Below are 72,089 nucleotides of genomic sequence, written 5' to 3' on the forward strand. Positions count from 1 at the left end.
GAGAAATGCATCAAAATTACAATGAGATGCCATCTCACACCAGTCAGAATGGCTATTAGTAAAATATCAGAAAATAATAGATGCTCGTGAGGTTGCAGAGAAGAAGGAATGCTTATACACTGCTAGTGGGAATGTAAATTTGTTCAGCCATTGTGGAACGCAGTCTGCAGATTTCTCAAAGAACATAATAGGGAGCTGCCTTTTGACTGAGCAATCCTATTACTGGGCATATATCCAAAATGCAATAGATCATTATACCAAAAAGACACACGCACTCATATGTTCATCAGCATGCTACTCACAATAGCAAAGACATGGAATCAACCCAGGTGATTATAAATGGTGAATTCCGTAAAGAAAATGTGATACATATGCACTGTGTAATACTACACAGCAGTAAATGTAAAATCTTGTTCTTTGTGGCAACATGGTTGGAGCTGGAGGCCATAATTCTAAGGGTATCAATCCAGGAACTGAAAACCTAATACCACATGTACTCACTTATAAGAGGGAGGTAAAAATTGAGCACACATGGATAACCTTGGGAATAATAAACACTGCGGACTCTTAGAGTAGGGAGGAAAGTAGGGAGCCATGGGTTGAAAAACTACCTATTGTGTACTATACCCACTACCTGGGTACAATATATCCGTGTAATAAGCCTACACATGTATACATAATATCTAAAAGAAAGGTTGACATTTAAAAAAATCAAACCAGTGGGACTTTATTAAACTGAGTAGATTTTGCACAGCAAAGAAAACAATCAACAGACTGAAGTGACAATCTATAGAATGGGAGAAACTATTTGAAAACTATTTATCTGTCAAGAGAACAATATCCAGAACATACAAGAAACTCAAAAATCTCAATGGAAAAAAATGAACAAGCAAATAACCTCATCAACATGTGTTACATTCTCTAAATAGACACATCTTAAAAGAAGATGGCTATCATACTAATAGACAATGGATGTAAGAAAAAATTGTCAACATCATTATTTATCAGGAAAATGGAAATCAAAATCACAATGAGATATTATTATCCCAGTTAGTGTCCATGTTTAAAAAGAGAAAAATAACAGGTGTTGGCAATTTGCATAGAAAAGGAAACTTTAATAAAAAGTTTTCAATTTTTTAATTTTTGTGAGTACATAGTAGGCATATACATTTGTGAGGGACATAAGATGTTTTGATACAGGCATTCAAAGTATAATAAGCACATTATGGAGAAAGGTATTCATTTCCTCAAGCATTTATCCCTTGTGTTACAAACAATTCAATTATACCTTTTTAGTTATTTTAAGATGCGCTATTAAGCTATTATTGACTATAGTCACCTTGCTGTGCTATCAAATAGTAGGTCTTATTTATTCTTTCTGTTTTTGTGTACATCCAAACCATCTCTACCTCCCCACCACACCTCCCCCATCCCACCCCTACTACCCTTCTCAGCCTCTGGTGACCATCATTCTACTCTCTGTGTTCATGACTTTAACTGTTTTGATTTTTAGATCCCACAAATAAGTGAGAAGATGCAATGTTTGTCTTTCTGTGCCTGACTTATTTGACTTAGCATAATGATCTCCAGTTCCATCCATGTTATTGCAAATGACAGGATCTCATTTTTTTTTATGGCTGAATAGTACTCCCTTGTGTTGCATACACTTTCTTTTTCCATGTGTCTGTTGATGGACGCTTAGGTTGCTTCCAAACCTTGGCTATTGTGGACAGCACTTCAACGAACATGGGACTGCAGATATCTTTTCAATACCCTGATCTCCTTTCTTTTGGATATATGCCCAGCAGTGGGATTGCTTGTCCATATGGTAGTCTATTCTCAGTTTTTTGAGGAACCTCTAATATGTTCGCCATAGTGGTTGAAGTAATTTGCATTCCCACCAACACTGTATAACGGTTCCCTTTTCTCCACATTCTTGCCAGTGTTTTTTATTGCCTATGTTTTGGATATATACCATCTTCACTGGGGTGAGATAATCTCATTTTAGTTTTGATTTGCATTTCTCTGATGATCAATGATGTTGAGTACCTTTTCATATACCTGTTTGCCTTTTGTGTGTCTTTTTTTAAGAAAATTTTCCTCATTTTTTATTTGATTATAAAATTTTCTTTCTATAGAGGGGCTTGAGCTCCTTATATAGTCTGGTTATTAATCTCTTGTCAGGGGGGTAGTTTGCAAATATTTTCTCCCCTGCTATGGGTTGTCTCATCACTGTGTTGTTTCCTTTGCTTTGCAGAAGATTTTCAACCTAATATGATCCCATTTGTCCATGTTTGCTTTGGTTGCCTGTGCTTGTGGGGTATTTCTCAATAAATTTTTGCTCAGACCAATGTTTTGGAGATATTTCCCAGTGCTTTTTTTGTAGAAGTAGCATAGCCTTTTCAATAAATATTATTGGCAAGATAGGACATTCACTTGCAAAAATAAAATGGATTTTTATGTTACACCATACACAACAAGTGACTCATCATGAATTAAAATTTTAAATATGGAACCGGAAACCATAAAACTCCTGAAATAAAACATAGAGAAAAATTTCCATTTCATTGTTTTTGGCAATGACTTTTGGATATTACACTAAAGGTGCAGGTAGCAAAAGCAAAAACTGGCGGGACTGCATCAAACTAAAAAGTTTCTGCATGGCAAAACAGTCAACAAAATAAAAAGTCAGCCCATGGAATGGAAGAAAATATTTTCAAAGCATATGATTGATAAATGGTTAATATTCAAAATATGTAAGAAACACTTATAACTAAATAGCCAAAAAACAAATAAACAAATTTAAAAATGGGCAAAGAACCTGAACAGAATTTTTTTTATGGAGAAGACATAAATGACATGCATGCATATGAAAATGCACTCAACATCATTAATCATCAAGGAGATGAAAATCAAAACCAAAATGAGCTATCACCTCATACCTATTAGGATGGCTCATATCAAAAAAGTCAAAATTTAACAATTGTTGATAAAGATATAAAGAAAAGAGAACTTTTATATATTTTAATTGGTAAAAGCATTATGGAGAACAGTATTAAGGTGTCTCAGAAAAATAAAAATAGAGGTACCATATGATACAGCACATCCACTTCTGCATGTATATCCAAAGGAAATAAAATAACTATCTTCAACAGGTATGTATCTGCACTCTCACTGAATTGCAGCATTATTCAGAATAGTGAAGATATAGAAACAACCTAAGTGGCCACTGATGGATGAACAGATATAGAAAATATGAGATATATGCATACACACACCTACAGACAAGGGAATATTATTCATTCTTAAAAGGAATTAAATCCAGCTGGGTGCAGTGGCTGATGCCTGTAATCCCAGCACTTTGGGAGGCCAAGCCGGGCAGATCATGAGGTCAGGAGTTCGAGAACAGCGTGGCCAACATAGTGAAACCCCATCTCTACTAAAAATACAAAAATTAGCCAGGCATGGTGGCGTGTGCCTGTAGTCCCAGCTACTCAGGAGGCTGAGGCAGGAGAATCCCTTGAACCCGGGAGGCAGAGGTTGCAGTGAGCCGAGATTGTGCCACTGCACTCCAGCTTGAGCAACAGAGTGAGACTCCATCTCAAAAAATATCCTGCTGTTTGTAACAACATGGATGAATCTCATGGATATTATGTGTAGTGAAATAAGCCATATGCATTAAAAAAAGAAAAAGAAAAAAACTAACAACACTACACTGCATTAACTCACTTACACATAGAATCCAAAAAGTCAAAATTATAGAACCAAAGAGTATAATGTTTGTTAGTAGGAGGCAGGCATGGGGGATGCTATGGTTTGAATGTATTCCCCAAAACTCATGTGTTGAGTTATTATAATGGTCAATGTAGTAATAACAAAGGTGACCTTTAGAAGGTAATTAAGTCATGACAGCAGAGTTGTCATGGGTGAGATTAGTCCTCATATAAAGGGGCTTGAGGGAGTTGGTTTATCCTCTTCTGGTTTTCTGCCATTTGAGGACACAGCATTTGTTCCCTTTTTACCCTTCGATATTCTGCCATATGAGAGCACATCATTCTTCCCATCTAGAGAATGTAGCAATAAGATACCATTTCTGAAGGGGAAGCCAGGGCCCTAATCAGACTCTGAATCTGCTGGCACCTAGATCTTGGATTTCCAAGTGTCTAGAACTGTGAAAAAAAAAAATGCTGTTTATATATTACCCTGTCTCAGGTATTTTGTTATAGCAGCACAAATAAACTAAAATGAGGGAATGGGGTGATGTTAGTTACAGGGCACAAACTTGAAGTTATAAGATAAAAAAGTCCTGGAGACCTAATGCATGGCCAAGTGACAATGATAGTTAATAATGTATTGTGTACCTGAAAGTTGACAAAAGAGAAGATATTATGTGTTCTCATCACTAAAAGACTATATGAAATGATAGATATAAATATTAGCTTTAGTGTGGTAATCATTCCACAGTGTATTGTATATCAAAATAGCACTTATATGCCTTAAATATATACAAATTTTGTCAATTTTACCACAGTAAGGCTGAAAAGAGACTGTTGTAAATCTTCTATGTGCATTACTTGCTGTACATATGCTTAACAATTTTACCATTAGTAATTTCTGAATAAAAGTTTACAGACAGAAGTGAAACACTCCTGTACTTGAAGGTCATCTTAAAGTTTTAAAGGCATTTGTAAGTTAATAGAGGCAAGCCCATCAGAAGTATTATTTTATACAGATTTATAAATCCACATAAAGAGGAAATACTATCCTCTACCACAGTGTTAATTTATTTTTTGATAATTCAGTATTGTTATTATGTTATTTAGAAGGGTTTTTGTATACAGAAAAAATGCAAAAGCAGTTTTGAGTTGGCTCTCTTCATTGCTCATTTTGAATAAACCCAAATACAGCCAACTGATCTTTGATGAAGCAAATAAAAATATAAAGTGGGGAAAGGACACTCTTTTTAAGAAATGGTGCTGAGATAATTGGCTAGTCACATGTAGGAGAATGAAACTGGATTCTCATCTCTCATCTTTTACAAATATCAACTCAAGACAGATTAAAGACTTAAATCTAAGACCTGAAACTATAAAAATTCTATAAGATAACATTGGAAAAGACTTTCTAGACATTGGCTCAGGCAAAGATTTCATGACCAAGAGCCCAAAGGCAAATGCAATACAAACAAAGATAAATTGCGGGAACTTAATTAAACTAAAGAGCTTTTGCACAGTGAAAGGAACAGTCAGAAGAGTAAACCCACAACCCACAGAGTGGGAAAAAATCTTCACAATCTATACTTTTAACAAAAGACTAATATCCTGAATCTACAAAGGAACTAAAAGAAATCAACAAGAGAAAAAACAATCTCATCAAAAAGTGGCTAAGGACATGAATAGACAATTCTCAAAAGAAGATATGAAAATCATCAATAAGTATACAAAAATGCTCAATATCACTAATGATCAGGGAAATGCAAATTAAAATCACAATGCAATACCACCTTACTCCTGCTAGAATGGCCATGATAAAAAATAGTAGATGTTGGCATGGATGAGGTAAACAGGGAACACTTCTATACTGCTGGTGGGAATGTAAACTAGTACAGCCACTATGGAAAACAATGTGGAAAATCCTTAAAGAACTAAAAGTAAAACAACCATTTGATCCAGCAATTCCACTACTGGATATCTACCCAGAGGAAAAGAAGTCACTACATGAAAAATATACACATGCATGTTTATAGCAGCACCACTCCCAATTGCAAAATCATGAAACCATTTGGGAGGCCGAGGTGGGTGGATCACAAGGTCAGGAGATCAAGACCATCCTGGCTAACATGGTGAAACCACGTCTCTACTAAAAGTACAAAAATGTTAGCCAGGCGTGGTGGCGGGCGCCTGTAGGCCCAGTTACTCGGGAGGCTGAGGTAGGATAATGGCGTGAACCTGGGAGGTGGAGCTTGCAGTGAGCCAAGATCGCATCACTGCACTCCAGGCTGGGCGACAGAGCGAGACTGTCTCAAAAAAAAAAAAAAAAAAAAAAAAACATGAAACCAACCGAAATGTCCATCAATCAATGAGTGGATAAAGAAACTGAGATACACACACACACACACACACACACACATATATATTCCATTATGTGTATATGTATATATATACACACACAATGGAATACTACTCAGCCATAAAAAGGAATAAATTAATGACATTCACAGCAACCTCGATGAGATTGGAGACTATTATTCTAAGTGAAGCAATGGAAAACCAAGGAATGGAAAACCAAGCATCATATGTTCTCATTCATAAGTGGGAACTAAGCTATGAGGACACAAAGGCATAAGAATGGTACAATGAACTTTAGGGACTCAGGGGGAAAGGGTGGGAAGGGAGTGAGGAATAAAAGACTACAAATATGGTGCAGTGTATATTGCTTGGGTAATGGGTGCACCAAAATCTCACAAATCACCACTAAAGAACTTACTCATGCAACCAAACACTACCTGCTCCCCAATAACCTATGGAAATAAAAAAAGAAATCAAGTTAATATCTTTAAAGCTAGACCTGTTGGCAGTGTGTTGCCAGCCAATAACTTTAGGTTTTAGTCATTGCTCTGTCACTAGCTAGCTGTATAATTTTATTTCATTTTTTTCTGGGCCTCAGTTTTCTCTGTGGTGAAATGGAAATGTCAGCCAGATGAATGTTAGTTTTCTTCAGCTTAAATATTCATGACTGTCAAAGTAAATCATTAATTTATTCTGACATTTGGAACTCCATTTGACTAAAATTTAGTGTTATTTTGCTTATCCTTTTATCTGGAATTTTCTTTCCTCTTACGTTCTATAACCCAAGTAAACTGAGAATCCATATCCATTTCTTTCTCACACTTTTCATATCAAATTAATCACTTTGTACTGTCTATTCTACAGTCTTAAAATCCTTTAAATCTATCCTGAAAATAACGCTTTATTTCAAACTCCTTTTATCATTTTCCTGGAATATTACATCAGTTTTTAATTGTTTCTTTTATATATGCATTTTACTGCTTGCAATCTGCTCACACTGCCACCAGGAGGAACAGTCTAAAACACAAATCTTTGTTTATTTTCAAAAAGGGAAGATTAGACCCTTTTGCATGCCTCAGCCACCTGGAAATGGCAAAATAGTGCATAACATCAACTCTGTGTGCTTTAATTCAAGAAGGAAAATGGGAATCCACTGGAATAGAGAAAGACAACTGAGATCTCAGAGAGGAGATCTTGGGCAAAGAGCCCCAATGATGGCATCTGGCTGACAAAAGTAAGTGAAACCCCAGAATATGATAGAAGCAGAGAGCTTCTGGTATAATTTGCATGTATGTCCCCATTTAAATCTCATGTTGAAGCATAGTAACATAATAGCTAATGTTGGAGGTGAGGCCTGGTAGAAGCTGATGGAATCCTGGAGCAGATTTCTCATGAATGATTTAATACTGTCCCCTTGGTACTGTCCTCATGACATTTGGTGAGTTCTCATGATATCTGGTCATTTAAAAGGGAATAGAATCTTTTCCTTTTCTCTTTTGCTTCTGCTCTAGATATGTGTCATCTCTGCTTCCCCTTCACTTTTTATCAGAATTGTAAGTTTCCTCAGGCCTCCCAAGAAGCTGAGCAGATGCTAGCATCATGTTTCCTGTACAGCCATCAGGACTATGAACCATTTAAACCTGTTTATTTATAAATTACCCAGTTTCCTGCATTTCTTAGTAGCATTGTGAGAATACACTAATATAGCCTCCCTCTGTTATTCACCTTTACACTAGGGGTCTTAGCAAAAGAGGCCAAAATCAAGAACCTTGCTTCTCCCAATCCCTGGAGTAAATCTGAGGAAAGCCTTGGAGACACTGAAAGTGAAAAACACTAGGAAAAGCTGCAGGATTTTTCCAGACCTGAGACTGACAACAGAATGCTGTTTTTAATCCAGGTGAATACAATGTAAGTCATTTTTTGGCAACCCTGCAGTATGGATGTGCAAGCATTTTAGATTTGGGCCAAATATTGAAGTACTTGCTCTGGAGTGGGGCAGGAGCCTCCATAGCCAGAATTGTGGAAAGCTTCACAGCTGTATGCACTGAAATTGTGCTCTTCCTTTTTTCATGCCTGTGGCAGGAGTGGAGCTGCTGGAGCTGTGGTTTCTCCAGGGTGATGAGTGTTGCAGTGAAGGCCAGATTGCTGACCAGGAATTGGCCACATGTGTCATTGCTGGGTGCCCAAGACTGCTTCCCTGAGATTGTGCACAGCAGGACCTTCTCTGCTCCAACAACAGGCAGAACTCTAGGGATGCGGAGCACCCACTTTCCTGGACAAACAGCCTGAGCCACCCCATCCTTCCTTTGCATAAATTATGCTGCAGCATGGAACTCTCTGCTCCATACACCAGCAGATCTCCAGGCATTTGGACAGAGACCATGGTGACATGTGTTCCACTCTGCTTCATGCCCAGGCAGATCTTCAGGCATTTGAAGTAACTTCTCACCCAGATCAGCAGCCTGATCAGCTCAAATCTTTCTGTGCAGAGAGTCTGGTGCGGGGAGACCCTCTCTGCTACATGCCCAGACATATCCTCAGTCATTTGGAGTGACTGCTCACCAAGATTGACAGTCCGAGCCACCCAACCAATCCTCAGCAGATTGTGGGGCAGTGAGGCCCCCTCCACTTGACCCCCAAGCGTATCTACAATCATTCAGAACATTCACTTGCCTGGAGCAGCAGCCTGAGCCAAACCACCATCCTTGTGCAGAGAATGCAGTGCAGTGTGACCCTCTGCTTTCCATGTCCAGGCAGAGAACCTGTCTCTGAGCTCTGAGATTCTTTGCTCAGCTTGTTCTATTCTGCTGTTAATACTTGCAGTTGCATTATAAAAATTTTGTAGTGTGTTTTTCAGCCCTATCTTATCAATTTTATTCTTTCTTCCAGTCATTATTTCATATATCAGCTACCATATCATTTTACTGTAAAACTTAAATTCCTTGGATTGGGTTTCAGCTTTCTCCTGGATGTCTACTATCTTTATTTCTATTTATATTCTGAATTACATGTCTATCATTTCAGCCATTTTAGCCCAGTTAATAACCCTTTCTGGGGAAATACTGTGGTTGTTTGGTGGAAAGAAGACATTCTGGGTTTTTGAGTTTACAGAGTTCTTGCACTGGTTCCTTCTCACCGGTGTGGGCTGATGTTGTTTCTACTGTGGTATAATTTTAGTACAGTCACTTGAGTTCTTATCTGGATATTTTTAGAGGGCCATGGCTTTGTGCAGGATCTTTATTTAGGAAAAAATGAGTTAGTAATACTTACTGATCTTTATTGCTTTTAGTGTAAAAAATGTTTGGGCTCACACAAAACACATAACCCTAACAAATTTATTTCTGAAGATGTATTTATTTTTCATATTGTTTCTCTGTGATTTGAATGGAGAATGTTGTGAGAGAAGATGCTAAAGGTAAAGCAAGGGTGTTATTTGAAAAAGGAGTGAAGAAAGTAATACTTTTATGTTCATCCTCCTGAGTTCAAACACTTTGTTTATAAGTATTTAAATTCAGTCATATTTTATTCAACTGCTGAGTGTTAGAAAATGAGCTAATCCACGGTATCTGGAACTGGATAGACTTATTTAATTCAGCAAATATTTAATTTGTAACATGCTGCATTTTTCTGGATATAAAAGTGGATGAGGTTAAATTCTTTGTCATCTAGCAGCTTCCATTTTGGTTTATGGAGACTGAATTATACCATCCTACTATCCACTTCCCTCTAATACATTTTCTACTTAATTCACAACAAGTGAACCACTGTGGTTCCTGGGAGAATAAATAGTCTAGAGTATGCTTTGGCAGGTATACATATACTTCTCTAGGTACACAGCAGAAAAAAAGTAAAACAGGTACTATCAGATTTTATGTCATTCTGATGCGTCCGTACTTATTTAAAGGAAAATGTTCAAATATAACATGTCATTCTGAGAAAAACCATTGCCATATAATTTAAAGAAAGCATTTTAGTAAGTAATATTCTTTTATAAGAGAAGCAACACATCTGGTATAGAATTGTGTGGACAACCTACAGAATAAAAGAAAATATTTGCAAACCATATGCCTGATAAGGACATTGTATTTATAATGTATAACAAACTCTAACAACTCAACTATACAAAAACAGATAATCCAATTAAAAAGTGGAGAGGTAAACTGAAGAGATACTTCTCCAAGAAGATAAGGAAATGACAAAATTCACATGGAAAGGTGCTCAACATCATTAGTCATCAAGGATGTTGGTGAGGGTCTGGAGGAATTAGAACTTTTGTGCATTGCTGGTGGGGATGTAAAATTGTGGAGCCAAGATGAAAAACTTGAAGTTTCTCAAATGGTAAAACATGGAGTCAGAGAATGACCCAGCAATCCCACTCTCAAAAATATATCCAATAGGACTGAAAACATCACTCAACACCAAAATTTGTACAATAATGTTCAAAGCTTGTTTGGCTTATTCATAATAGCCAAACAGTGGACACACTCCGAAAGCTCATTTACTGGAGAGACATGAGCAAGATGCCACAATAGGAGTTTACTGGTTCCAGTCCCACTCACAGAAATCCAACCAGCAAGTATCTGCATACAAAAATATAATAATACCTTCATAAATAGCCCAGTACTCAGGAATGAGGTTACCACACCATCTTGGTTTGCAGGGTTTTTACCCCATTTTTCCCCTCTTAACACATTGAATATATTATCCCAATTTATCTTGGCCTGAAAAGACATCTGCCAAGGAATCTACTGATAGTGTTATAAAGGTTCCGTTGTATGTGATGAGGAACTTTTCACTTGCCACTTTCAAAATTTTCTTTATTTTTTGTCTTTGATATTTGGTACTTTTACTGTAACTCGTCTCAGTGAGAACATCTTTATGTTCAACGTATTTGGAATTCTTGGGCTTTCATAGTTTTGGTCTCACAGGGTCTCATCCAGGTTTTGGAAAATATTTAAAAATCATTATTTTAAAAAAACATGCTTTGTAGCTCTTTCTCTTTCTCTGCTGTTTGGGGAGTGGCTTATAATATGAAAGTTTGTTTTCTTGATGTTGTTTCTTAAGTCCTATAGGTCCCCATTCTGATTTTCTTTCTTTTTGTTGCTGTTCCTTTCACGATAGTTTCAAATGATCTTTCTTTGAGTTCACTGATTTTTTCTTCTGTTTCATTGAGTCTACTGTATAAGCTTCATATTGAAATTTTAAGTTCAGACATTTTACTCTTCATCTCCAGAATTTAGTAATCTCTGTTTCTTTGTTCAACATATTGTTTTGCTCATGTACTGTTTTTCTGCTTTATTTAGTTATCTATTGGTGGTTTTTATCACTCACTTTACTTCAAGATAATTATTTTAATAATATTTAAGGTAATTTATAGATCTCCATTTCGTTAGAGCCAGCCCTTGTGGCTTTATTTTGTTCCTTTAATGCTGTCATGTTTTCTTCATGCTTTGTGGTCCTTGAAGCCTTGCATTTCTGTTTTCTTTTTTTCATTTATAGATGTATTCACCTTTGGAAGTCTTTACTGACTGGATTTGGGAGAGAAAGACCTTCACCAGTCAGCATTGCTAGACATTCTGAGGCATCTCTCAGAATTTTTTTTTTTTTTTTTTTTTGCATGTGACAACTCAACTCATCTTGTTTAATTTTAGAAAAATAATTCATAGTATTGTGCGCTTTATATTGACCCCACAAAATCAGGCCAGATGCTTCCAGCCTCCTATTTATTTTCCTTAGGAAATTGTCCTCAAATGTTCAACAGTGTACCCCTTCACCCAATCCAGCAGAATAGAGCAAGATAATGGTATGTACACCTGCTTTTGAGATCTGTGTGCTATCGGAGAAGTCTTGTACATGCTCTCTGTAGAAATAACATGAGGCACTGTGCACCAGGGCATGTGGGGTGCTGGTCATGGTGGCATAGAGAATGATGGTGGCATATGTAAACTGACTGTGGGATTCTGCAGGTGTGTTATTTCTTAGGGTTTATGGAAAAGCTTCTTAGTGGAGTTTACAGGTCAGTTGACAAGATCCATAGTTAGCTGTTGTGATTCACACATAGGTTGCTATTAGCTTCAGGCCTTTCATCTTGCTCCTAACTTCCCCCAGAGAATTCAGAGGTACCAATCCCCTCAGTGCTCTGGGTGGGATAAGACATAATCAGGCCTCCTGATAAACATCCTGCAAATCTGAGGACACCAGGTGTTCACTTCACTTTCACTTTCTCCTGTGGGAGAAATTATAGATTGAGGGGGCCTCTCTCAGTACCAAGCTATGTTGCCTTGGTTGAGAGCTGTCGTGGGTAAAATGAAACTGTTCTTCTTATCATCTTCAATTTGAAGGGGCTTCTCTTGAGACTGATCTCTAATGCCTCAGGGGAAGAGTGTTTTAGGTAAAATGAAACTACTTTTTTTTTTTACCCTCTTCAACACATCCAGTCTCAGATTATTTTGCTCACCAGGGTGCTGTAACCTCTCACCTGAACTCTGGGGCTTCCACAAGGTTATTCTCATCTGTGAGTGGTTGGAAAATTGGCATTTCTGTAGAATAGAAATGAGAACTGAGACCTGCTATTCCACCATACTGCTAACATAACTGGAGTAACATGTTGGAACTTGGGTACTCTCAACACATAATTGTACGTCCAGTGAAAATAACCTTAGAAATAAAGATGAAAAAAGATATTCTCACATGAAAGGAGTCTAAGAAAATTTTTTTTTAACAGCAGTTCTTCTCTAAAAGAGAGATGCTAAAGAAAGTTCTTCATATGAGAGGGCAATGATATCAGGGGGACATTTGGCACATCAAAAATAAAGATTAACAGGAACAGTAAGTATCTGAGTAAATGTATTAGTCTAATCCCCTCTTAAGTTCTAAGAAATAGGTATGACAGGTTAAAGAAAAGTATGTACAGTAATCCTCCCTTATTACCAAGGGATATGTTCTAAGACCTGCAGTAGATGCATAAAACCACAGATAATACTGAACTCTCTATATATGCTGTGTATTTTCAACCTGATAATCAACACAGCTATCGAGTGACTAATGAACAGGTAGCATATACATCATAGATATGTTATAAAAAGGGACAATTTATATCCTTGGTGAAATAGAGCAGGATGACACAAGATTTCATCACACTACTCAGAATGACACACAATTTAAAACTTGTGTACTATTTCCTTCTGGAATTTTCCACTTAATATTTTCAGACCATATTTGACCACAGGTTATTGAAACTGTAAAAAGCAAAACTGCATATAAAAGGAGACTACTGTTACGTTGATGAATTTTCAGTGTACATACAGGTAATACATATGACAAATACAACAGAAAGTGATAATTGTAAAGGGACTTATTTTATGATAAACTGTCTACATTCCACTTGAAGTGGTAAAATATTTATTAAGTTGACTCTACAAAGTCTTTATATTTTAAACCCCAGAGCAACCATTAATACAATCATAGACATAGTAAAAAACTTAATAGATAAAATATTAAAAATATTCAAATAATCTTCCCCAAAAAACAGGAAAGGCAAAAAGAAAGAATAAAAATTATGGGAGCAATCAGAAAATGCATGCTGTAGGAATGAACTTCAGTTCTATTTTAAAGACTTTAGTATTCCAAAGGAGTTTAGCATCATTGAAAATCTAAAGGATAAGACTGAGTACATTGGGACCACTGCTTCTTAGTTTCCTTTTAGTTAATGTAATGCATTTCACAGCTTTTTAAAACTGCTACTTTAGACGTCAAAAATTGGGTCAGAATTCTTACTGCATCAATTTTATCACAAGATTTAAATTGGCTTCATGCAAATTTCTGCCATTACATTGCAATAATAAGAGCAAGTTTTTAGTTTTTCACTTTTACTGTTTAACATTTATTTACAGCCTTGGGTTTGTGTAGACTTGCTAGAGGCTTACTGAGAAATAAATGCCATTACATATAACTAAAATGGGCTGTTTTCCAGGTAAACCTAGAATGGAATAACTGAGAGAAGAAATTTTAAAAATGATCTCATTTTTCCCAATCCCTCTGCAGAACCTTCAAAACAAACACTCACAACTTATTTTGTAGTGAGAAGAAAATGGAAGCTAAGATAAAGGAGGTATTAACCAAATATTCAGGCTAGGAAGTGACAGGGCCCAAAATAGATGAAGATTGCCACCACTAGCAAAAGTGCACACACAGGTGCCTCTACCCCATTCTCACTGGCACATGCATGCCTCATCATACTTCTGACACACATGCACACACAAACAATGCTGCCACACCACCAGTGGCATACACAGCATGCTAGCTGAAACCCTGTTGCCACTGTCTTGATGAAGCACTTTTGCGGACACCCCCATTGGAGTGTCATTGCAAGCAAATCAGGAAAATATTTGACCCTCTGACACAGCTGGTGCTTAACTTCAGGAAACCAGAGAAAAAAGCCATGGGCCTGGTCGCAGCCCCTCAGAGGTACAGCACGCAGATGAGCAATACTGAGCTGAGCCATGGTGTCCTGCAATCATCCAGAAATGAAGCCAGTTGTATGTACCCAACTTACACCACAGTCAAACCCTCAAGGGCATCAAATGTTATAAAAGGAAAAAAATAACTATTCAAAGAACAGCAACTTCAAAGATTAAAGGAACATCAACCCCAAATAGAAAGAACAAGCACAAAAACTCTGGCAACTCAAAAAGTCAGAGTGTCTTCTTACCTACAAATGACTGCACCAACTCCAAACAATAGTTCTTAACAAGGCTGAAATGACTGAAATGAAAGACAGAACTCAGAATATGGAAAACAACAAAGACCACAGAGTTTCACAAAACAAGTTGAAACCCAATCTAAGGAATATATATATATGTATTTTATATATATATATTATTTATATATATTATTTATATATATATTATTTATATATTATTTATATATAATAAAACACAACAAGAGATAAAAAATATCCATTTTTAGAAAGAATCAAACATCACACAGAACTGGAAAATCATTACAAGAATTTTATAGTACAGTAAGAAATATTCACAGCAGAACAGGCAACTTGAAAGAATCTCAGAGTTAAAAAACAATTATTTGGATCAACTCAGTTAAACAAAAATAAAGAAAAAAAATTTAAAAAATGAGCAAAGCTTTCAAAAATGTAGAATTATTTAAAGAGACCAAACTTATGACACACTGGCATCCCTGAAAGGGAGGGAGAAAAAACATGCAACTTGGAAAATATATGTGAGTATATTATCTGTTAAAATGTTCCAAAACTTGCTAGAGAGGCCAACATTCAAATTCAAGAAAGTCAGAGAGCCTTGTGAGATACCATACAGAGAACCATCCCCAAGACACATAGTCATCAGATTCTCCAAGATCAATGTGAAAGAAAAAATACTAGGGACAACTACAGAGAAAAGGTAGGTCAACTACAAAGGGAACCCTGTCAGGTTAAGAGTGCATCTCTCAACAGAAAGACTTTAAGCCAGAAGAAATTGGGAGAAGACTATTTTCAGTATTCTTAAAGCAAAGAAATACCAAACAAGAATTTTATATCCATCCAAACTAAGCTTCATCAGCAAAGAAGAAATAAAATCCTTTTTAGACAAGCAAATGCTAAGGGAATTCATTACCACCAGACATGCCTCACAAGAGGTCCTTAAGGGAATGCTAAACATAACCACACAATAATAGTAGATGACATCAAAATCCCAATGACAATATTAGGCACATAATTGAAGCAGAAAACCATTCAGGATCTGAACTCAAAATTCCACTAAATGGAACAAATAGACACCTACAGAACAAGCCACTCAACAACAACATAATGTACATTCCCATCTGCAGAGGCTCCATATTCTAAAATTGATCAAATCCTTGGCCAGAAGAAAATCTCAACAAATTTACACAGCCAAAATTATACCAACCACACTCTCAGACAACAGTGCAATAAAAATAAAAATTAATACTACGAACACTGCTAAAAACCAGATAGCTACATGGAATTCAAACAATCTGCTCTAGAGTGTCTTTTAGGTAACAATGAAATTAAGGCAGAAATCAAGAAATTCTTTGAAGGTAATAAAAACAAAAATAAAGCATACCAGAATCTCTGGGACACACTTAAAATAGTGTAAAGAGGAAAGTTTATGGCACTAAATGCAAACATCAAAAATTTAGAAAGGTCTCAAACTAACAACTTATCATCACTCCTAGGGAAACTAGAAAAAGAACAGTAAAAGTACACCAAAACTAGTATTAAAAAAATAATAAAAATGAGAGCTAAACTAAAGAAAACTGAAACACGAAAAACCATACAAAAGATCAACAAAGCCAAAAAGTGATTGTTCGAAAGAATAAATATAATTGATAGATTGCTAGCAAGAGTAATAAAATACAGAGATGATTCAAATAATTACAATTATAAATGGGTTCAGTAGTCTAGACGTGACTACTGAACCCAAAGAAATACAAAAAATCTTCTCAGACACTATTACAAGTACCTCTATGCACACAAACTAGAAAAGCGACCAGAAATGGATAAACTGGAAACATGCAACCTTCTATGATTGAGTCAAAACAAATTGAAAGCCTGAACAGACCAATAAATTCTGAAACTAAATCAGTAATAAAAAAATGACCAACCAGAAAAGGCTCTAGACCAGAAAGATTCACAACCAAATTTTACCAGGCATTTAAAGAAGAGTTGGTGCAAATCCTACTAAAATTGTTCAAAAAAATTGAGAAGGGACCACTACCTAACTAATTCTATGAGGCCAGCATCATTCTAATACCAAAACTTGGCAGAATCACAACAACAAGAGAAAACTTCAAATCAGTATTTCTGATGAACATAGATGTGAAAATCCTCAGCAAAATACTAGCAAACTGAATCCAGAAACACAACAAAAAGGTAATCCACCATGGGCAAGTTGGCTTCACTCCTGGGACTCAAGTTTGGGTTAATGTACAAAAATAAATGTGACTCATCACATAAAGGGAACTGAAAGCAAAAAGCCCCATGATGACCCCAACTGATGCAGAAAAGGCTTTCATAAAATTTAACCTTCTTTCATGTTAAAAATCCTCTTTAAACTATACATTAAAGGAACATATGTCAAAATAAGAACCTTCTCTAACAAACGCATAGCCAACAATACGCTGAACAGGTAACAGCTGGAAGCATTTCCCTTGAGAACCAGAATAAGACAAGGATGCCATTTCTCACCACTCCAATTCAACGTAATACTGGAAGTCCTAGCCAGAAAAATCAGGAAAGGGAAAAAAATAAAAGGCATATGAACAGAAAGAGAGAAAGTCAAACTATTTCTGTTTGTAGATGATATTATTTTATACCTTGAAAACCCCATAGTCTCAGCTCAAAACTTCCTAGACCTGACAAACTTCTTTGGCAGAGTTTCAGGATACAAAATCAATGTACAAAAATCTGTAGTATTTCTGTACACCACAATGTACAAACCAATAGTCAAATCAAAACACAGTCCCATTCACAATAGCCACACACACACACACAAAAAAACGCAGGAGTACAGCTAATCAGGGAGGTGAAAAATCTCTACAATAAGAATTATAGAACACTGCTGAAATAAAAATAAGATCACACAAAAACTCCATGCTAACTGACAGGAAAAATCTATATTGTTAAAATGGCCATTCTGTCAAACACAATTGACAGTTTCAGTGCTATTCCTATCAAACTACCAAAGATATTTTTCAAAGAATTAGAAAAAACTATTCCAAAATTCATGTTGAACCAAAAAAAAAAAGTGCCCAAATAGTCAAATCAATCCTATTCAAAATGATCTTCCTACCTGAATTCAAACTATACTACAAGGCTACAGTAAACAAAATAGCACGGTACTGGTAGAAAAACACACATAAACCAATGAAACAGAATAGAGAACCCAGAAAGAAGCCACCTGTCTACAATCATCCATCTTTGACAAAGTTGGCAAAATCAAGCAATGGGGAAAGCATTCAAAATTCGGTAAATGGTGCTGGCATAACTGACTAGCCATATGCAAAAGATTAAAACTGGACCTCTTCCTTTCCCCATCTAAAAAAATCAACAGAAGATAGAGTAGAAACTTTAAAATGTAAAACCTAAAACTATAAAATCCCTTGAAGATAACCTAGGAAATAGCATTCTGCACATAGGACCTATCAAACATGTCATGACTAAGGCTCTGAAAGCAATTATGACAAAACCAAAAATTAACAAGTGAGACCTAATTAAATGAAAGAGATTCTGAACAGCAAAAGAAACTATCAACAGTGTAAATGGAAAGCCTATAGAATGAAAGAAAATATTTGCACACTATGCAACCCACAAAGGTCTAATATTCAGAATCTGTAAGAAACTTAAACAAATTAACAAGCAAAAATAAACAACTACATTAAAAAATGGGCAAATGTCATAAATAGACACTTCTCAAGAGAAGACATAAACATGGCCAAAAAGCATATGAGAAAATGATCATCATTAATGATTAAAGAAATGCAAATCAAAACCACAGTGAAATACCATCTCACACCAATCAGAATGACTATGACTAAAAAGTAAAACAACAATAACAAACAAAACAATAACCAGATTCTGGCAAAGTTGTATAGAAAAGGGAATGCTTATGCACTGCTGGTGGCAATGCTAATTATTTCAGCCACTGTTGAGAGCAGTTTGGAGATTTCTCAAAGAAGTTATAACAAAACCACCATTCACTACACCAATCACATTACTGGGTATATTATGCCTAAGAATATAAATCATTCTCTCAGTGATATGGTTCATTCTCTGTCCCTACCCAAATGTCTTGTTAAATTGTAATTCCCAATGTTGAAGGTGGGGCCTGGTGGGAGGTGATTGGATCATGGAGGTGGTGATCATGGGGGCTTAGCACCAACCCACTAGTGCTGTCTCCTGATAGAGTTCTTACAAGATCTGGTTGTTTGAAGATGTGTAGCACCTCCCCTTTGACTTTCTGTCTCTCTCCTGCCTGCCATGTGAAGACATGCTTGCTTCCCCTTCACCTTCTGCCATGATTGTAAGTTTTCTGAGGCCTCCCCATCCATGCCTCCTATATAGACTGAGGAACTCTCAGTCAATTAAGCCTCTTTTCTTCAAAAATTACCCAGTTTCAGGTAGTTTTTTATAGCAGTGTGAGAACAGACTAATACAACCAGAAAGACACATGCACATATATGTTTATTACAGCACTATACACAATAGCAAAGACATGAAACCCACTTAAATGCCCATTAATGTGGACAAAGTAAAAAAAATATGGTACATATACACCATGGAAAACCATGAAAACTGAAAACAAAAAGAAAGCATGTCCTTTGCAGCAACATGAATGGAGATGGAGATCATTATTTTCAGGGAACACAGGAAGAGAAAGCCAAATACTGAATTTTCTCACTTACAAGAAGGAGGTAAATATTGAGTATACATAGATACAAAAAGGGGAGTAATAGAAAATGGGGCCTATTTCCTATTTTTGAAATATGCCAGAGTATTCTTTCCTTCTTAAGAAGGCCTGCACTCGGGAGAAACTGTTTTACCTGAACTTAAGCTGCTTCTGTTTCATCAGAGTCTAACCTAACTGAGAGGAAAGCCTTTAAATGTCTCATTACTAGACTAGACCCAGCTGAGGAAACAATCTTTGAGCTTAATTATATAGCAAAAGAGACTTCCTAAACTTAAAAGAAAAGAAAGAGAGAAAATCAGAACAGAACATCCACAAATGCTGGGGCAACTGCAAAATGTGTAACATTGGTTGTGCAATATAAAGGCCAGAAGCAGAAGACAGAAAAAACAGAACAAATATTGGAAAAAATAATGACTGATAACTTCTCCAAATTAATGTAATACATCAAACCATAGATCCATGAAGCTAAGAAAAAATCAAACAGAATAGGTTGAAAACAACAACAGCAAACTATGCACCTAAACATATCATATTCAAACTGCATAAAATAAAATAAATAATAAAGGAAAAAATCCTTAAAGAAGCCAGAGGAAAAAAATTATCTTACCTATAGAGGAGTAAGGATAAGTAAGAAATCTGACTTCTCAGAAACCATGCAAGCAAAAAGAGAAGATGGAGTGCTGTATTTAAAGTAATGAAATAAAATATATATTTTTTATTATATATATAAATATATATTTTATTATATATAATAAATATGTTTTTATTATATATATCATTATTTAATATATGTATTTATATAATAAAATATATTTGTTATATAATGTATATTTTATTATACATATTCATACATATTTATATATAAATATGCATATTTATATAATACATTATATATTTTATTATATTATTATATTAATATATATTAAATAATATATAATTTATTTATAAGTTTATTTATATATATTTATAAAATAATATTTATTTTATTATATGTAGGATATATAGTAAAATATATAGAATAAAAATAATTTTATATTTTGCTTTAACTTATTCATTCTCTGATGATCTTTTTTTTATGTAGACTTAACTTTCTGACCTGTATAATTATCCTGCTCCCTAAACAACTTATTTAACAGTTTTTGCGAGGCATGTCTACTGGCAGGAAGTTTCTATTTGTGTTTGTGTGATAAAGTCTTATTTCTCTTCATTTTTGAAAGATATCACCAGGTACAGAATTCTAGATAAGTGTATATATATACACACACATATATATAATTATATATAATATACAATATAAAGATATATCTTTATTATATATAATAAAATATATAAATACACTTATCTAGAATAATATATATTAAAATATATATTCTATATTGTATATGATATAGAATATATACTAAAATATATATTATATAATATAGAATATTATATAATAAAATATACATTCTATATAATATATATTATATGTAATAAAACATATAGATAAAAGCTACCTGACTTCAAACTATCTTGCCCATTTTTTAATTGTTTTTTTTGTATTGTAGAGTTGTAAGCATTTTTTTGTACATTTTGGTAACAGTGCTTTATCTAATATGTCTCTTTCAACAAATATTTTCTCCGCATTCTGTAGATTATCTTCTCACCCCCTTTATAGTGTCTTTTGCAAAGCAGAAATTTATAATTTTTAATGAAGTCTGGCTTATACATTTTTTTCCTTCATGGATTGTGAGTTTGGTTTTGTATCTAGAAACTTATTATTATACCTCTGTTCATCTAGATTTTCTGCTATGTTACCCTTTAGGAGTTATATAGTTTGCATTATGTATTTAGGTCTGTGATGCATTTTAAGTTAATTTTTGTAAAAAGTATAAGGTCTGTGTCTAGATTATTATTTTTTGTTTGCATGTAGATATCCAGATGTTCCAGCACTATTTGTTAAAAAGATTATATTTGCTCTATTATACTGCTTTTTCATTTGTGTTGGAGATCAACTGACTATATTCATGTATGTCCATTTCTAGGCTCTCTGTTATGTTCCAATGGTCTGTCTAGTCAAATGTGAATATCACTGTCTTGTGTTTTATAACTTTAAAGGAAGTTTTGAAGTTAGGTAGTGTCAGTAGTCATATTTGTTCTTTTTTTAATATCAAGTTGGGTATTCCAGGTCTTTTGCCTTTCCATATAAACCTTAGAGTCAGTTTTTTCATAACCAAAAAATAATTTGCCAGGATTTTGATATGGAGTCTCCTTATGTCACCCAGTCTAGTTCTGAACTCCTTCCAACTTGGCCTACTGAGTAGCTGCAATTATAGGTGCATGCCATTAGGCCTTGCCATTGTTGAAATTTTGAATGGGAAGGCATTGAATCTAGACATAAATTTAGGAATAATGGACATCTTTAAGATATTGAGTCTTTCTATTTATGAACATGTACTATCTCATTCATTTAGCTTTTCCTTTATATCTATGAGATATAAGGATAATGTAACATGTAAAGATCCTACCATTGACTTTCTTCACAGGATTAGAAAAAACTACTTTAAATTTCATATGGAACCAAAAAAGAGTCTGTATAGCCAAGACAACCCTAAGCAAAAAGAACACAGCTGGAGGCATCATGCTACCTGACTTCAAACTATATTACAAGGCTACAGTAACAAAAACAGCATGGTACTGGTACCAAAACAGATATATAGACCAATGGAACAGAACAGAGGCCTCAGAACTAACACCACACATTTACAACCATCTGATCTTTGACAAACCTAACAAAAAGAAGCAATGGGGAAAAGACTCCCTATTTAATAAATGGTGTTGGGAAAACTAGCTAGCCATATGCAGAAAATTGAAACTGGACCCCTTCATTACACCTTATACAAAAATCAACTCAAGGTGGATCAAAGACTTAAACATAAGACCTAGGACCATAAAAATCCTAGTAGAAAACCTGGGCAATACCATTCAGGATGTAGTTATGGGCAAATACTTCATGTCTAAAACACCAAAAGCAATGGTAACAAAAGCCAAAATTGACAAGTTGGATTTAATTAAACTAAAGAACTTCTGCACAGCAAAAGAAACTATCATCAGAGTGAATAGGGAACCTACAGAATGGGAGAAAATTTTTGCAATCTATCCATCTGACAAAGGGCTAATATCCAGAATCTACAAAGAACTTACACAAATTTACAAGAAAAAAACAAACAACTCCATCAAAAAATGGGCAAAGGATAAACAGACACTTCTCAAAAGAAGACATTTATGCAGCCAACAGACATATAAAAAAATGTTCATCATTGCTGGTCATTAGAGAAATGCAAATCAAAACCACAATGAGATACCATCTCATGCTGGCTAGATGGTATTACTGGGTCAAATGGTATTCTAGTTCTAGATCCTTGAGGAATCACCACATTGTCTTCCACAATGGTTGAACTAATTTACACTTCCACCAACAGTGTAAAAACATTCCTATTTCTCCACATCCTCATCAGCATCTGCTGTTTCCTGACTTTTTAATGATTGCCATTCTAACTGGCGTGAGATGGTAAGACCTGTAAATTAGGCAAAAGTGTAAAGATAGTAAAATGATCAGTGTTTGTAAGAGGTTGGAGGAAGGATGAGATTAATTGGCATATCACATTAAGAATTCCAAGGAAGTGCCACATTTTCTTAATCCAGTCTATCATTGTTGGACATTTGGGTTGGTTCCAAGTCTTTGCTATTGTGAATAGTGCCGCAATAAACATACCTGTGCATGTGTCTTTGTAGCAGCATGATTTGAAAATGTGGCACATATACACCATGGAATACTATGAAGCCATAAAAAATGATGAGTTCATGTCCTTTGTAGGGACATGGATGAAACTGGAAACCATCACTCTCAGCAAACTATTGCAAGGACAAAAAACCAAACACTGCATGTTCTCACTCATAGGTGGGAATTGAACAATAAGAACACACGGACACAGGAAGGGGAACATCACGCTCCGGGGACTGTTGTGGGGTGGGGGGAGGGGGGACAGATAGCATTAGGAGATATACCTAATGCTCAATGGCGAGTTAATGGGTGCAGCACACCAGCATGGCACATGTATACATATGTAACTAACCTGCACATTGTGCACATGTACCCTAAAACTTGAAGTATAATAATAAAAAATAAAAAAATAAAAAAAAGAATTCCAAGGAAGTAAAACTATACTGTATAATTCTACAATATCAAATACAATTGAAATTCATATATTTGATATGCATACATTTGGCAAAACCAACAGAATGGACAACACTATTATGGACTGAATTGTATTAGCTGCAAAGTTCAATTTTTGAAGCCCTAGTCTCTATTATACTGTATTTAGATATAGTTTATTTAATAAGGTAATTAAAGTTAAATGAGGTCTTAAGAGTGAGGCTTAAATATGATAGGATTGATGTCTTTATAATAAGAGAAGGAGACACCATATTTATATCTTTGTTTCTCTCTCTCTTTCTCCATGCAGTCACAGAGAAAAAGCCATGTGAGGACACAGTGAGAAGGTGCTACCTGCAAGCTGAGAAGAGAAACATCACTAGAAACCATCCCTGCTGGCACTTGATCTTGACTTTCAGCTTTCAGAACTTTGAGAAAATAAATGTATGTCGCTTAAGCCAGTTCATCTCTAGTTATTTTGTTATGTCAGCCTGAGCAGAATTAGACAAATACTAATAGTAAACTATAAGGTAAACTGTAGGCTTTGGGTAATGATATGTCAATAGATTTATCAATTGTAACAAATGTATCACTGTGATGTGGGACATTGATAGAGCAGGAGGTTGTGCATGTCTGGGCTGTGTGGGAGCAAATCATATATGGGAATTCTCTTTACATTCTATTGAATTTTTCTAAGAACTTAAAACTGATCTAAAAATAAAGTCTGTTTTTTTAAAAAATAATTGATTTTCGATCATATTAACAGAATAAAGAAAAAAATCAGATAGCCATGTCAATTTAAGCAGAAAAATCATTTGACAAAATTCAACTTTTATTTATAATAAAACTTCTTAACACCCTACAAATAGAAAAAAACTTCCTTTATCTTAAAAAGAACCTATACAAAACAGTGGACAAGCAAGCAAACATGAAGCTAGAATTACAGAAGGCACAGAAATCCAGTCTCACCTCTTCTATCCAACACAGTACTGGAAATTCTTGCCTTGCCAGGCAAACTTAAAAAAAAGATAATTAACACAGAATGGAAGATAATAAACTATCTCTATTCAGAGACAACATGATTATCTACATATAAATACCAAAGAATGCACTCTAGAGCTCATAGGACTATTAAAACAACTTTAGCAAGTTTGGCAGATCCAAAGTCAACCACATAAAATCAATCATATTTCCATATAGAGTAATGAAAATTAGAAAGTGCATTAAAAATTATGTAATCCCATTTATAATAGCACCCCACAAATAAAATATTTAGGTAGAAATCTAACAAAATATTTGCATAACCTGTATGTTGAAGATTGAAAAATGCTGATAAAATATATTTTAAAAATTCTGAAGAGACATATCAGGTTCATTAAATAATAAAATAAATCAATATACTTAAGGTTTTATTTCTTTCCAAATTGAGGTATAGACTAAACACAATTTCACTGAAAATTCTAGCATACATTTTATAGGTTAGAAAAAATCTTTTTAAAATTTATATAGAAAGGCAAGGGATTAAAAAAGCATAATAATAATTAAAAAACAAATTTAGATGACTCATACTACCCAATTTTAATGCTTATGATAAAGCTACAATAATACAGTGCAGCATTAGTGAAATAATAAACTCATTGATAAATAGAACCAACTGGAGTTCAGAAATGGACATAAACAAATATGACCAATTAATTGCTGACAACGGCACAAAAGCAATTCAGTAAGTTGAGGATCTTCTTTTTCAATAGATGATATTGGAAGAATTAATTATGTGCAATAAAATACCTCAACTGAAATTTTACTCTTGAGTTTCATAGAAGAGTTCTCAGATATAACAACTAATGCAAAATACATTAAAAAAATAAATTTACGGGGGAGGAGCCAAGATGGCCGAATAGGAACAGCTACGGTCTACAGCTCCCAGTGCGAGCCATGCAGAAGACGGGTGATTTCTGCATTTCCATCTGAGGTACCGGGTTCATCTCACTAGGGAGTGCCAGACAGTGGGCGCAGGTCAGTGGGTGAGCGCACCATGCGCCAGCTGAAGCAGGGGCGAGGCATTGCCTCACTCGGGAAGTGCAAGGGGTCAGGGAGTTCCCCTTCCAGGTGTGACAGACGGCACCTGGAAAATCGGGCCACTCCCACCCAAATACTGTGCTTTTCCGATGGGCTTAGGAAACGGTGCCCCAGGAGAGTATAGCCAGCACCTGGCTCAGAGGGTCCTACGCCCACGGAGTCTTGCTGATTGCTAGCACAGCAGTCTGAGATCAAACAGCAAGTCCGCAGCGAGGCTGGGGGAGGGGTGCCCGCCATTGCCCAGGCTCGCTTAGGTAAACAAAGCAGCCTGGAAGCTTGAACTGGGTGGAGCCCACCACAGCTCAAGGAAGCCTGCCTGCCTCTGTAGGCTCCACCTCTGGGGGCAGGACACAGACAAACAAAAAGACAGCAGTAAACTCTGCAGACTTAAATGTCCCTGTCTGACAGCTGTGAGGAGAGCAGTGGTTCTCCCAGCACGCAGCTGGAGATCTGAGAATGGGCTGATTGCCTCCTCAAGTGGGTCCCTGACCCCTGACCCCCGAGCAGCCTAACTGGAAGGCACCCCCCAGCAGGGGCAGACTGACACCTCACATGGCCGGCCAGGTACTCCAACAGACCTGCAGCTGAGGGTTCTGTCTGTTAGAAGGAAAACTAACAGAAAGGACATCCACACCAAAAACCCATTTGTACATCACCATCATCAAAGACCAAAAGTAGATAAAACCACAAAGATGGGGAAAAACAGAGCAGAAAAACTGGAAACTCTAAAAACCAGAGTACCTCTCCTCCTCCAAAGGAACGCAGTTCCTCACCAGCAATGGAACAAAGCTGGACGGAGAATGACTTTGACGAGCTGAGAGAAGAAGGCTTCAGATGATCAAATTACTCTGAGCTACGGGAGGATATTCAAACCAAAGGCAAAGAAGTTGAAAACCTTGAAAAAAATTTAGAAGAATGTATAACTAGAATAACCAATACAGAGAAGTGCTTAAAGGAGCTGATGGAGCTGAAAACCAAGGCTCGAGAACTACGTGAAGAATGCAGAAGCCTCAGGAGCCAATACAATCAAATGGAAGAAAGGGTATCAGCCCTGGAAGATGAAATGAATGAAATGAAGTGAGAAGGGAAGTTTAGAGAAAAAAGAATAAAAAGAAATGAGCAAAGCCTCCAAGAAATGTGGGACTATGTGAAAAGACCAAATCTACGTCTGATTGGTGTACCTGAAAGTGACGGGGAGAATGGAAACAAGTTGGAAAACACTGCAGGATATTATCCAGGAGAACTTCCCCAATCTAGCAAGGCAGGCCAACATTCAGATTCAGGAAATACAGAGAATGCCACAAAGATACTCCTCGAGAAGAGCAACTCCAAGACACATAATTGTCAGATTCACCAAAGTTGAAATGAAGGAAAAAATGTTAAGGGCAGCCAGAGAGAAAGGTCGGGTTACCATCAAAGGGAAGCCCATCAGACTAACAGCGGATCTCTCGGCAGAAACCCTACAAGCCAGAAGAGAGTGGGGGCCAATATTCAACATTCTTAAAGAAAAGAATTTTCAACCCAGAATTTCATATCCTGCCAAACTAAGCTTCATAAGTGAAGGAGAAATAAAATACTTTACAGACAAGCAAATGCTGAGAGATTTTGTCACCACCAGGCCTGCCCTAAAAGAGCTCCTGAAGGAAGCGCTAAACATGGAAAGGCACAACCGGTACCAGCCACTGCAAAATCATACCGAAATGTAAAGACCATTGAGACTAGGAAGAGACTGCATCAACTAACGAGAAAAATATCCAGCTAACATCATAATGACAGGATCAAATTCACACGTAACAATATTAACTTTAAATATAAATGGACTAAATGCTCCAATTAAAAGACACAGACTGGCAAATTGGATAAAGACTCAAGACCCATCAGTGTGCTGTATTCAGGAAACCCATCTCACGTGCAGAGACACACATAGGCTCAAAATAAAAGGATGGAGGAAGATCTACCAAGCAAATGGAAAACAAAAAAAGGCAGGGGTTGCAATCCTAGTCTCTGATAAAACAGACTTTAAACCAACAAAGATCAAAAGAGACAAAGAAGGCCATTACATAATGGCAAAGGGATTAATTCAACAAGAAGAGCTAACAATCATAATATATATGCACCCAATACAGGAGCACCCAGATTCATAAAGCAAGTCCTGAGTGACCTACAAAGAGACTTAGACTCCCACACATTAACAATGGGAGACTTTAACACCCCACTGTCAACATTAGACAGATCAATGAGACAGAAAGCCAACAAGGATACCCAGGAATTGAACTCAGTTCTGCACCAAGCAGACCTAATAGACATCTACAGAACTCTCCACCCCAAATCAACAGAATATACATTTTTTTCAGCACCACACCACACCTTTTCCAAAATTGACCATATACTTGGAAGTAAAGCTCTCCTCAATAAATGTAAAAGAACAGAAATTGTAACAAACTGTCTCTCAGATCACAGTGCAATCAAGCTAGAACTCAGGATTAAGAATCTCACTCAAAACCGCTCAATTACGTGGAAACTGAACAACCTGCTCCTGAATGACTACTGGGTACATAACGAAATGAAGGCAGAAATAAAGATGTTCTTTGAAACCAACGAGAACCAAGACACAACATACCAGAATCTCTGGGATGCATTCAAAGCAGTGTGTAGAGGGAAATTTATAGCACTAAATGCCCACAAGAGAAAGCAGGAAAGATCCAAAATTGACACCCTAACATCACAATTAAAAGAACTAGAAAAGCAAGAGCAAACACATTCAAAAGTAAGCAGAAGGCAAGAAATAACTAAAATCAGAGCAGAACTAAAGGAAATAGAGACACAAAAAAACCTTCAAAAAATAAATGAATCCAGGAGCTGGTTTTTTGAAAGGATCAACAAAATTGATAGACCGCTAGCAAGATTAATAAAGAAAAAAAGAGAGAAGAATCAAATAGATGCAATACAAAATGATAAAGGGGATATCACCACCGATCCCACAGAAATACAAACTACCATCAGAGAATATTACAAACACCTCTATGCAAATAAACTAGAAAATCTAGAAGAAATGGATAAATTCCTCAACACATACACCCTCCCAAGACTAAACCAGGAAGAAGTTGAATCTCTGAATAGACCAATAACAGGAGCTGAAATTGTGGCAATAATCAATAGCTTACCAACCAAAAAAAGTCCAGGACCAGATGGGTTCACAGCCGAATTCTACCAGAGGTACAAGGAGGAGCTGGTACCTTTCCTTCTGAAACTATTCCAATCAATAGAAAAAGAGGGAATCCTCCCTAACTCATTTTATGAGGCCAGCATCATCCTGATACCAAAGCCTGGCAGAGACACAACAAAAAAAGAGAATTTTAGACCAATATCCTTGATGAACATTGATGCAAAAATCCTCAATAAAATACTGGCAAACAGAATCCAGCAGCACATCAATAAGCTTATCCACCATGATCAAGTGGGCTTCATCCCTGGGATGCAAGGCTGGTTCAATATACGCAAATCAATAAATGTAATCCAGCATATAAACAGAACCAAAGACAAAAACCACATGATTATCTCAATAGATGCAGAAAAGGCCTTTGACAAAATTCAACAACTCTTCATGCTAAAAACTCTCAATAAATTAGGAATTGATGGGACATATCTCAAAATAATAAGAGCTATTTATGACAAACCCACAGCCAATATCATACTGAATGGGCAAAAACTGGAAGCATTCCCTTTGAAAACTGGCACAAGACAGGGATGCCCTCTCTCGCCACTTCTATTCAACATAGTGTTGGAAGTTCTGGCCAGGGCAATTAAGCAGGAGAAGGAAATCAAGGGTATTCAATTAGGAAAAGAGGAAGTCAAATTGTCCCTGTTTGCAGATGACATGATAGTATATCTAGAAAACCCCATTGTCTCAGCCCAAAATCTCCTTAAGCTGATAAGCAACTTCAGCAAAGTCTCAGGATACAAAATCAATGTGCAAAAATCACAAGCATTCTTATACATCAATAACAGACAAACAGAGAGCCAAATCATGAGTGAACTCCCATTCACAATTGCTTCAAAGAGAATAAAATACCTAGGAATCCAACTTACAAGGGATGTGAAAGACCTCATCAAGGAGAACTGCAAACTACTGCTCAAGGAAATAAAAGAGGATACAAACAAATGGAAGAATATTCCATGCTCATGGGTAGGAAGAATCAATATCATGAAAATGGCCATCCTTCCCAACGTAATTTACAGAGTCAATGCCATCCCCATCAAGCTACCAATGACTTTCTTCACAGAATTGGAAAAAACTACTTTAAAGTTCATATGGAACCAAAAAAGAGCCCGCATTGCCAAGTCAATCCTAAGCCAAAAGAACAAAGCTGGAGGCATCACACTACCTGACTTCAAACTATACTACAAGGCTACAGTAACCAAAACAGCATGGTACTGGTACCAAAACAGAGATATAGATCAATGGAACAGAGCAGAGCCATCAGAAATAATGCCACATATCTACAAGTATCTGATCTTTGACAAACCTGACAAAAACAAGCAATGGGGAAAGGATTCCCTATTTAATAAATGGTGCTGGGAAAACTGGCTAGCCATATGTAGAAAGCTGAAACTGGATCCCTTCCTTACACCTTATACAAAAATCAATTCAAGATGGATTAAAGACTTAAATGTTAGACCTAAAACCATAAAAACCCTAGAAGAAAACCTAGGCATTACCATTCAGGACATAGGCATGGGCAAGGACTTCATGTCTAAAACACCAAAAGCAATGGCAACAAAAGCCAAAATTGACAAATGGGATCTAATTAAACTCAAGAGCTTCTGCACAGCAAAGGAAACTACCATCAGAGTGACTGGGCAACCTACAAAATGGGAGAAAATTTTAGCAACCTACTCATCTGACAAAGGGCTAATATCCAGAATCTACAATGAACTCCAAAAAATTTACAAAAAAAAACAAACAACCCCATCAAAAATTGGGCGAAGGACATGAACAGACACTTCTCAAAAGAAGACATTTATGCAGCCAAAAAACACATGAAAAAATGCTCACCATCACTGGCCATCAGAGAAATGCAAATCAAAACCACAATGAGATACCATCTCACACCAGTTAGAATGGCAATCATTAAAAAGTCAGGAAACAACAGGTGCTGGAGAGGATGTGGAGAAATAGGAACACTTTTACACTGTTGGTGGGACTGTAAACTAGTTCAACCCTTGTGGAAGTCCGTGTGGTAATTCCTCAGGGATCTAGAACTAGAAATACCATTTGACCCAGCCATCCCATTACTGGGCATATACCCAAAGGACTATAAATCATGCTGCTATAAAGACACATGCACACCTATGCTTATTGCGGCACTATTCACAATAGCAAAGACTTGGAACCAACCCAAATGTCCAACAATGAGAGACTGGATTAAGAAAATGTGGCACATCTACACCATGGAATACTATGCAGCCATAAAAAATGATGAGTTCATGTCCTTTGTAGGGACATGGATGAAATTGGAAATCATCATTCTCAGTAAACTATCGCAAGAACAAAAAACCAAACATCGCATATTCTCACTCATAGGTGGGAACTGAATAATGAGAACACATGGACACAGGAAGGGGAACATCACACTTCGGGGACTGTTGTGGGGTGGGGGGAGGGGGGAGGGATAGCATTGGGAGATATACCTAATGCTAGATGACGAGTTGGTGGGTGCAGCGCACCAGCATGGCACATGTATACATATGTAGCTTACCTGCACATTGCGCACATGTACCATAAAACCTAAAGTATAATAATAATAATAATAATAATAATAATAAAAGAAAAAAAATAAAAATAAATAAATAAATAAATTTATATTCATTGACAATAATAATGTTCCCTCTCAGGAAAACATAATTTTAAAAATGAGAAGACAAGCCTCAGACTGGAAAAAAAATTGCTAAGCATATATCTAGTAAAGCAATTGTATCAAGGTTATATTGATAATGTGATAATAAGAAAATAATCCAGTTTTTAAATAAGGAATGGATTTTAAAAGATATTTCATCAAAGAAGATACACAGATGGCATAAAAGCACATAAAAATGATTAATATTGCTAATCATTAGAACATGCAAAGTAACCATTTTAAGTGATCCCTATGCACATTAAAATGTTTAAAATTTAAACATAAAACTAACAATACTAAGTGTTGGTAAGGTTTAGGAGCAATTGAAACTTTTGTATATTTCTGATTGAAATGCAAAAGAACACAACCACTTTGCAAATGTAATTTAGATATTTCTTATAAATAAAGTTAAACATGTATTTACTTTGTGACACAGCAATTCCATATGCAGGTATTAGCCTAGAAAAATAAAAACTTATTTGTACACAAACCTACATATGAATATTTATAACAGCTTGGCTACAATTTCCAAAAACTAGAAACTACTGTCTTTCAAAGGGTGAATAAATAAAAAACAGGTATATTTATATAGAGGAATATTACTCAGCAGTAAAGAGAGATGGATTATTGATAGATGCAATAGCATAAATGGATCTCAGAAGAATTACGCTGAGTAAAAGAAGCCAATCTCAAAATGATATTTATTAATCACTTTCATTTATATGACTTCAGGGAAAACACAAAACTAAAGTGACAGAAAACAAACTGATCGGTGGTAGCCTGGAAATAAATATAGAGGACGGGTTTTAATACAAAGGAGTAGCATAAAGACAATTTTTGAGATAATGAAACTGTTTTCTCTCTTGATTGTGGTGAGGGTTGCATGAATCTATAAATGTGATAAAAATGTATAGGACTCAGCACACAAAAACATCATTTTCATTCTGTGCAAAAGTTGTAAATAATAATAATAAATATTACTGGACTGGGGACAAGATTTAGAGACTTGTTCAAGTCTGCACTCTTCTAAATGGAATGGAATGTTTTTCAGCCTAAATCTAGAAGATTCCAATGTATACTACATCCTTCTCTGGCACAGAGAAACTCTATGGTTTGGCCAAGATAAAGATAACTTAATGAAATTTAATGCTAGAATTTATGGCTTCTTAGTTCTAGAATTTATGGATCCTTATTTATAGCACGAAGAATCTTCAATATGTTATACTGCCTGTTATAACATTGTAGAGGAATGATTTCATTATAATCAGGCCAATCCTTGATCAATACTCAGAATTTCCTGAAAAACAATTGCATAGACATCAAACACTCAGATAACTCAAAGCTTAAGTGCAGTGACATTTCAAAGTCTTTTCCTGGATTAGGTGACATCAGCAGGGTGGCCGACCAAGAGGTTACCAGCCTTCTTTCCTCAAAAGACACACAAAGAACACAGATCAGAATACCTCTCTAAAAAATCTAATGACAATTTGGGAAGCTACAGCGATCAAGCCACTTCAAAATCAAGAAGAGATTCCTATGAAAGAAATGGGAAAATGAAAGGCATTTGAAGTGCAAGGCCATATGTCTCCTGACACAGCACAGTGTGAAACAATGAGAAGGTAATGCCCTACATGAGTACCCTTCCTTCAGTATAGAAATGTATCCGATGTTAAGGATTAACTGGTGGCTTATCCAAGGGAATAATTTCTGCTTTTCCTCACTCAAAGCACTGGAAGGACTAGTGTCAGAGTTTGAAGCTACTGAAAGCAGAGGTGAGTATGCAGTACATTTTGAGCTTCAGTTATACAGATGACAACAGGTGGAATAAGATATGGGAATGGTTTGGAAATCCTAGAACTTCAGCTGCACTGATTGGTGAGGGGCTTCTCTAAATAAAGACAGTACACAGAAACTATGAGAGGTGGTTGCTTTCCAACTGCCAAAATAATCATTAAAGGTTACAAAGCATACAAGGAAACAAGAAAATATGGCTTAATCTAAAGGGAAAAATAAAATTCCAGAAGCTGACCTTAAATAAATGCAGATCTATGAGATACCTGAGAAATAATTTCAAATGTGTCAAATATGTTAAATGAGCTAAAAACAAAGACAGATAACTAAATGAAATCAGTAGAGCTATGCATAAAAATAAAAATATCAACAAGGATAAAACACAAAAATCATCAAAGTTTCTGGGGCTGAAAAATATAAAAATTTAAATATAAAAAATTACTGAAAGAGTTCAATACAGAATTGGCAAGACAAAAAAAAAGAATAGTGAACTTGAAGACAGGTCATTTGCAATCATTGAGTCAAACGAGCAAAAATTAAAAAAAAAAAAAAGAAAAGAGGAAAGCAAAGAGCCTAGGGGAATTATGGGAAACTATCAAGCACACCAATATACACAATATGGATTCCAAAAGGAGAAACAGATAAATAGAAGGACAACATATTTGAATAAATTACAGCTGAAAACTTCCCAATCTGCAGAATTAAATAGACATGCAAATTCAAAACTCACAAAAAACTTAAACTGGAAAAAATCCAAAGAGAACTACAAGACAAATTATAATCAAGCTATAAAGTCAAAGACAAAGAGAGAATCTTCAAAGAAGCAAGGAAAAAGTTATTTGTCATGTACAGCAGAGCTTCCCTTTCATGATAAAGCACCTTTTATAGTAGAAACACTCAACAAAGTAGGAATGGAAGAAAACCATCTTAACATAATAAAGGCCATTGATAAAAAGCCCACAGCTAACGTCACACTTCATAGTGAAAGACTAAAAGTTTTTGCTTTAAGAGCAGGAATAAAACAAGGTTGCTAACTGCTGCTTCTTCTATACAACATAATACAGGAGACCCTAGACAAAACAAATATGAAAAAAAATGGGGGAAAAAGCATCCAAATAGAAAAGAAGAGGTAATTTTTTTTTCTATTTGTAGATGACTTGATAGTATATGTAGAAAAGTCTAAAGATTCAACACCACCACCAACGTAAAAATTGTTAGAACTAATAAATGCATTCAACAAAATTGCAGGATACAAAATGAACACTCAAAAATCAGTTATGTTTCTATACATTAACAATGAACAATCTGAAAAGAAAGCAAAAGCAATTTATTTATAATAGCATCAAAAAGAATAAAATTATTAAAAATAAACAACTGAAGAAGTGAATGGTTTGTACTATGAAAATAAGGAGCATTTCTGAAACAAATTTTAAAAGATGAAAACAAATGAAAAAAAATCTCATCTTCATAGATTGGCAGTCTTAATATTAACATTTAACATTACCCAAAGTGATCTACAGATTCAGCACAATCCCTATCAAAATTCCAAAAGGATTTCTTGCAGAAATAGAAAAATTCATTCTCAATTCTGTGTGGAATATCAATGAATCCCAAATAGCTGAAGCATTTTTTAAAGAACAAAGTTTCAAACACTCACACTTTCTGATTCTTATAATTTATACAAAGATGCAATAATGAAAAAAAGTGAGGTGCTGTCACAAAAACAAACAAATTGACAAATGGGGTGCAATAGAGAGCACAGAAACAAACCCTTGTATATATGGTCAAATGATCTTTGACAAGGATGCCAAGATAACTTACAGGAGAGAGAACACTTGAACGCTGTCTTCAACAAATATTGTTAAAACAGTATATTGTTATGCGAAAATTAGTTAAGGCTTTATTATACACCTTAAACATAGACTAACTAAACTAAAACAAAAGTTTTAAAGACCTAAGTAAAAGATTTAAAGCTATAAAATTTTTAGAAGAAAACATAGGGGAGAAGATTCATGACATTGAATTTGACAATTATTTATTGCATAACAACACCTACAGGCCAATAGGACAGGCAACAAAATCAAAAGGAGTCAAGTTAGGACTACATCAAACTAAACTTTGTTCATCAAATTATACAATAAATAGTGAAAAGGCAACTTACTAATTGGGAGATAATATTTGAAAATCATATATCAAATTAGAAATTAGTTTTCAGAATAGATAAAAATCTCTTGCAACTCAACAACAAAATATAAATAACACAATTTAAAAATGAGCTGAGGACTGGTGAAAATATTTCTCAAAAAGTTATATACAACTGGCCAACACATATATGAAAATATGCTCTACATCACTAATAACCAGATAAATGCAAATAAAAACCTCAATGGTTTATTACTACATACCTATTAAGATTTCTACTACAAAAAATAGAAACAGAAGAAAATAGAAAGCATTGATATCTGAACCCTTGTTCATTAATAAGGGAAGTATAAAATTGTGCAACCACAATGGAAAACAGTATGGAGATGCCTCAAAAAAATTTTTTAAAAACTATGATTAGATCAGCAATACCATTTTTGGGTATATTTCTAAAATAATTGAAAGCAATCTTTTGAAGAGATTTTTGCACATTTATGTCCTTGGTAGCACTAATGACAACGATTTTTTAAGGGAAATTTTAGTCCTGGGCTCATCTGTACACTTCCTTATAAAATTCAGTTTTAGTAAATAACCCTGTTAAGTCAGTTTAGCAACACCCTCACCCTTATTGGTAACTAAACACCTTCAATATATGATCAGGTTCCTCATCCTCCAGCATTCTTCAGGAGATGTCTGATTACCCTGGCTGGTCATCAGCAAAAATCCTGCTATGAAAGTTTAGCTAGAATTCCAATTATCCCTGATGTTTTCTTTTAGTAATTTTTTATCCATTGACCCCAATCTTGCTTCTTGGTTATAAATTCCCACTTGCCCATGTTGTATTAGGTGTTGAACCTAACTGCTTTTTCCCACTGCAAAATCCCATTGCAGTGGTCTCTATTTATTGTGATGATCTTGAATAGGGTCTGCCTCACCATGTTTTAACAAGCACAGTTGAATTTTTTTTTATTCTAAGTGTTCACTTGTGAAACTTTTGTCATTAGTCCTGACTGACTGATTGCAGATCCACTGGTGAGTCAGACTAGTGCTCTGAATAAGTGTCCATTGGACATGGTAATTACAGATTTTTTAATCTTAAGAATTCTAATGTACTCTCTGAAGCTGGGTTAGAGTCCCAGGTTTCTTTGAATGGTACTTCCTGGGCTAGTAGTTCTTCTTCCTGGGTCTTTTTCTTGAGTCAGAATTATTCCCTGACTCCTTGGGCTGGAGATCTCTTCTTTCTAGCCATCTTTGAGACCTCTATTGTCTCCCTACTGGACCCTGCTGCTCTATGTGAACTTCTCTGTCACATGAAACCTCTCCTTTGAACCCCTGTTGACTAAATTATCCACCATTTCTGTCTACCTCCCTATTGTTGGCATAATTTTGCACTCCAGTTTTCAAGAATACTTGGAAATGTCTTGTTTCAAACCCGTTCCTCCTCCACATCTCTGGGCACCCCTGCCAGACATTTTTTTTTTTCACTTTCTAGATCCTGCTCAGTCACTTGAACTTCAGAACCATTCTTTTAAGGGACTCAAGATCCCATAAAAGCAACCACCTGAGACCAAAAAGAAAATAAGAAGCTCTTTGAAAACAAAAACATGTTTTGTACACTCAGAGGAGTTTTGGATGAGTACGAGAAGCATGAGTTTTAAATGAGTATGAAAGTATGAGTTACTTTCCTACCTCTGGATTATATTACCAAATTAATTTATAAAATCCACTTAAGGAGTTCTATTTAGATTGGCTAGAAAACAAATAAGCATAAAAGGAATTATATTTAGATTTGCTTGGAAATAAATGAGCACTTACATACATTAAGTATTCCTAAAACTCTCAAAAGTACAAAAGCCCAAGTGCTTTTTAAGTTTACGTGATCTGAATAATTTTTGGCAAATAAAGCTAGCTTTTAAATTGTCAGTAAATAAAAGCAAAAAAAATGTCTTCAGAATTATCAGCATTAAGTATACTGTAGACACATTTTTATTCTATTTGGATTTACTAGTCAAACAAATTATCTCTACTACTTTAAGATTATAAAAGTATGAGTTTAGTCAAAGAACAAATGTGCAAGTGAAACTGCCCTGTCCTTTGCTATATGATTATTAAACACAGCAGCAAAACAAAACAAAAAAAATCTATGTATAAATTTTTTTTTAGAATTCTTGCTTTCATGATGACTGCCTAACATGCACAGGCTGTAAAAATTGTAAAGAGGAAAATGATTTGAGATGATGGCTAGCATTGCTAAATGGCTCATGATATTTTCATGAGAAATTCAACATAACAAGTGAATTAAAAAGTGTAAATGGGATAAAAATTTATAAATAAACTTTTCAACAACAATTTTTCCTTTTAAAATATATATCCAATTAAAAATAGTTTCCAAAATCTTTTTGGTAACTCACAACCTTAAAGGTATTGTAAATTAAGTAAAGTAAGAGTTATTTATTACATGTATGGGTCATTTCTAAGAAAAATAAAATACTAAAATATTAATTGTTGAACATACATTTAAGTTTATCTACTTTTGCTTTCTTAAATTTTACAGAAAAAGCTAAATATATTTTGGTCTGTTAATAAACATCAGAAATTATGCCATATGTTTCTAAAAATTATAAAATAGTATTTATCTACACAATGTTGGTATTTGACAGTTCACAGTTGCTTAGTTTATAGTTTTCATTAGAAATTACAATTGCTACGTATTAAAACTTCTAAGTCATATATGAAATTAAAACTACTATAAATTACAAGTGAAACAACTCTCATGATCAAGCATACAAGGAAAATGAGAGGTGGTTTTAGTAAGGAATGTTTCAAAGTATGATGTTTTCTGTTAAGGAAAAAAGGAGTAATTAATTCTGTAAAACTAATAAAATTATAATTCTAATAAAGTAGAATGACTGATTGTTCCAAAGTAAGAAAGACAAAATGTAGGAGGTAAAAAGGATGATGAATATGTTTTAAATGCTATAAATTGCTTACATGAAGGCAATCTTGAAAAATAAATCTTGTGTGTTCAAAGCTGGTTGAGATTGGATAGATTCATTTATAAATTTCATTCAAAAACTAGCTTTAGTATTAATAGTACACTGATGAAAAATTAGAATTTATCCTTCTCTCTTAAAATTATGTTAAAATATTTGATTCACAAAATAATCAAATTTCCTTGTTAATTTCATCATTATTGTAATGAATTTTTATTAGATCTTTATAAAGATTTCAAGCTTTTTATTGACAGTTATTGTTTTACATTGATTCTTCTCTGAAAGTATTTTCCGTTGGCTATGTCCAAAATTTATTATAAAGACTCTGACAAGTACTCTGGAATATATATTTCTGATAAATTTAAGATCATAATATTGAACTGAAAAAAATTTGAGGACTCTAATGAAGAAACTGACAGATTCACGAAACTGGTAACCAAGATGAAGTAGAACAAGAATTAATTACATAGGACTGAACAAACTGATGAGGATATTTTTAAATGATATTTTTGTTAGAAGCATTTCTAGTTTTTAATGGTTTTCTTTCTAATTTAAGGAAACCTTTTTTTGTTGTTGTTTTAAGCTCTCTATAGCTTATAGCAATTTTATAAAGTATACTTCTGTGAACAAAAATGGAAACATTTACTTTTTCTCCTTACCTCTTCCCTCCAGAATTCAGAAACTAGTAATTAGTGTTATTATTTTAATAGAAATATAGTCATTTGCATAAATTTAATGAGTCTATTCTTCCTTTAACAAGACACAATTCAAAATATTGGTTATACTACCAAGGCTTTAATTGGAATGCCATATTTTATACATGACCAGACAACTTTAAGAAATTAAGATTGACTTTACAAAACTAATGAAGCCCCTTGTGGAAAAAAGTGGCCTGGTACATTACATACATGGTTTCCTTACATGATTACCTCAAAAGTGACTAAGAAGTGTCATATCCTTGCAGGCTCAGGAACCTCAGGATAGTTTCAAGACCCTGAGAAGAGATAAATTTACCCAAATCTGTAAGTATTGCAAGAAAAATAGGATTATAAGTTATTGGCTTGGTTTCTTGGACTTCAGAGGCTTTTAGAAGTCCAATATGAGATTTCTTATTAAAAATTTCAGAAAAGTACACTTAAAAAGAGCCTCTGTGGTTCATCAGTACCAATGCTTCTTTTATGTAAATAATCAGGCACAGCTTAATTGGACTAGACCAATTTTGCAAGCAAATTTGTCTTATTTGATTGTCTTATAGAAATGGGGTGTGTGTAAAAAAATTATGTTTCAGTGGATAACATATCTATAGCGCCTGCTGTTAGGTTCTACCCCGTCCACTCTTTTTGACGTTTTTTTTTTTTATTTACCTACAAACTGCACCAGACCCTGAGTTCTTCCAGTTTCCCCCAATATCTGGCTACAGCTCTCCATACTAATATTTCCAAATTTTCTCTCACCCTTCTAGTTTGAAGTAAATAAAAATTTACTCTTTTTCTGACACCCTGTAAGCTGGATAACTAGATATAGACTTCAGAGAAATAACATCAGCTTGTTTATGCAGAATCTTCAGGCCTATTGTTGCATGGCATAATCAGAAAGTTTACCATGATGTGATATAAACTTCAAACAATGGCTATCCATTAGATTCACAGTATCATCTTTACTTTACAATGTGAAGATGAGCTGAAATCGAAAGGTCTTTGTTTTCAAACTTTTATTTTAGGTTCAGGGATACATGTACAGGACTGCTATATAGATAAATTGTGTATCGTTGGGTTTTGGTGTACAGAGTATTTTGGCACTCAGGTAATAAGCATACAACCCAATAGGTAGTTTATTGATCCTCACCCTCCTCCCACTGTTCACCATCAAGTAGGCCCTGGTGTCTGTTGTTCCCTTTTTTCTGTCCATGTCTACTCAATATTTAGCTCCCTCTTATCAGTGAAAACCTGTAGTATTTGGTAATGTGTTCCTACATTAGTTCACTTAGGACAATGGCCTCAAGCAACATCCATGTTGCTTCAAAGACGATCTTGTTCCTTTTTATGGATGTGTAGTATTGTATGATGTATATGTACCACACTTTCTTTACCCAGTCTACTCTTGATGGAAATTTTGGATGATTCCATGTCTTTGCTATTGTGAATAGTGCTGCAAAAAACATACATGTGTATATGTCTTTACGGTATAACAATTTATACTCCATTGGATATAAATATATATGTATATCCATATACAATAATGGCATTGCTGGGTCAAATGGTTATTCTGTTTTAAGTTATTTGAGAAATTGCCACATTGCTTTCCACAATGGCTGAACTAATTTAAATGCTTAACAGCAGTGTACAAGCATTATATTTTCTCTGCAACTTCACCAGCATCTGTTATTTTTTTACTTTTTAATAATAACCATAAAGACAGATGTGAGACTGTATCTCATTGTGGTTTTGATTTTCATTTTTCTAATGATGAGTAATGCTGAACATTCTTTCATGTGCTTGGTGGTTGCATGTATATCTTCTTTTGAAAAGTGTGTGTTCATGTCCTTTGCCCACTTTGTAATGGGGTTGTTGGTTTTACATGTTAATTTGTTTAAATTCCTTAAAGATTCTGGATATTAGACCTTTGTCAGATGCATAGTTTGCAAATATTTTCTCCAATTCTGTAAGTTCTCCGTTTACTCTGTTGATAGCTTCTTTTGCTGTGCAGAAGCTCTTTAGTTTAATTAGGTCCTATTTGTCAATTTTGTTTCTGTTGCAATTGCTTTTGATGACTTTGTCATGAACTCTGTCACAGCTTATGTCCAGAATAATATTTCCTAGGTTACCCTCCAGGATTTTTATAGTTTCAAGTTTTACATTTAAGTCTTTAATCCATCTTCAGTTGATTTCTGTATAAGGTGTATGAAAGGGGTCTAGTTTCAATCTTCTGCATAAGGCTAACCAGTTATCCCAGCAGCATTTATTGAATATAGTTCTTTCCACATTGCTTGTTTTTGTTGATTTTGTCAAAGATCAGATGTTGTAGGTGTGTGAATTTATTTCTGGACTGTTTTATTTCATTGATCTATGTGTCTGTTTTTGTACAACTACCATGCTATTTTGCTTTCTGTAGCCTTGTAGTATATTGTGAAGCTAGGTAATCTGATGTCTCCAGCTTTGTTATTTCTGCTTAGGACTGCTATGGCTATTTGGGTACTTTTGGGGGATCTATATGAATTTTAGAATAGTTTTTTTCTAATTCAGTTGAAAATATTGCTGCAAGTTTGATAGGAATACCATTGAATCTATAAATTGCTTGGGACAGTTTGTCCATTTTAACAATATTGATTGTTTGTATCCATGAGCATGGATTTTTTTTTCTATTTGTTTGTGTCATCTTATCTTTTAGCATTTTAAAAAAATTTTCATTGTAGAGATTATTCACCTCTCTGGTTAGCTATACTCCCAGACATTTAATCATTTTCATGGCTATTGTAAATGAGTTTGCATTCTTGATTTGGCTCTCAACTTTGACACTATTGGTGTAGAGAAATGCTACTGATTTTGTGCACTGATTTCGTATCCTGTGTTTATCAGATCTAGGAGCTTTTTCCAGAGACTGTGATATTTTCTACATGTAAAATAATATCATCTGAAAACAGAGATATTTTGGCTTACTGTATTCCTATTTGAAAGTCTTTTATTTCTTTTTCTTGCTTGATTTCTCTGGCTAGGATCCAGTACTATGTTGAACAGGAGTGGTGAGAGTGGACATTTTTGTCTTGTTCCAGCTCTCAAGGGGAATGCTTCCAGCTTTTGCCCATTCAGTATGATGTTGGCTGCAGGTTTGTCAGAGATGCCTCTTATTGTTTTGAGATATTTTCCTATAATGCTTAGTTTTTTGAGGGTTAAAAACATGAACAGATATTGAATTTTACCAAAAGCCTTTTCTGTGTCTCTTGAGGTGATCATTTGGTTTCTGTTTTTAGTTCTATTTTTGTGATGAATTTCATTTATTGACTTTTATATGTTGAGACAACCTTACATCCCAGGTATAAATCCTACTTGATCATGGTGGATTAGCTTTTGAATGTGCTGATAAATTTAGTTTGCTAGTATTTTGTTGAAGATTTTCATATCTATATTCATTAAATATATTGGCCAGAATTTTATATTTATTGTTGTGTCTCTGCCAGGTTTTTGTATCAGAATGTTGCTGGCCTCATAGAATGAGTTAGGAAGGAGTCCCTCCTTCTCAATTTTTGTAATAATTTCACTAGGAATGAGACAAGCTCTTCTTTATACATCTGATATAATTCAGCTTTGAATCCATCTGGTTCCAGGCTTTTTCTATTTGACAGGCTTTCTATTACTGACTCAATTTCAGAACTCATTACTGGTTAGCGCAAGGGTTCATATTTTCCTGGTTCAATCTTGGTAGGTTGCACGTTTGGGAATTTATCCATTTATTCTAGATTTTCTAGGTTGAGTGCAAAAAGTGTTCTTAGGAGTCTCTTTGTTTTTTTTTTTTTTCCTTTCATTTTTGTGGGGTCAGTGTTAATGCCCCTTTGTCATTTGTGATTGTGTTCATCTGGATTTTCTCTCTTTGTTTCTGTATTAGTCTAGCTAGCAATCTACATTTCTTATTTATTTATTTATTATACTTTAAGTTCTGGGATACATGTACAGAACATGCAGGTTTGTTACATAGGCATACATGTGTCATGGTGGTTTGCTGCATCCATTAACCTGTCATCTAGGATTTAAGCCCTGCATGCATTAGGTATTTGTCCTAATGCTCTCTCACCCCTTGCCCCACACCCCCCAACAGGCCCCAGTGTGTGATGTTCCTCTTCCTGTGTCCATGTGTTCTTATTGTTCAACTCCCACCTGTGAGTGAGAACATGTGGTGTTTGGTTTTCTGTCCCTGTGTTGGTTTGCTGAGAATGGTGGTTTCCAGCTTCAACCATGTCCCTGCAACGGACATGAACTCACCTTCTTTATGGCTGCATAGTATTCCATGGTGTCTATGTGCCATATTTTCTTTATCCAGTCTTTTATTGATGGGCATTTGGGTTGGTTCCAAGTATTTGCTATTGTGAGTAGTGAGCAGTCTACATTTCTTATTTACTCTTTAAATAACAAACTCCTGGATTATTTTATCTTTTGTGCATTTTTTGCATCTCAATTTCCTTCAGTTCAGCTATGATTTTGGTTATTTTTTGTCATCTACTAGCTTTGGTGTTGGCCTGGTCTTGTTTCTCTAACTCCTAAGCTTGATGTTATGTGATTAATTTAAGATCTTTCTAACTTTTTGATGTGGGTGTTTAATGCTATAAAGTTTCCTCTTAACACTGATTTAACTGTGTCCCAGAGATTTGCAAATATTGTATCTTTGTTTTCATTCATCTCAAAAAATTTCTTAATTTCCTTCTTAATTTTATTGTTTACCCAAAAGTGATTCAGAATCAGGTTGTTTAACTTGCATTAACTTCCATGTAATGGTTTCCAGTAATGCTTTTAGTATTTCTTTCTATTTTTAATGTGCTATGCTAGTTCATATGATTTTTAAAAATTTGCTGAGGATTGCTTTATGTATAATTGTGTATTTGATTTTAGAGCATGCTCCATGTGCAAATATGAAGAATGTATATTCTATTGTTTTAGGTTGGAGAGTTCTGTATATGTCTATTAGGCCTAGTTGGTAAAATGTCTAGTTCAGGTCTCAAATATATTTGTTAGTTTTCTGCTACTATAATCTATCTAATACTGTCAGCGGGTTGTTAAATCCTTCTACTATTATTGTGTGGTTATCTAAGTCTCTTCTTCAGTGATGTCTAAAAACTTGCTTTATGAATCTGGATGTTCTTGTGTTGGGTGCATAGATATTTAGGATAGTTAGGACTTCTTGTTGAATTGAAACCTTTACCACTAGGTAATGCCCTGTTTTGTCTCTTTTGGTTGTTGTTGATTTAAAGTCTGTTTTGCCTAAAATTAGAATGGCAACTTCAGATTTTTTCTGTTTTCCATTATCTTGGTAGATTTTCCTCCATCTCTTTACTTTAAACCCATGAATGTCATTGCACATAAATTTAATCTCCTGAAGACAGTGTACTATTGAGTTTTGGGTCTTTATCCAATGCCATTCTTAACCTTTTAATTAAGGGATTTAGTTCATGTACATTCAAAATTAGTATTGATATGCACTGATTTGATCCCATGATAGTGTTGTTAGCTGGTTATTATCCAGACTTGATTGTGTGGTTACTTTATAGTGTCAGTGTTCTGTGTACTTACGTGTGTTTTTGTAATGTCCAGTAATGGTCTTTTATTTCCACATTTAACACTCCCTTAAGGACCCCTTGTAAGGCAGGCCTGGTGGAAACAACTTACCTTAGCAATTCTTGTCTGAAAAGGGTTTATTTCTCCTTCACATATGATGCTTAGTTTGGCTGGATATAAAATTCTCAGTTGAAAATTCTCTTCTCTAAGAATGTTTAATATAAGCCTCCAATCCTTTCTGGCTTGTTGGGTTTTTGCTAAAATGTCCACTGTTAACCTGATGGGGGTTCCCTTTGCATAACGGGTGGCCTGCTCTTTCTCTCTAAATGCCTTCAACATGTTTTTTTGTTTGTTTGTTTGTTTGTTTTTTATAACAGCCTTGTAGCATCTGATGATTATGGTTCTTAGGGATGGTAATATTTTATAATAGCTCCTAGGGATTCTCTACATTTTTGAATCTGAATTTTAATTGTTTCTAAAGGGGTTGGGGAAATTTTTATGGAAAATACCCTGAAATATGTTTTGCAAGTTGCCTGCTTTTCCTCCTTCTCTTTCTGGCACACCAGTGAGTTGTAGATTTTGTCTCTTAACAGAATCCTTTATATCTTAGAGTGTTTGTTCATTCTTCTTTATTTTTAAAAAGTTTTGTCTGACTGAGTTATTTTGAAGAACATGTCTGAAAATTCTTTCCTTTGTCAAGCTATTCAGTTGGTGCAAAAGTAATTGCAATCTCTGATATTCAAAATAATGGCAAAAACCACAATTACTTTTGCAACCTAATAAAATTCTTTCCTCAGCCAAGCTGAGATTCTTTCCTCAGCTTGGTCAATTGTGCTGTTAATGCTTGCAAGTGTATTATGACATTCTTGATGTGACATTTTCAGCTCTATCAGATCAGCTTGGTTCTTTCTAAAATTGACCGTTTCATCTTTCAACTCCTGTACCTTGTTACTGTATTCCTTAGATTTCTTGGATTTGGTTTAGACATTCTCCTGAATATCAATGATATTCATTCTTATCCACATTCTTAATAGTATTTCTGGTTTTTAGCCATTTTAGCCTGGTTATGAACCATCACTGGGGAACGAGTGCAGAGGTTAGAGGTGTAAGTACACTGGATTTTTGAGTTTCCAGATTTCTTGCACTGATTCTTTCTCATCTACATTGGCTGATTTCCCTTCTGTCTTTGATGTTGGTATCCTTTAAATTATAATTTTTTTACTTTTATCTTTTTTGATGCCCTTGGGAGTTTGATTGTGCCATATGTTGGATTCAGTCAACCTGCTTATTTCTGAAAGATTTTAGAGGGTAAAGGCTCAGCTCAAGACTCCTGTACTGCATTCTCTAAATCTCAGTCTCTGAGATAAGGCCCATATATTCATGGCATAGGGGTGGCTTCTGTGTGTGGAGAGTACAGATCGGCTGGTATCAGTGGAGGCCACCCTGCTGGAGCTCTCCAATGGTCAGACACAGTCTGCCAGTGAAGGAGCAATGATGAGGGACCCCAGGAACAACTTGGTTGGGCTTCTGAGAATGTACTCCAAGTGAGCCTTGTCAGGCTGTGGACCTGGGATGGGCTAGCAGACAGGGGAGCACTCAGATAGAACTGACACTGTCTCATAGGCAAGGCCACTTTGCTCTGTCCAGGTCTGATGGTCACTCCACAGCTAGTTCCTTAGAGGAGCATGGTGAGCCCTGTGGGATGGGTGTCCCTGGTCATGCTCCACTACAGACATTCCTGTTCTAAACCCTCTTGGCTCCACTCAGGTATAAGTCCTGCTTTTCCTATGTCTCTAAGCACCTCCTCCTGCCAGCTCAAGTGTCTATGGAGGTCGTGGGGTCTCTTGCTGCCAGGATTCCCAAGGTCTATGCTGAGACTGAGCCACTCCTCTCCCGTTTAACTCTTTTCTTCCCCATGAGTCATCAGAGGTCAGTAATGAGTCCCAGTGCCCATCAGCTCTGTGCAGTGTTCTCAGCTTCCTTTGCCTTTAGTATGGCATCTATGTGCTTCCTCTACCCACTCTCAATGGCTTCCCTCTGAAGATATGCTCAGAGTGTGTCAATCTTTCCAAAGTACCAGTCTGTCAGTGGCAGACATTTTTCCTGGCTGTGTCTAGTTGGCAATCTTATAAAAATCTTGATTGCCAATCAAGATTGCCCTGTGGACTCAGAAATTGAGTTTATAGATTTTTCCAACTATTAGCCTTGTTTTACTTTTATTTTTATAGACACCAACCTCCCCACATTAAATGCCTGCCTGCTATGACAATTCAGCAAATATTTTCTACTACATAGTTGCAACAGATAAGTCACTTTCTCATTAATGAAAAACTAGTTAAATGAGAAAATGGACTTATACCGTTCAAGGAAAAAAAGAATGTGTCTTATTTTCTTAAACAAGAGGGAGGCTGACAAGGATTCTTTGCTTAGGTAATCTTTAGTGAAGTTCCTGAACCTTCTCATAGGCTCACAGCTCAACTGCATACCTCCTTTTAAAGTTGATTTTTAACAGAGAATCCTAAGTCAGTGTCTTAGTCAATTTATGCTGCTATAACAAAATACCTAAGACTGGATGATTTATAAAGAACACAAATGTATTTCTCCCAGTTCTAGAGGTGGAAAGTCCAAGCTCTAGGCACTAGGAGATTTATTGTCTGGTGTTAGTCATATCTCTGTTTCCAAGATAGCTTTTTGAATGCTGTGGTAAAATGTGGAAAAGCAAAATGGCCTAGCCAGATTCCTCTAATCCATTTATAAGTTATCAATCCTGTTCACAAAACTCTTCCCCCATCAACTCCAAAAGATCCCACTTTTTAATACTGTCACATTGGCAATGAAGTTTCAACACATAGATTTGGGGGACATTTAAACCATAGCAGTCCATTTAGAAAGTACTCCCCCCAGTCTTAATATGTGATCATCCTTGATGTATGATCAGGATCCTTATCTTTCATCATTCCCCAGGTGACGCTTCAGCACCCTGGGCTGTCTTCAGCAAGAATCCTATGTTCATTTAGTTAGAATCTCAGTTATCCTTGATTATTTCTCTTAATAATTTACCATTCACTGACCTCATCACTGATTCTTGGCTATAAATTTCTCCTTAATCATGCTATATTTGAAGTTATGAACAATCTCTCTACCCCACTTCAAAATCCTGTTGCAGTGGTCACTATGCCTATTGCAATGATCCTGAATAAAATCTGCCTTATCATGCTTTAACAAGCATAATTTAATATTTTAATGGTGTTCCCAATAGCTAAGAGGTGGAAAGAACACAAATGCCCATTGATATATGAATTGATAAACAAAATGTCATGTACATATACGATGAAATATTATTCAGTCTTAAAAAAGAAAGAAATCTTGTCATATGCTATAACATGAATAAACCCTGAGGACATAATGCTAAATAAAATTAGCTAGTCACAAAGGCAAAATACTCTACAATTTCACTTGTATGAGATATCTAAATTAACTAAATTTATAAAAATGGAAAGTAGAATGTTGTTTACCAACTGCTGAAGGGAAAAAGAAAGTGACTGTTAGTGGACACAAAGATTCAAATTTGCAAGATGAAAAAGTTTTGGAAATATCTCATAATAATGTGACTATACATAGGAATTCTGAATTATACACTTAAAAGCTGTTAGTATGGTAAATTTGTTGTTATTTGTTTTTGCTATTTTATACATGTATATAAACATCACGGTGTTCCTGCCAAGTATTTCCACTAGGGACAAAACTTCACTTAAAAACATGCTGCTTTCTCTTTTTCGTATTTTTCCCAGACTCCATGTGCATTTTGGATCTAAATATTGAACTTTAGGATATCATGAAATATGGCAAGTTTCTGTTATGTTCTTTTCTATGTTCTCTTCTTATGAAATAAAGCACCATAAAACATTAGATTAGAGAAATTAGATTTGGGAAGAAATGGATTTTAGATACTATCAAGTAGAGTTCTTTCATTCGAACAGATAACTTAACTGAATAGGAACAAACGTGATTAGTTCAAGGGAGAACAAACGTGATTAGTTCAAAGCCACATAACCAGTTAATTTTAGAACTAGAAAAGAAATCCCTATCTTTTGATGCCAAATGCTAGAGTTAGAGACTAGAGTGGGCTGAATGGTGGCCTCCAAAATAAAGGTCGACATCTTAATCATCATGACCTGTTATCTTATTTGAAAACAAAAGGTATTTGCATATGTAAGTATATTAAGGTTGTTGAGATTAGGATATCATCCTAGATTATCTAGGTGGACCTTAAATCCAATGGTAAGTTTCCTTATAGAAGACATAGAAAGAAGAAGAGACAGATGGACAGATGCAGAGGAGACAGTGATGTGAAGATGAAGGCAGAGATTGAAGTGATGTGGCTACAAACCAAGGAACGTCAATGATTTCTGGTAGCCACCGGAAGTTTGAAGAGCAGCAAGGAATGGATTATTTGCTACAGCCCTGTAGTGAGTGCAGGTGTACTATTTTTTGAAGTTTCTTTCTCCAGAACAGTGGGATGATACATTTAAGTTATAAGCCACCAAATTTGTAGTAATATTTTATGATAGCTACAGGAAACTAAGAGAAGAACACAAAACATATAATAAACTCACATAATAGAGATTTTCCCATTTATTAGAGATAAGAAAACTTATGATTGCTTCATAGTGTAATATTGCCAATATTTTCAAATACAGTTCCTAAGAACCCTTACAATTATTTCAACCGAAATATGCCAGGAACTTAAACAACAATAACAAAAACGTTTATTAGTTCACATTGGAAATCTAAAGGTAGCATAGCTACAAAGTTGGTTAGTTCATATACTTAATAATAGCATCACAAAGTCAGGAGTCAGGACACTTTAGGAAGAACTGCTCAAGCAACATGAGGAAATCAGCTCAAGCCTGACAAATTTGTAATGGGTACCACTGGAAGGCAGAGTGTCCCCGGAGACACAGGTTATCAGGTCCAGAGCCAGTTTCCTAAGTGGTCCAGCAGAACTGATACATACCAGGGGTCCTCTCCTCAACTCTGTTGGTCCAGACCGCCATTATCATCCAGGAGCCCTATGTGATTCTGGAAGTTGAAGGAAGGAAGGTGGATCTCCTCCTGGACACCAGAATGAGCCTTTCAGTTTTCTCCAATTCAGCAACCGCTCCCCACCCCCGCCCCGCCCCGCCCCCTTCTCTCTTAGCACGATCATGAGAAGCATCTCAGGAAAACCTCTAACCTGATATTTTTCCCAAATCCTTAGTTGTAATGAGAGAGACCTCTTGTTTACTCATGCTTTTGAAATTTTGCCTGAAAGCCAAATTCCTCTGTTGGGCAGAGATATTTTGGCTCCTGTGGGAACCGCTACCTTATGGCTCTAGGACAGACTCTTTGTCTCCCCCTGGTGGAGACAGATATTAACCCAGAAGTTTGGGCAACTCACGGAAAAACTGGCGGAGCCACAATCACCACACAGCTCTGGATCCACCTTAAGGATCCTACCCTCTTTCGCTAACCAGAGACAATATTCCCTAAAACTAGAAGTTAGGAAAGGACTAGATGGCATCATTGATAATTTGAGGATGCAGGGCCTTCTCAAACCCTGCAACAGCCCTTGTAATAGCCCCATATTAGGGATACAGAAACCCAATGGTGAATGGAGACTAGTCCAGGACCTCTACCTCATTAATGAGGCTGTGGTTCCAATTCATCTGGTAGTTCCCAGTCCCTATACTCTGCTAACTCAAATATGTGAGGGAACTAGATACTTTACTGTTCTGGACCTAAAGAGTTTTTATTTATTTTATTTTTTAATTTTTTTCTGCATACCGTTACACCCCGACTCCCAGTACTTATTTGCATTCGAGAATCCTTCCAACCAGGCCACCCAATTAACCTGGACAGTATTACTTCAGGGATTCCAAGCTAGCCCCCACCTGTTTGGACAGGCGTTGTCAAAAGATCTGTCAGAGTTCCTTTATCCTCAGGTTAAAGTTTTACAATATGTAGGTTACATTCTCCTTTGTGCCCCACCTGAGGAAATTTCTCAGGAGGGCTGTAAGACTCTTCTTAATTTTTTGGCTAACAGAGGATATAAGGTTTCAAAACCTAAGGCTCAACTCTGTCAGACTTCAGTGAAGTACCTGGGCCTAGTCTTGTCAGAGGGGACCAGGGCACTAGGCAAAGAAAGAATCAAGCCTATCTCCTCCTTTTCCATCCCCCAAACCTTCAAGCAACTGAGCGGATTCTTGGGCATTAAAGGATTCTGCAGGCTATGGATACCTGGGCACAGTGAAGTAGCTCATTTCTTATATCACCTAATAAAGGAGACTCAGGCAGCTAATACTCACTCCCTAACTTGGGAACGAGAGCCTAAAAGGGCCTTTGGCCAATTAAAGCAAGCTTTGCTTGAGGCACCGTGCTCATAGTCTTCCCATTTGGGAGATGTTCAATCTTTATGTTTCAGAAAGGAAAGGAATGGCCCTGGGAGTTCTAACATAGGCCTGAGGTCCAGCAGCAACCTGTAGGCTACCTAAGCAAGGAGCTTGATTTAGTAGCTAAAGGATGGCCAGCCTGCCTACAGGCAGTTGCAGTGGTAGCTTTGCTGGTACCAGAGATTACTAAGTTTACCATGGGGAATAACTTCACCATTTATGCCCCACATAATGTGGCAGGACTGCTATCTTCTGAGGGAGTCTCTGACTAGTGAACAACCACCTCTTTAAAAATCAAGATCTGATATTAGAGAGATCTGCAGTCCAGCTAAAAATCTGTCCCTCCCTAAACCCAGCCACCTTCCTCTGAGACGAAGCTGAGGAGCTTGAACATTACTGTAAACAGATAGTAGTCCAAAGCTATGTGGCAGAGAGGACCTCAAAGAAACCTCCTTAGGCAACCCAGACTGGAATACTTATGGACAGAAGTTTCTTTGTAGAGCAAGGGGTCTGTAAGACAGGGTATGCAATAGTCATCCTAAATGATGTTATTGAGAGCGCCTCTTTTCTCTGGCACAAGTGCTCAACTAACTGAGCTAATTGCCCTTATGGGAGCACTTGAATTAACCAAAGGGAAAGCAGTTAACATTTATACTGATTCTAAGTTTGCTTTCCTAGTCCTCCATGCTCATGCCACTATCTGGAAAGAGAGGGACTTCCTCAAAGCCAGTAGGTCATCCATTAAATAACAACAGGAAATCAACAGACTACTATCCTTGGTCTTTCTTCCATGGAAAATGGCAGTGAAAGCCAACAAAAGGGAACAGATAAAATAGCTGAGGAAAGAAAGTTGGCAGACCAAGCAGCTAAGTCAACAGTGAGAGGGCTCCCTATTTCTGATCTACTTGAGGCCCTTGTGATCTGGGAGGGCTCCATAAAATAATAATAATTTTAAAAAAATCAGTATTCCTCTGCAGAGATAGGATGGGCCACCTCTTAGTGATACACTCTTCAGTCCTCAGGATGGCTTCAATTGGAGGATGGCAAACTTCATCTACCAGCTTCCAGCCAATGGAAAGTTTTTAAAATCCTCCACCAAGCCTTCCACCTAGGTAAGGATAAAACCTATTAAGTGGACCAAAGGTTGTTCTCAGGTAAAAAAAAAAATGGTCAAACAGGTCATTAATGCTTGTGAGACTTGTCTTAAAAATAATCTCTTCAATTGACAGCTTCTCTCTCCCAGAACCCAAAGAACAGGAGGTTACCTGGGGGGAAGACTGGCCGATGGATTTTACCCATATGCCAAAGACAAGGAGCATCCAGTATCTCCTAGTATGGGTAGATACCTTCACTAACTGGGTAGAAGTATTTCCATGTCAAATGGAGAAAACCTCTGAGGTGATAAAAGTACTGATTAATGAAATAATTCCTTGCTCTGGACTTCTTAAATACCTCCAGAGTGAAAATGGCCCCTCGTTCAAGGTGACTGTCACCCAGGGGGTCTCAAAGCCATTAGGCATACAGCATTACCTTCATTGTGCTGGGAAACCACAGTCCTGGGGAAAGGTAGAAAAGACAAATGATATTCTCAAAAGGCACATCAGAAAACTGTCTCAAGAGACTCATATGCCCTGGATTACTCTTCTCCCCATTGCCCCACTACTTTTTAGAAACACCCCTTTGAAGCTGGGTTTAAGTCCCTTAAAAATGATGTATGGATGGTCTTTTCTCACCAATCGTTTCTTGCTAGGCCAAAAAAAACTCTCTGATTTAATTAAGCATATAATCTTTTTGGCTTGTTTCCAACATGAACTGAAACAACTATCAGAAACCCAGTCCCATGAGCTAGGGCCCCTTCTGTTTAACCCAAGAGACTTAGTAACGATAAAGGCACTTTTTTCCCTTTCTCCCTTTCTAGTCCTGAAATGAGAAGGACCTTACAGTGTACTTCTTTCTACTCCTACAGCAGTAAAGGTCACTGGAATAGATTCTTGAATTTTTTATACTCAAGTAAAGGCCGGGGAAACTGAAGAAATTACTTCTGTTGAACCAGGAGAACACCTGAAGTACCAGAATGAAGGATTCAGGGGCCTCAAGCTAAAAATCACAAAAGATAAGTGTTGATAGTTAACTCTCCATTGTTATCCTATGCTTATTGTTCTCGCCTTTGTTCTGTTCCTCACCATAAGACATCTTTGTTAAGTACCCCTTCCCAAGGGATTACCTACCCCTCTAAACAATCATTTATCTTTTAAAGCTTAACTGATCCCATACAATTTTTAATTTCTTCCACCAGGGTGAAACAGCCCATTGCATACTTATCCTCTTTGTAAAGTGTGTTTTTTCTTGCCTAGAAGCCATAAAACTCCAAGCAGTCATGCAACTGAAGCCTTGGATGATGACCCCCTTTTTACTGGGAACCCTTACATAGGCCTCTGAGAGAAGATATGACTCCCGTTTTCCCCAAAAGAACACCCACTGTCTGTATTAAGCAGTTAAGAGCGGTCATTGTCCCAATCCTAATGGCAGTTAGAAGTACTTCTTTAGATGGAGTATTGATGGCTGTGGTGGCCCATCTGGAATTGCTGCTGCCATGATGCCATCTGCAGTGGGGTAGGTGCTACCAAGGCTGTGCACTCCACAAAGCCAGGAGGGGCCGGGAGCAGGCAGGAGCCCTGCCCTCCCAGGTGCAGCTGCAGCCACCCAAGTCATGGCTGTGAGCCCAGGCATCTCTTTATTCTTGGGGGCTCAGGAAAGCCTGCCCCAACCTCTGCATGCTCAGAAATGTCTGCTTCTGCTACTTGGCCTCTCCTTGCTCCTAGCACCCACTCATAACATAGAGTAAGGTTGGGGCCGAGTCTGGGTGTTGTCCCAGCCCAGCCAGATGTGCACATGCTTGGAGCAGTGCTGACACACCAGCTCCCTGCTGCCTTGGTCCCCTCTGGACTTTGGGCATTGGCAAACACAGAGGGGAGGCTGAGGGCAGCTCAGCACTGGCCTTCAAGCACTCCTTGGCATGAAGAGCCATGAATGGTAACAGAAGGCAGACAGGCTTCTTGGCAGAAGGGGGAGGATCTCCAGTGAAGCTCCACCTTCCAGTCAGGGAGGGTCTGAAGCCTGGGGGCAGAGTTGCTTGTCCCATAGATCAGTATGGGAACTTGTGATGCTTTTACTGGGTCCGCCCATGGCTGCCCATGGAATAATCAGCATGTACTTCTTCCCCACTGAGGCCCATAAAAATCCTAGACTTAGCCAGAGTTGAGCAGATGATGTGACAGCCAGCTGTGGAGAGGAGCTACCCACCCCATGGTCTTCTCTCTGCAGAGAGCTGAAGAGGTAATGGGATGACCAGCTGTGGAGAGGAGCTACCCACCCCAGAGTCTTCTCTCTCCTCAGAGCTGAAGAGATGACAGGTTGGCCATCTGCAGAGAGCAGCTACCTGTCCCAGGGTCTCCTCTCTGCTGAGAGCTGAAGAAACAATGGGACGGCTAGCTGTGGAGGAGCTACTCACGCCAAGGTCTTCTCCCTGCTGAGGGCTAAACACTCATTAGGACACCCCACCTGCAGAGAGGAGCTACCCACTGCGGGTCTCTTTTGAGCTGTTCTGTAGCTCAATAAAGCTTCTCTTTGCCTTTCTCACCCTCCACTTTTCTATCTACTGCATTCTTCCTGAATGCAAGACAAGAAGATGGCACCCACCAAATGGCAGGGCTAAAAGAGCTGTAACAGATAGGGCTGAACATGCCCCCTTGCTTGGCATGTTGTGGGCAACAAGAAGAAGAGAAGAGGGAAGGAGAGAAGAGCTGCACCCCTTTGGGGAGCCCAGACCTCTCAGCTCCCTGAGCCAGGGCTGTGACCCCTTTTTTGGGAATCTGTGGTTCTTCGTGTCTCCCAGCATCTGGGCACCACCATGTTCCCCAGTGGCAGCCATGGAAGCTGCTTGAGGCATGACTCGTCCAGCTACAGCCTCACAGGGAACCGGTGCCTGTGTCAATGCCTGAAGCTGCCTGCCTTGCTGCAGCAGGCGTACCTGGCTGTGCACAATGGCCAGACCCCACACTTGCTCACACACCCCTTGCCTCTTCACACCTGGCTTGCCATTGGCAGGTGTGGGATGAAGGCTGGTAGCACAAGGGAATTGCAGCCTCCCAGGCCACATGGGTAGAACAAGTCTAGCCAGCCCGAGCAAAACGCAGGCAAAAGTACCACTGGCCACAGAGGTTTCCAGCTGGTGAAGCTACACCCCAAGAATCCCACGACACTATTGCTTCCGTTTCTCTGGAGAACCATGACTAATATCACTAATTAATATTTATTGAGTAGACATTGGCCCCAAATTAGGTTTCTGCTAAAAGAAAAGCAAAGAAAATTGGATACTGAGTATACAACTAACTGAATCAGCTTCCGTGTTTCAATCAATGGAAAGAAAGAAAGAAGCAGGGCATGGTTGCTCATGTTTGTAATTCCAGAACTTTGGGAGGCCAAAGCAGGCAGATTACTTGAGGCCAGGAATTTGAGACTAGCCAGGCCAACATGGTGAAACCCCGTCTCTACTAAAAATACAAAAATTAGCTAGTTTAGTGGGGCACTCCTGTAATCTCAGCTACTCGGGAGGCTGAGGCATGAGAATCTCTTGAACCCAGGAGGTGGGAGGTTGCATCTCACACAAGTCAGAATGGTTTTTATTAAAAAGTCAAAAAACAGATGTTGGTGAAGTTCTGGAGAAAATGGAACACTTATACACTGTTGGTAGGAATGTAAATTAGTTTCTGTGGAAAGCAGTTTAGGGATTTCTCCCAGAACTTAAAACACAGCTAACCATTCAACCCAGCAATTACATTCCTGGGTATACAAAAGAAGCAAAATAATTTGTTCTACCAAAGAGACATATGCACTCATGTATTCATTGTCCCCTTATTCACAATAGAAAAGACATGTAATCAACCTAGATGCTCATCAACAGTAGACCGGTTACAAATAATGTGGTACACCTATGCTATGGAGTACTATGCAGCCATAAAAAAGATTGGGATCATGTCCTTTGCAGCAACATGAATGCAGCTGGAGGCCATTATCCAAATCAAATCAACACAGAAACAGAAATCCAAATACCTCATGTTATCACTTATAAGTGAGAGCTAAACATTGAGTACACATGTACATAAATATGGGAACAATGGAAACTAAGAACTACTAGGGTGGGAGCATGAAAGAGGAGCAAGGGTTGAAAAACTACCTCTCAGGTACTATGCTGACTACCTGAGTTACAGGATCGTTCATACACCAAACCTCAGTGACATGCAATTTCCCAGTGTAACAAACCTAGACATATACCCCTTGAACCTAAAATAATAGTTGAAAAGAAAGGAAAGAAAGGAAGGAAGGAAAGAAGGAAGGAAGGAAGGAAGGAAAGAAGGAAGGAAGGAAGGGAGGGAGGGAGGGAGGAAGGAAGGAAGGAAGGAAAAGAAATAATAATTACAGAAAACAGAAATAATCTAACAAAGATTAAATGATTCTCTGATTTAAAATTTTACAGTTTCACAGAACATACAGGCTAAAATAGACTTTAAACTTGGTCTATTCAATTTGTTTCCCAACATAACTGATCAGTAGTATCATTTGTAGTGACAATAAGAAATAACTTTTAGAACCTGTCTCTAGATCCACTGAGTCAAAATCTCCAGGATAAAGTCCCAGGTACCTGTATTTTTAAGTTTCTTAAGTGGTTCTGCTGATTCAGCAAGTTTGAGAATACCAGCATGTTTTATTCCCTAGCTCTTGTCCAGGCCTGAAAGGGTGAGTGGCCAGGATTTTCTGAGCATATCAAAGCAAAGTCTATAAAGGAATATCTAAAAGCAGAAAAATACATTACAACATAATTCTAATTTTGAAATTAAAAAATAATTATTAACATGAATCTCTTGTTTAATAAATATTTTTAGCCTATGTTGGCATTCATATATCCTTTCTAGGAAGCTAGTAATTTTATTATTCAGGTGACATAACTGAAGTATGAGCTTTATTGATTGGTATACATTCTTGCTTTGTTTGGATACCCAATCTTGTAGCAATAAAATGTTGATTTGTCACAGAAGGTCAACCTGTTCCATCATCAGGTACTGCAATCTGAAGCTCACATGGTCCCACATGCCTAGGATTAATGTGAAAATCAATATACAATGGTTGAATTTTTAACTGTGGAGTTTCTGCAGGGGTTTTAACAATTTATACCCCCAAATAAAGTTCAGCCCATATGTTTCAAAACTGAAGCTCATAAGGTCATAAACATCATCATTAGTACCACTGTTCTTAAGCTTCATAGACTGAACAGGACCTGAGTATTCCTATTGATTGCACTTTTACACACCTCTTAACTCTCATGAGTGTACTCTGCTCTAGAAAATGGGCAGTTTCAGTTTAGGCAAGATACAACTGTATCCTTCTTATTGTTTGCTAATATTATGTGTTTTCTGAAGAAACTTTTCATCATAAGCTACATTTCATAAGGCTATAGCAATACTTTATCCTAACAATACAAAAACAAAATAAAAACAACTTTAATTTGGTTGTATTTATTAAGATATTTTCCATCTTTAAAAATACATTAATATTACAATTTTGAAAAGGATAGGGTTTGCCTCATAGTTTATAAATATTTTATTTGCTTAAACATCTTGGGTCTGAAAGTTCTTGGCCAAAGAAATTGCTTACAAAAAGGATATTAGAAGAATCAGTATTGTGGAACCATTTGCAAATAATATTATATTAGCCTTCCTATAACTGAAACTAAAGAATCTTACATTATCAGTTTTGAACAAACATCCAAATGGAATACTGTATCCCAACCACATTGTAATGAAAGCCACTTACTACAATATGCAGACAAGTATATGTTGTGTTTTTAAAAGTTATTTATATAAATCAAAATTTCAATGTATGAAACATGGGCAATTGCATTAGATTATACAACATGTTCTAGTATTGGCCAGGACCCTTAATTGCAAAAAACAATAACCTAACCCAAATTAACTCCATTTTGAAAATTTCTGGGGAACCAATATGTTTGGCATAGCTAAGGTCATATGCCCTCTTGGACTAATAATTATGGCTATAAAAAGAGCATCTGTAGTAAAATGACTTCACCCCTTTGAGTCACAAATTTAAAAAAGAAAAAATCTAAGTAAGATATTGGATGGGGAAACAGTTGCTGCTTTTATAAGAAGTGAGAGATGGTGAACAGATGAACAAATGTCTACTGTTCTCTCTACTGAATATTTCTTGGGCATTTTTTGTGACAGTCAGTTTTTAGGTGCTTTATAATGTGAGGCAGGATATAAAGAACATACTGTGTAACTTGCCCTCCAAGAAATGACAGTCTAGTAATACAAATTTATAAAATTTGATTGACATCAAACTTTGGTTCAAAGTTCAAGGCCCTGGGAGAAGGAAATAATTTTATCTAAAGTTTCATTAACAAGCAATTTGTTCTAACTAATCAATGTGGACAAGTAGTTCAACTAATCATTTATAAAAATTTGTAATTTGGAAGGTTGGTGTCTGATCACAGGTAAAAATGGGGAGTATCCATGAGTCTTATCTAAGTCAAGTAAAGATGAATAATTATTTTCAGCAAACCATTTTACGGAACAAAAGTGTGGTAAGGTATCCTAATTATCACTATTTTCTAGGAGCATGGGGAATGGGTAAAGTTTAACACTGCCAGTACAGAAAAATGAGACATATTTATTTCATGCTATTTAAAATGTGTGTAACTGTCACAATGTTACCTAACTTCTCTGTGCTTCCTTTACCTCATTTATAAAATAAAGGTAATAGTATAATCCTATCATAGGGTTTTTGTGATAATCATATATGTTAATATGTTTTAAATGCCTAGAAGATTTTCTAGCACAACATGAGAGCCCAAAGTTATGTTCTGTTTTGGCTATATTTGTCATAATTATAGTTGTCATTATTATTGGTATTTTAAGGGGCCAATAATCTTTGGGGAGACAGAGCTTACATAAAAAATAATCAGATAACTCTACAGAATATACTTGACTTTAGCAAAGTACTGTACTGTTTGTATTTAAGTAAGCTATATTTAAATGGGAAAGTTAGGAGTGGAATTACATTCAGAAGGCCTAATACCTTACTGACAGTACTGAAATATATGATCTACATCTTTTTTCTTTTTTTTTAACTATGATGACTTTAGTTGATTAAAACAGACATTATCTATTGAGAATCTACTGTTAGCGCTGTTGATTATCAAGCACTCTCCCTTCTCCCACAGAGTTCACAGTCTAGTAGAAAGATTCTTAAAAAGATCATAGTTGATCGATCAGTTGATAGATAAAAAATTGTTCATATAATGACACATTACTAGTTCAGATGGTTAACTTTCTGTCTTCTTGAGACCTCAGAACATTTGGGACTCTTTCTGACACATGAGTTTATTTTTTTAGGGTCCTGCTTCTCTTTCCAAAACACATTTTTAAGCCTTTCATTTATTCATCCTTTTGTTTTACTGCAGACTCATTTTGCGTTTGGTGATTTTCTGCTGGGTTTTGGTCACATTAGCAAATCCAGTACCCACCTGATTACACTGGTTCCAGTTTTCTCTAAAATATTTTCATTTAATTTATTTGGAAGGGAACATCTCAGGCCAACTATACTTAAAACCATCATATTAAGGAGAATTAAAGTGTTATGCTAATAAATGCTTTTCCCTATTTACTTATATCTAAAACCAAAACTTACCCATTCCCAAACCAGCCATTGTAATATTGAAATATGGATGAAATAAAGAATCTTTTACAAATGGAAAATGAATCTTTTCTTACCTTGGCAGTCTTTATAAGACACCTTGAAAAAAATAATATGTGCTCATTTAAGAGCCCAAATTGACCCAAAGCACTTTTTATAGACATTATTTTCAAATCTAGATATTATTGGTTTTCAGATATGAATAGTCAAACAATTCCAACACAGGAGGAGATGAGGGTCTCTGGTGTACTACATACAGAATTATATCTCAACCACTATAAACATCATTTAATGAACGCTATCTAATGACCTCTTCCATGGTTTGCATTAGTAATATTATTCAAAAATAATGCTACAAAAACTAAAATTAGTGCTTTCTCAAGGGAAAACCGAGTTTTTCCAGGATTAGTTAAAAGGGATTGCAGGGAGAAAATTAACGTAACAGAGAATTTTCTAAACTATAACGGAATATAGAGAATCACAATCTAATCACAAAATGCTGACTAGAGACACAATATTTGGGTAACTTCCATTTTCTTTGCAAAACATGTTACCATACTTATATTTAAAAGAGTTGACTTTACCAGAATCTAGTCAGATATAATTTTATTCTTTAAAAGTGTATGTCTTTATCATGTATGTTTCCTTCAAAGGAGATGACTTATATTAATAATTTTTATTTGAAGTAATATTACTTTATAATGTATACCCTTTATAAAATAAATATGATAATGCTGACATTAAATCCAAGGTTTGTTCTGGCAGATGAAAAATGACAATAATTTCCAGCAGTTCTGCAAATTTAAAGCGACTAATGCAAAGTAATAATATTTTTTTATTATATAATCTGATTTCAGTGTTTGTCATTCAAGTAAAAAGGAGAACATCTTTATCTTCACAATTATTTAGATAAGCTAAGTCTAGAAGTCAGAACTATGGCATCTATTTTGTTTTGTTGTTTGTTTGTTTTTGTCTGTTTATTTTCTTCTTTTAATTTTAAGTTCAGGGGGTATAGGTGCAGCTTTGTTGCATGGGTAAATGGCACATCTTGAATATTTGGCGTCCAGATTATTTTGTCACCCACCTAATAACCATAGTAACTGATAAGTAGTTTGTCAGTCTTCACTCTCTCCCCACCCTCCACCATCAAGTAGGCCCCATTTTCTATTGCTTCCTTTTTTTTTAATCTATGTATAGTCAATATTTACCTCTTACTTGTAAGGGAGAACATGCAGCATTTGGCTTTCTCTTCCTGTGTTAGTTGACTTACAATAATGATCTCCAACTCCATTCATGTTGCTGCAAAGGACATGCTTTCTTTTTGTTTTCAGTTTTTATGGTATTCCATGGTGTATATGTACCATATTTTCTTTACTCTGTCCACATTAATGGGCATTTAGGTGGGTTCCATGTCTTTGCTATTGTGAATAGTGCTGTAATAAACATACATGTGCATGTGTCTTTCTGGGTGTGTTAGTCTGTTCTCACACTGCTATAAAAAACTAGCTGAAACTGGGTAATTTTTGAAGAAAAGAGGTTTAATTGACTCACAGTTCCTTAGACTGTAGAGGAGGCATGGCTGGGGAGGCCTCAGGAAACTTACAATCATAGCAGAAGGTGAAAGGGAAGGAAGCATGTCTTTACATGGCTGGCAGGAGAGATACAGAAAGTCAAAGGGGTGGTGCTACACATCTTCAAAGAATCAGATCTTGTAAGAACTCTATCAGGAGACAGCTCTAGGAGGTTGGTGTTAAACTTTCATGATCACCACTCTCTTGATCCAAACACCTCCCACCAGGCCCCATGTCTAACACTGGGAATTACAGTTTAACATAACATTTGGGTGGGGACACAGAACAAACCATATCGCTGAGAGAATGTTTATATTCTTAGGTGTAATATACCCAGTAATGCGATTGCTGCAGTGAATAGTAATTTTCTTGTAACTTCTTTGAGAAATCTCCAAACTGCTTTCAACAGTGGCTGAAATAGTTAGCACTGACACCAGCAGTGTGTAAGCATTCCCCTTTCTATACAACCTTGCCAGAATCTTTTTTTTTTTTTTTTTGTAGTTTGTCATAACCATTCTGATTGGTGTGAGATGGTATCTCACTGTAGTTTTGGTTTGCATTTCGTTCATTCCTTTTTCTTTTTTCTTTTCTTTTTTTTTTTTTTGAGGCAGAGTTTTGCCTCTTGTTGCCCAGGCTGGAGTGCAATGGCACAGTCTTGGCTCACTGCAACCTTCCTCACCCAAGTTCAAGCGATTCTTCTTCCTCAGCCTCCAGAGTAGCTGGGATTACAGGCAAGTGCCACTGTGCCTGGCTAATGTTGTGTTTTTAGTAGAGATGAGGTTTCTCCATGTTGGTCAGTCTGCTCTCAAACTCCCGACCTCAGGTGATCCACCTGCCTCGGCCTCCCAAAGTGTTGGGATTACAGGCGTGAGCCACTGCACTTAGGCTTGATTTGCATTTCTCAAATGATTAATGGTGATTATTTTTTCATATGCCTTTTGGCCATGTTTATGTCTTCTCTTGAGAAGTGTCTGTTTATGACCTTTGCCCAATTTTTAATGTGGTTGTTTATTTTTGCTTGTTAATTTGTTTAAATTCCTTACAGATTCTGAATAATAGACCTTTGCTGGATGCATCATTTGCAAATATTTTCTTTCATTCTATAGGTTTTCCATTTACACTGTTGGTTGTTTCTTTTGCTGTGCAGAATCTCTTTCATTTGATTAGGTCTCGCTTGTTAATTTTTGGTTTTGTCATTAATTGCTTTCAGAGCCTTAGTCATGACATGTTTGATAGGTCCTATGTCCAGAATGGTATTTCCTAGGTTATCGTCAAGGGATTTTATAGTTCTATGTTTTATATTTTAAAGTTTTTAGTCTATATTCTGTTGATTTTTTTTAAATGAGGAAAGGAAGGGGTCTAGTTTTAATCTTCTGCATATGACTAGTCAGTTATGCCAGCATAATTCACCGAATTTTTAATCCTTTCCCTATTGCTTGATTTTGTCAACTTTGTCAAAGACAGATGATTGTAGATGGTAGGGTTTCTTTCTGGGTTCTTCATTCTGTTTCACTGGTTTATGTGTGTTTTTCTACCGGTACTGTGCTATTTTGTTTACTATAGCCTTGTAGTATAGTTTGAATTCAGGTAGGAAGATCATTTTGAATAGGATTGATTCAGGCACTTTTTTTGGTTCAATTTGAAATTTAGAATAGTTTTTTCTAATTCTTTGAAAAATGTCGACCAAATAGGAACAGCTCTGGTCTACAGCTCCCAGTGTGAGCGATGCAGAAGATGGGTGATTTCTGCATTTCCATCTGAGGTACTGGGTTCATCTCACTAGGGAGTGCCAGACAGTGGGTGCAGGACAGTGGATGCAGTGCACCGTGCGTAAGCCGAAGCAGAGTGAGGCATTGCCTCACTCAGGAAACGCAAGGGGTCAGGGAGTTCCCTTTCCTAGTCAAAGAAAGGGGCGACAGACGGCACCTGGAAAATCGGGTCACTCCCACCCTAATACTGCGCTTTTCCAAAGGGCTTATAAAATGGCACACTAGAAGATTATATCCCGCACCTGGCTTGGAGGGTCCTACGCCCATGGAGTCTCGCTGATTACTAGCACAGCAGTCTGAGATCAAACTGCAAGGGGGCAGCGAGGCTGAGGGAGGAGCTCCCATCATTGCCCAGGCTTGCTTAGGTAAACAAAGCAGCCAGGAAGCTTGAACTGGGTGGAGCCCACCACAGCTCAAGGAGGCCTGCCTGCCTCTATAGGCTCCACTTCCGGGGGCAGGGCACAAACAAACAAAAAGACAGCAGTAACCTCTGCAGACTTAAATGTCCCTGTCTGACAGCTTTGAAGAGAGTAGTGGTTCTCCCAGCACGCAGCTGAAGATCTGAAAATGGGCTGACTGCCTCCACAAGTGGGTCCCTGACCCCTGACCCCCAAGCAGCCTAACTGGGAGGCACCCCCCAGTTGGGGCAGACTGACATCTCACATGGCCAGGTACTCCTCTGAGACAAAACTTCCAGAGGAACGATCAGATAGCAGCATTTGCGGTTCACAAAAATCCACTGTTCTGCATCCACCACTGCTGGTACCCAGGCAAACAGGGTCTGGAGTGGACCTCTGGCAAACTCCAACAGACCTGCAGCTGACGGTCCTGTCTGTTAGAAGGAAAACTAACAAACAGAAAGGACATCCACACCAAAAACCCATCTGTACATCACCATCATCAAAGACCAAAAGTAGATAAAACCACAAAGATGGGGAAAAAACAGCAGAAAAACTGGAAACTCTAAAAAGCAGAGCACCTCTCCTCCTCCAAGGGAATGCAGCTTCTCATCAGCAATGGAACAAAGCTGGATGGAGAATGACTATGACAAGTTGAGAGAAGAAGGCTTCAGATGATCAAACTACTCTGAGCTACAGGAGGAAATTCAAACCAAAGGCAAAGAAGTTGAAAACTTTGAAAAAAATTTTGATGAATGTATAACTAGAATAACCAATACAGAGAAGTGCTTAAAGGGGCTGATGGAGCTGAAAGCCAAGGCTCGAGAACTACATGAAGAATGCAGAAGCCTCAGGAGCCAATGCAATCAACTGGAAGAAAGGGTATCAGTGATGGAAGATGAAATGAATGAAATGAAGCGAGAAGGGAAGTTTAGAGAAAAAAGAGTAAAAAGAAACGAGCAAAGCCTCCAAGAAATATGGGACTATGTGAAAAGACCAAATCTACGTCTGATTGGTGTACCTGAAAGTGACGGGGAGAATGGAACGAAGTTGGAAAACACTCTGCAGGATATTGTCCAGGAGAACTTCCCCAATCTAGCAAGGCAGGCCAACATTCAAACTCAGGAAATACAGAGAACACCACAAAGATACTCCTTGAGAAGAGCAACTTTAAGACACATAATTGTCAGATTCACCAATGTTGAGATGAAGGAAAAAATGTTAAGGGCAACCAGAGAGAAAGGTCGGGTTACCCACAAAGGTAAGCCCATCAGACTAACAGCAGATCTCTTGGCAGAAACTTTACAAGCCAGAAGAGAGTGGGGGCCAATATTCAACATTCTTAAAGAAAAGAATTTTCAACCCAGAATTTCATATCCTGCCAAACGAAGCTCCATAAGTGAAGGAGAAATAAAATACTTTACATACAAGCAAATGCTGAGAGATTTTGTCACTACCAGGCCTGCCCTAAAAGTGCTCCTGAAGGAAGCACTAAACATGGAAAGAACAACCAGTAACAGCCACTGCAAAATCATGCCAAATTGTAAAGACCATCGAGACTAGGAAGAAACAGCATCAACTAATGAGCAAAATAACCAGCTAACATCATAATGACAGGATCAAATTCACACATAACAATATTAACTTTAAATGTAAATGGGCTAAATGCTCCAATTAAAAGACACAGACTGGCAAATTGGATAAAGAGTCAAGATCCATCAGTGTGCTGTATTCAGGAAACCAATCTCACGTGCAGAGACACACATAGGCTCAAAATAAAAGGATGGAGGAAGATCTACCAAGCAAATGGAAAACAAAAAAAGGCAGGGATTGCAATCCTAGTCTCTGATAAAACAGACTTTAAACAAACAAAGATCAAAAGAGACAAAGAAGGCCATTACATAATGGCAAAGGGATTAATTCAACAAGAAGAGCTAACTATCCTAAATATATATGCAGCCAATACAGGAGCACCCAGACTCATAAAGCAAGTCGTGAGTGACCTACAAAGAGACTTAGTCTCCCACACAATAATAATGGGAGACTTTAACACCCCACTGTCAACATTACACAGATCAACAAGACAGAAAGTTAACAAGGATACCCAGGAATTGAACTCAGCTCTGCACCAAGTGGACCTAATAGACATCTACAGAACTCTCCACCCCAAATCAACAGAATATACATTTTTTTCAGCACCACACCACACCTATTCCACAACTGGCCACATAGTTGGAAGCAAAGCTCTCCTCAGCAAATGTAAAAGATCAGAAATTATAACAAACTATCTCTCAGACCACAGTGCAATCAAACTAGAACTCAGGATTAAGAAACTCACTCAAAACTGCTCAACTACATGGAAACTGAACAACCTGCTCCTGAATGACTACTGGGTACATAATGAGATGAAGTCAGAAATAAAGAAGTTCTTTGAAACCAACGAGAACAAAGACACAACATACCAGAATCTCTGGGACACATTCAAAGCAGTGTGTAGAGGGAAATTTATAGGACTCAATGCCCACAAGAGAAAGCAGGAAAGATCCAAAATTGACACTCTAACATCACAATTAAAAGAACTAGAAAAGCAAGAGCAAACACATTCAAAAGCTAGAAGGCAAGAAATAACTAAAATCAGAGCAGAACTGAAGGAAATAGAGACACAAAAAACCTTCAAAAAATTAATGAATCCAGGAGCTGGTTTTTTGAAAGGATCAACAAAATTGATAGACTGCTAGCAAGACTAATAAAGAAGAAAAGACAGAAGAATCAAATAGATGCAATAAAAAATGATAAAGGGGATATCACCACCGATCCCACAGAAATACAAACTACCATCAGAGAATACTACAAACACCTCTATGCAAATAAACTAGAAAATCTAGAAGAAATGGATAAATTCCTCAACACATACACCCTCCCAAGACTAAACCAGGAAGAAGTTGACTCTCTGAATAGACCAATAACAGGAGCTGAAATTGTGGCAATAATCAATAGCTTACCAACCAAAAAGCATCCAGGACCAGATGGATTCACAGTCGAATTCTACCAGAGGTACAAGGAGGAACTGGTACCATTCCTTCTGAAACTATTCCAATCAATAGAAACAGAGGGAATCCTCCCTAACTCATTTTATGAGGCCAGCATCATCCTGATACCAAAGCCGGGTACAGACACAACCAAAAAAGAGAATTTTAGACCAATATCCTTGATGAACATTGATGCAAAAATCCTCAATAAAATACTGGCAAACCAAATCCAGCAGCACATCAAAAAGCTTATCCACCATGATCAAGTGGGCTTCATCCCTGGGATGCAAGGCTGGTTCAATATACGCAAATCAATAGATGTAATCCAGCATATAAACAAAACCAAAGACAAAAACCACATGATTATCTCAATAGATGCAGAAAAGACCTTTGACAAAATTCAACAACCCTTCATGCTAAACCTCTCAATAAATTAGATATTGATGGGATGGACGTATCTCAAAATAATAAGAGCTATCTATGACAAACCCACAGCCAATATCATACTGAATGGGCAAAAACTGGAAGCATTCCCTTTGAAAACGGGCAGAAGACAGGGATGCCCTCTCTCACCACTCCTGTTCAACATAGTGTTGGAAGTTCTGGCCAGGGCAATGAGGCAGGAGAAGGAAATAAAGGGTATTCGATTAGGAAAAGAAGAAGTCAAATTGTCCCTGTTTGCAGATGACATGACTGTATATCTAGAAAACCCCATTGTCTCAGCCCAAAATCTCCTTAAGCTGATAAGCAACTTCAGCAAATTCTCAGGATACAAAATCAATGTACAAAAATCACAAGCATTCTTATACACCAATAACAGACAAACAGAGAGCCAAATCATGAGTGAACTCCCATTCACAATTGCTTCAAAGAGAATAAAATACCTAGGAATCCAACTTACAAGGGATGTGAAGGACCTCTTCAAGGAGAACTACAAACCACTGCTCAATGAAATAAAAGAACATACAAACAAATGGAAGAACATTCCATGCTCATGGGTAGGAGGAATCAATATCGTGAAAATGGCCATACTGCCCAAGGTAATTTATAGATTCAATGCCATCCCCATCAAGCTACCAATGACTTTCTTCACAGAATTGGAAAAAACTACTTTAGAGTTCATATGGAACCAAAAAGAGCCCGCATCACCAAGTGAATCCTAAGCCAAAAGAACAAAGCTGGAGGCATCACGCTACCTGACTTCAAACTATACTACAAGGCTACAGTAACCAAAACAGCTTGGTACTGGTACCAAAACAGAGATATAGATCAATGGAACAGAACAGAGCCCTCAGAAATAACGCCACTTATCTACAACTATCTGATTTTTGACAAACTTGAGAAAAACAAGCAATGGGGAGAGGATTCCCTATTTAATAAATGGTGCTGGAAAAACTGGCTAGCCATATGTAGAAAGCTGAAACTGGATCCCTTCCTTACACCTTATACAAAAATTAATTCAAGATGGATTAAAGACTTACATGTTAGACCTAAAACCATAAAAACCCTAAAAGAAAACCTAGGCATTACCATTCAGGACATAGGCATGGGCAAGGACTTCATGTCTGAAACACCAAAAGCAATGGCAGCAAAAGCCAAAATTGACAAATGGGATCTAATTAAACTAAAGAGCTTCTGCACAGCAAAGAAACTACCATCAGAGTGAACAGGCAACCTACAAAATGGAGAACATTTTTGCAACCTACTCATCTGACAAAGGGCTAATATCCAGAATCTACAATGAACTCAAACAAATTTACTAGAAAAAAACAAACGACCCCATCAAAAAGTGCACGGAGCATAAGAACAGACGCTTCTCAAAAGAAGACATTTATGCAACCAAAAAACACATGAAAAAATGCTCACCATCACTGGCCATCAGAGAAATGCAAATCAAAACCACAATGAGATACCATCTCACACCAGTTAGAATGGCAATCATTAAAAAGTCAGGAAACAACAGGTGCTGGAGAGGATGTGGAGAAATAGGAACACTTTTACACTGTTGGTGGGACTGTAAACTAGTTCAACCATTGTGGAAGTCAGTGTGGGGATTCCTCAGGGATCTAGAACTAGAAATTCCATTTGACCCAGCCATCCCATTACTGGGTATATACCCAAAGGACTATAAATCATGCTGCTATAAAGACACATGCACACGGATGTTTATTGTGGCACTATTCACAATAGCAAAGACTTGGAACCAACCCAAATGTCCAACAATGATAGATTGGATTAAGAAAATGTGGCACATATACACCATGGAATACTATGCAGCCTTAAAAAATGATGAGTTCATGTCCTTTGTAGGGACGTGGATGAAATCAGAAATCATCATTCTCAGTAAACTATCACAAGAACAAAAAACCAAACACCACATATTCTCACTTATAGGTGGGAATTGAACAATGAGAACACATGGACACAGGAAGGGGAATATCACACTCTGGGGATTGTTGTGAGGTGGGGGGAGTGGGGAGGGATAGCTTTAGGAGATATACCTAATGCTAAATGACGAGTTAAGGGGTACAGCACACCACCATGGCACATGTATACATATGTAACTAACCTGCCCTTTGTGCACATGTACCCTAAAACTTAAAGTATAATAATAATAATATAAAAAAAAAAGGAAAATGTCTTTGGTAGTTTGATAGAAATAGCACTGTAACTGTCAACTGTGTTTGGCAGAATGGCCATTTTAACAATACAGATTTTTCCTATCAGTTAGCATGGACTTTTTGTCTCATCTTCTTTTTATTTCAGCAGTGTTCTGTAATTCTCATTGTAGAATTTTTTCACCTCCCTGATTAGCTGTACTTCTAGGTATTGTGAGTTTGTGTGTGTGTGTGTGTGTGTGGCTATTGTGAATGGAACTGTGTCTTGATTTGGCTTTTGGCTTGTATGTTGTGGTGTAAAGAAATGCTACAGATTTTTGTACATTGATTTTGTATCTGAACCTTTGCCAAAGTTGTTTATTATATCTAGGAGCCTTCTAGTGGAGTCTTTAGCATTTTCTAGTTATAGAATCATATCAGCAGAGAGATATTTGGTTTCTTCTTTTCCTATATGGATGCCTTTTATTTCTTTATCTTGCCTCATTGCTCAGACTGGAACCTCCAGTATAACGTTGAATAGGAGTGGGGACAGTTGGTATCCTTGTCTTTTCCCAGTTCTCAAGAAGAATGGTTTCAGCCTTTCACCACATTACTATATACTATTACTTGACATTGGCTGTGGGTTTGTCATAGAAGGATTTTATTATTTTGAGGTATGTACTTTCAATGCTTAGTCCATTAAGAGTTTTCATCATAAAAGATATTAAATTTTATTCAATGCTTTATTTCTGCATATTTGGAGATAATCATGTGCTTTTGCTTTTAATTCTATTTATTTAGTGAATCACATTTATTAATTTGCATATGTTGAACCAGGCTTGTATGTAAAGAAGAAAGCTTATTTGGTTGTGGTAAATTAACTTTTTGATGTTCTACTGTGTACTGTTTGCTAGTATTTTGTTGAGGATTTTTAGATATAGAATTTGTGGGGTCCTTTATGAATGTTATGGAAAATTTTAGTAAAGCCATATTGGACTGGAGATTAGTTTTCCTGGTAATGTTTAAATACAGATTTAATTTCTTTGATTGAAAGCTATTAATATTATCTACTCTTTTTAACAGTTAACAAATTTCAAGATATTGGTCTATTCCACCTACGTTATAGTATTTATGTATGTTGTGTTATTTTTATTATTGTATTATGATTTTTTAAATGCGTGAGTAGTCTTTAGTGTTAGTCACTCTTGTATGTCTAATAATGATAATCTGTGTCTTCTCTTTGATGATTTTCTTTATCAATATTTCTAGATGCTTATTCATTTCATGGATCTTTTCTTATATTACCAGTGCTTTGTTTCATTGATATTTTGTATCTCTCTGTGTTAAATTTCATTGCTTTCTATTCTTATGTCACTTTCTTATAGATTATTAGTAGATTTGGGTTGATTTTGATTTTACTTTTTCAGTTTTGTAAGGTGGAAACAAATTAACTTGAGACCATTCTTCCTTCCTAATGTATTTATTTACAACTTACATTTCCTTCTGCACATTTCTATGCTGCATTCTACAAACACTGATGTTATATTTTTTTATTTTTTATTATCTTAGTGCACCCACTGAATTTTTACTTTGGTTATTGTATTTTTAGCTCAAATACCTTTATTTGTTGTTTTCTTCTTTATATTGAGACAAATTGTCACTCTGTCACCCAAGCTGGAGTTCAGTGATGTGATCAAGTATTGCTGCAACCTCCTCCTCCCACTTCAGCCTCTCAAATAGCTGAAACTACAGGTGCATACCACCACACTGGGCTAATCTTTGCATTTTTCATAGAGAAAGGGTATTGCCATGTTGTCCAGGCTAGTCTCAAACTCCTAGGTAAAGTTATCTGCCTGCCTGAGCCTCCCAGAGTGCTGGGATTACAGGTGTGAGTCACTATGCCCAGCCTACATTTAGGTATTTTTATAACTTTTGTATCTTTGCTAGAGTTTTCTGTCATTCCAGTTTAAGTGTGTTTTCTCACACCCTTAGAGTATGATTATAATAGCTGCTCTAAAAACCTTGTACAATGAGCCCAATATCTTGAAAACTTTTTATTGGTATTTTACTGTATTTTTTCATTTTAGATCTTGAGATTTTATTAATTTTTTGCAGGCTAAGTAGTATTTATTACCTTTTGGACATTTTCAATATTATAGTATATTATTCTGGGTCTTGTTTGAATATTATTAAAATTTTTACTTTCATTTTATTTTTACTTTTTAGCAATTAACTTGGTTAAATTAAAACTGCCCCACGATCTCAGGGGAGCAGGCTAGGCTACCCAGCAGTGACACATACAAACTAGTTCTAGGTTATGAAGCCAGCCCTGGCCACAAGTCTCATTGCCCAGGAGCAAATGTGGTTGTAGCAGTTCTCTGCTCACCATAGTTCTATGATGAGTGACAGCACAATTCTAGAACCTACTTGTGTGGAGCTTTCCACAATTTTGGCTGTGATGGTGCCTACTCTACTCTAGAGCAAGCATTTTGTGGCCCAATACTAAAATGCCTGTGTGGGCACACTCCTGGGTCACCCAATAACTTACTTTGTATGTACCCAAACTGAAAATAGTGTGCTCTCCATCTGGGAAAATTTCTGCAGCTATTCTCAGTGACTTTTGCTCCTAGCATCTCCCAGACTCTTCAGAAATTA

This window comes from Pongo abelii, chromosome X, assembly GCF_028885655.2.
Source record: "Pongo abelii isolate AG06213 chromosome X, NHGRI_mPonAbe1-v2.0_pri, whole genome shotgun sequence".
NCBI lineage: Eukaryota > Metazoa > Chordata > Mammalia > Primates > Hominidae > Pongo > Pongo abelii.